The sequence below is a fragment of the Euphorbia lathyris genome, chromosome 2, assembly GCF_963576675.1.
Source record: "Euphorbia lathyris chromosome 2, ddEupLath1.1, whole genome shotgun sequence".
Lineage (NCBI taxonomy): Eukaryota > Viridiplantae > Streptophyta > Magnoliopsida > Malpighiales > Euphorbiaceae > Euphorbia > Euphorbia lathyris.
Window position 1 is genome coordinate 22,086,002 of NC_088911.1, and position 72,089 is coordinate 22,158,090.

The 72,089-nt window shown below is 38.1% G+C and overlaps 2 protein-coding genes and 1 long non-coding RNA gene across 4 annotated transcripts; 2 read left to right on the forward strand and 1 right to left on the reverse strand.

The window, feature by feature from the left end:
- Nucleotides 1-10,787: 10,787 nt before the first annotated feature.
- On the forward strand, nt 10,788-14,188 carry LOC136217241 (cytochrome P450 709B2-like). Its single transcript, XM_066003841.1, has 4 exons — nt 10,788-11,165; nt 11,249-11,475; nt 12,789-13,418; nt 13,497-14,188. The coding sequence occupies exons 1-4, from the start codon at nt 10,898-10,900 to the stop codon at nt 13,926-13,928; spliced, it is 1,557 nt and encodes a 518-aa protein (XP_065859913.1). The 5' UTR covers nt 10,788-10,897; the 3' UTR covers nt 13,929-14,188.
- Nucleotides 14,189-15,575: 1,387 nt separating this feature from the next.
- On the forward strand, nt 15,576-18,861 carry LOC136217243 (cytochrome P450 709B2-like). Of its 2 annotated transcripts, none has more exons than XM_066003842.1 (5): nt 15,576-15,953; nt 17,096-17,316; nt 17,414-17,664; nt 17,760-18,135; nt 18,209-18,861. In XM_066003842.1, exons 1-5 carry the CDS (start codon nt 15,680-15,682, stop codon nt 18,641-18,643), a joined length of 1,557 nt encoding a protein of 518 aa, XP_065859914.1. In that variant the 5' UTR covers nt 15,576-15,679; the 3' UTR covers nt 18,644-18,861. The 2 variants fall into 2 exon arrangements, with proteins under 2 accessions (XP_065859914.1, XP_065859915.1); XM_066003843.1 differs by having other exon boundaries at nt 17,201-17,316.
- Nucleotides 18,862-18,890: 29 nt separating this feature from the next.
- LOC136217244 (uncharacterized) lies at nt 18,891-19,796 on the reverse strand. The gene is made up of 2 exons (XR_010683454.1): nt 19,532-19,796; nt 18,891-19,462 (listed from the first exon to the last, which is right to left on the reverse strand). It is a non-coding gene; the product is annotated as an uncharacterized lncRNA (long non-coding RNA).
- Nucleotides 19,797-72,089: the final 52,293 nt, after the last annotated feature.

The following is a 72,089-nucleotide window of genomic DNA, read 5'->3' on the forward strand; positions in this document are numbered from 1 at the left end:
AAAGGTTGGGTGTCACAGGAGGTAATGTCAGGGTAGTTATACATTGGATTGAGCATTTATCACTCCCGATTAATGGGAGATACATCCAAGGATCGCTTGTGGAAGACTCGACTTTAAATCCTTGCAAGGTGATAGCTTAAGAGTAAGAAATACAGATTTCACTTAACCTATCTATTTGAGTTAACTCGGCCTATACAAGTAAAATGAACGTCTCGCTATATGTGACTTGACATCACCCATAGTCATAAGATTCAGTTCAAGGATGTAGTTGATAAAGGATCGAATTATACTATAACTAATACGGAAGGGTTAACGACAGAATCAACCTGTCTTCTTAACGGACTCTAGGGGAATGATTACAGACTTGCCAATAACATACTCAGTACATCATTCCGTTATGCAAGGATTAAATATAATTCTTGAAGAAATTAATTTAATAGTTGCATACGGCCAGAAGTAGTAAGAACCTAATGGATCACACATAAGACTTGGAACCAAAAGAGAGATGGATGTCATTAATAGATGGAAGCCCAAATGAGCCCAGTAAGGCCCATTTAATTAAGGGGGCCGAAATTTATATATAATTAGTAAGGAATTATTTTAATTCCATTAATCCTAATTTGATTAGGAATATGAATTAAATTAATTAAGAGATAATTAAGTTAGGAGTTTTAATTAGATTAATATACTCCTATTATTATCCAATTAGGTTATTTATTATTATCCTAGATATATTAGATATATAATGAGATAATAATTGGGAATCCTATTCCGAATTGAATTCCTATTAAGTAACCTATTCCTATCTAACTAGGGTTTAGATACAAGTAATTATATATACCCCCTCTTTATGTGAATTTCGACTAAGCCTTATCCCTCCCCTCTTGGTGATTTTCGAAATACTCCTTTAGAGAGAGAAAGTGAATTCGCATCCCCTAGTTCGTGGACAAGAATTCATACGGCTTCCGTCGATTGATTAATTTCATTCATCTCCTTTTCTCTTTGATATTGTGTTGGTTAATTAGAGGCAATCTATTTTGGTTGCATCTCATACGGTTGATTCTATCTTAACCTCACCGTGTTATACTTCGTGCTTGGGAACTCGGAGAAGAATTGTGGGCACTTCTTTAACAACGGTAGATTGTTCTTCAAAAGGTATTCCTTCTTATCCCTCTTTATATGAAATAACGATTAATGGATCCTATGGTTAAAAGGAAGTAGGCTAAAAATTTTATATTTCCGCTGCTATACCTTAGCCTTAATTTCCTTCAGCAAGTTCACGTAGTCAGCCTAGAAAGCAAGCACGGAGACCACCACACCAGAGGGTAGTAGAGGAGGAGCGAGAGGGAGATGAAGAAGAAGGAGCTGCAGCTGCAGTAGGAGAGTACCAAGCGGAGTACCAAGAGCCGAGGGTTCAGGCTCAATTCCAAGCCATGAACATGATGATGACTGAGATGAGGAATCTTAATCTCCAAACCTATGCTACCATTCATCATATGGATCAGCGTTTCACCGCCTTCGAGCAGAGCATGGACCGGAGACTATCTGGGCTTGAGCACGTGGCGGCGGATTACTGCGAACGCTACAGCATGGAATGGCCATATCCCCCGGCCGATCAGTAAGTTGTCTTCTCCACCCTAACTCCTTTCACATGTGTTTTTTTGTTTTTATATGCAATGTCGGAACTTATTGCATAATTTAAGTGTGAGGATGAGAGGTAGACAAACTTACAAAAATTGTATAATTTTTTAATTTTTGTTGCGTCCTATCTAGTTTAGTTTTGATGTTTTTGGGTTTTATTTCTGTTTTTGCATGTTTTAGGACCTAAAAACCAAACTTCCTTCGAAGCTAAACTTCGTTATTTGTTTCTGGGAACTGAGAACCGAATCTAAAATTGCATGACAACTAGTTTAGGTGTGGGACACAACCCTTATATCTGTAAACGCATGAGCTAAGATTGCATTTAGACCCTACTTTTGAAGAAATGCTAAAATCAGTACTTAGGTAGATAACTTAAGGATTGAAGGCATGTGATATTGAATTTGAGCTTGGGGAGAACTAATAAGCACAAAATTGAAACCCAAAGAATTGTGAGTTAAATTTGAGCCTAAGAGCGAACATCAAAAGCTCTATTTCATGACATTTTTGTGTGAATACTTTGACTTGTGGAAGATTATAGATTTTGCACCTAATATTGAGTTGAATCTGCACACACTGATTTGAGACAATAGACGATGAATTAGCCTCATTAGAATTAACCTTTTTGTTTACCTTATTTTTTTTATCTTTTTGTATCCACTCTAGGAAGCCCCTTTGAGCCTTAACTTTTGTAGTTTATAGTTTTCTTTCTTCTTAACCCTTATTTTTGCAAACTATCACTTAGTTTGTTACCTAACCCAATTTTTGCAAAACTCATCTTGAGTTTTTTGTTATATTTTAGCGCTTTTTCTTTGTTCATGGCACTATAAGAGCAAGCCAAAAGGCTAAAAGGTGAACGAGCATAATTGTTAAAAAGAAAAAAAAAGAAAAAGCAAGGAGACGAACAAAAGGGAAAACATCATTCCCCAGTTCTTAGAATCAAAACGTCTCAGGAAAAAAAATAAAAAGCTCAATCACTTCATATTTGCTAAAGCCATTTAACCTTGTTTTTCTAGCGCTCGAATTCCTAAACCTTGTTGTACTTATAACCTTTCCTAACCACATTATAACCCCAACTCGAGGCTATTTTTGATATTGTCCGAGTCATGTAGCAAAGTAGAGGAACTCGGATGAACGTGCAAAGTCAGCGTAATCCTAAGCAAGGACATAAGCCGAGAGTAAACACTTTAGCCACTAAATACATGTGAATTGAGTGAACTACCTATGGTGAGGTGTTTTACTTAGCTATCCTCTTAAGCTCGTTTAATTGAGCATGTATCCTTTTCTTAAGCATATAACCTATGATAATTGAACTATGGTTTTGGATATTGTATCTCTATTTTGTACTTCCGAATGTATATAATTATAGATGCTCGAAATTGTGTCAGACACCTAGTAAAACCAGGAGGTTTCTCTAGTTTGGCCAGTGATTACGAGTTTAGTTTTTTAGTTTACCTGGGGACAAGTAAAGTTTTAAGTGTGAGGAGGTTTGATAGGGGTCAAAAACCCCAATCTTTAGGTACGATTTTTAGGACGGTTTAGTTTAATTTCCCTTCAATAAGCGAGCAATTCTTGCATTTTTATGCATATGTGCGTATTAGTTAGATTTCGTATATGTTTTATTTACTTTTGTAGTTTAAGATCATTTTCTGATTGTTTTTGGGTAAATACTGCCAAATAGCACGTATGACAACTTTCAAGTATTTATTATGGCTAAATGATCCACCAATTGTCGCACCAAATAGAGTTTTTACTCAAATCAGCGATTGGTGGGTCAATTTAGCCTTTGAGCTAATGTCGTTTGGAGTTTTAGTGCGTGTGCAAGTCAAAACATGAACAATTTCGGGCGAAAATCGCATCTCGGGGTCCCTTGGCAGTCGCTCGGTGCGTTTGGGCGTTTATCGCTCATCGAACTGGCCATTAATAGGCCAACTCGGCGAGCTGGCAGTGGCCAGCTTGGCGAGCTGGTGCCCAGCTTGCGCCGAGCTGGCTGTCAGAGGCCACGACTTCACGTTTCGCCCCCGACTTCTCCACCTGCAACATGAAACAAATCCAATTAGGTTAGGCTTCGAACTACAACTATAAATAGGACTTTGTAACATTTGTAAATTATCTTTTATCTCATGTAAAACCCTAGCCTCCACCTTTGAAGAATCCTCTCTCGCATTCCATCCACCATTGAAGAAGCTTCAAGCTCCGCTTCCCTCGAGGATTATTCAAGGATCCAGCCTTCAAGTCCTAAGAAGACGGTTGCACTGGTTGACATGTTCTCTAAAAGGGATTTCTTCTCTTTTACATTCTGTTTATCTCTGATCCAGTCTAGGAATCTTAGGCTAATTGTATCATCGTGACAAACAATTTCTCCATCTTTAATGTTAATTCAATTTTCTATTTTTTTCAATTGATTGTTGTATCTTTTAATATTTTTCTTACGTTTTGCTTAATTGGTTTAACTCATTCATAAATCCAAACAAATACTTGGCACACATTGCGAGCTGAATCTGACCTAGTCAGAGCCTATAGGATTGACAACCTTATAGACAATTAAGCCCAAATTTTTTAGCCTTAGAGCTAGTATCGGCCTTACAAGGGAATCACGTGCTAGGAACCACAGAAGGATAAGTAGGGTTAATCGCCTTAGGCAAAAGCAACTCAAATTAGGTTATCAATTGATTAACAAATTAGGTTGAATTCTATATTATCGTGTCATCACGCTTTCTCAGGGTAATTGCATTGGTAAAAGATCACTTAGGAGTAGAATAACTTAATTAGGAGTAGATTAATCTAAAAACAAACTCAATCTCAACCCCCCCCAAAGCCTAGATAACATTAGAAGCTTAGTAGCTCGATACTTGCAGGAGTAAATCCTGTGGATTCGATACCTGGACTTGTCTAGATTATTACTTGATAACGACGGAGTACACTTATCCCTTAGTGAGTCTATCGGAACGCTATCCGTAGGCGCATCAATAGTTCCTTAACCCCCTCTTAGGAACTTGTTCTCATATCACAAGGGACCAATAACAAGAACTATGCATTTTTCACCGAGCAGCAAAGATCAGAAAACTTAATTCTGGCACTCAATCGATGCTCATCAATGATCAGCTTACCTCTGATGAAGGAACTATCACTCGGCATATCGTTGATTTTTATACTCAATTATTTAGAAGCAATGCAGAGAATGCCAATATCGACTCTATTGCTTTGATCATCTCTGCTTCGCTCTCCGCTGAGGATAATACGATTCTCACTCTTGCCCCATCAGCTGATTGCATTCAGGATTGTGTTTTTAAGATGGAGAAATATATCGCCCTTGGGCCTGATGGGTTTGGCGGTTGTTTTTATCAAGCCTTTTGGGTTATAATTGGTCTGGATGTCTGCGACATGGTGCAAGAATTCTTCACTACAGGCTGTATCTTCCCTGGGCTAAACTCAAACCTTATGGCTCTTTTGCCTAAGTCCATTGGTGCGAATCGGATTCAAAACTTCCGGCCTATTGTCATGAGCAACTTCAACTACAAGATCATTGCAAAAATCTTAGCTGATAGGCTATTAGGCATCGCTGCTAAAATCATCTCGAGGAATAAATTTGGCTTTGTGCAGGGTAGAAGCATCTATCATTCCATAGCAGCGGCATCTGAAGGAATTAACCAATTGAGCAAGAGGTGCTTTGGTGGAAATATGGCACTCAAAATTAATATTAAAAAGGCCTTTGACACTCTTGACTGGAATTTTTTATTGTCTGTAATGGAAGCCTTTGGGTTCTCTTTTTAAAATTCCAGATTTGGATTTTGAGTATTTTGTCTTCTTAACGTATCTCCATTCTTCTTAACGGGACGACAAAAGGATATTTTGGTTGTTCCAGGGGAGTAAGGCAGAGAGATCTGCTCTCTCCTATCTTGTTTGGGATTGCTGAAGATTTTTTCAGTAGATGGATACACAGAATGGAAACAGAAAATCGTTTTGCTCCAATGGCCTACTCTCATGGTTCTAATTTCCCTTCCCATCTGTTGTATGCCGACGACATGCTTCTCTTTGGGAAAGCTACTACTGTAAACATGAAGGAAGTAAAAATGATCTTTCAATTCTATGGTCCTGTTTCTGGCCAATAGGTAAATTAGGATCAATCTTCTGCTTATTTCAGTGACTTTATCTCAAACACTCGGATAGCAAGGTTGGCGGGTATTTTAGGCATAAACCAGGTGAGTCTGCCTTTCCATTACCTGGGCATCCCTCTGTTCAATGGTGCTCCTAGATCACGACATCTAATTGGCATCACTGATCATTTTTTAACAAAGTTCAGCACCTGGAAAGGTTCATCTCTCTCCTTCATAGGGCATTTAACTCTGATAAAATCGGCTTTCACTGGAACCATTGTTCATGCCTTCACGATTTATAAGTGACCGACTAAGCTCTTGTAGAAAATAAACAGACAGATCAGAAATTTCCTTTGGACGGGCAACCCAGATATAAATAAAATGGTTACAGTCTCATGGAGAAAGTGTTGCACTCCAATTAGAGCGGGTGGCCTTGGCCTAAAAAACTTGAACAGATTTAACTCGACTCTCCTCGGGAAACTATGTTGGGAAATTATTCAGGGTGACTCATTTGTTATTAATCGATTGAAAAGCCGTTTCATGGCACACTCGGGGATCACGATAGTTCAGATCACTTCCTCCTTAATTTGGTGTTCATGTAAGGCTATTTTCAAGGGTATTCGCTCCCAATTTGGATGGTGGATAGGCGATCATTCATAGCTTAATTTTTGGACAGACTTATGGATTCAGCCATTGGTTGCTGACCTTTTGGGGCTCCCGCCTTCTCTCCAACGTTCTCTATACCTGTGCATTGAGCATTTCCTTCAAGGGGAATTCTGGATAAACATTCATCAGTTACCAATTGCATTACAGGAGAAAATAACGGCTACCACTCGTGCATGGAATGACTCGGATACCTGCATTTGGGAACCCATAAATAATGGAGATTATTCATTGAACGGCTTTTATAACCACCTGCAAAATGCTGAGCCGGATATACAATGGAGCGAATTCGTTTTGGGAAAACATATTCCACCGTGACGCTCCTGTACGTGCTGGAAGCTGATCTATGACTGTTTGCCTACTCAAAAACACCTTTAGACCTATGGCATCACCCTGGTTTCACATTGCAGCCTTTTTCAATCAGCATCAGAGATTACTGAACATCTATTTATCTCCTGCTCTTTTGCCCAAGCTCTCTGGCAACACGTTTGCACAACATTTGGCATCATCATGAACTACACAGGTACTTTCTTCGACTTTTTTAACCATCTGTTGGCTTTCAAATTTTGGAAACAGGTTCACCTCCTTTGGCAATCGGCGGTAGTGCATTGTATATGGCTTATCTGGCGAACTAGGAACCTTGCTATTTTTGACACAGAGCTACCTTCAATCCAAATTTCAATTTCCAGACTTAGAAGCCATATTCATGAATCTAGTGGGCTGAAACTCGGGTGCTGCAGCAGCCCATACGATCATCAGACTTTTCAACATCTATCTGTGCAACTGATCCCTCATCAAACTCAAAAAATCATCTACGTCCGCTGGATCCCGCCTCCACCCGATTGGTTAAAAGTGAACATGGATGGTTCTTCCTTGAACCTATTAAGTGCTGCTGGTGCCGGGGGAATCTTACGCTCTTTGCAGGGGTTTGCTCGTGGTCGTTTCGCCTTCCCAATTGCCTCGGCTCCTGCTTACATAGCTGAAATTCTTACCGTAATTTTTGCAGTGGATATAGCCTGGGAAAGAGGTTGGCTCAGATTGTGGATTGAATCTGACTCGACTCATGTAGTGGACCTAATTCGCCACCAATCGGATCTAGTGCCCTGGGAAATTCGATAAAAATGGCTGAAGTGTTTACATCAATGTTCAGAAATGGAAATCAACACTTCTCACATATTCAGAGAAGGTAATCGGGCTGCCGATGCCCTCGCCCGCTACGGAGTTACTGCCTCTGGCATTTGCTGGTGCCGACCTCACCAAGTTTTTGCCATTCCTTCATTCTCGATGATATTTGTAATGCGCCTAATTTTCGTTTCCTTTAATTTCTCCCTCTCTTTTTGCATTTGCAGGTCTCGGTGTTTGGGGTGCCAGCCTAGCTGGGATGTCAGATTCCCTGTCCTGTTCATCCCGACCTTTATTTAAAGAAAGGGGGTTAATAAACCAAAAAATAAAAAATCAAGGGCCTAACAATGCTTTTTGCCTAATAAAAATGACGTACATATGAAGTGTAGATAGGGGTGGCAATGCAACGGGGAAAAATCGAAAACCGTGGGGATCCGAACCGATAGGGTCGGGGAAAAATCGAAAATTTTGGATGCATGGCTGGAGGCGGGGGAAATTTTAGCCTCGAATATTAAAATTGGGCGGGGGTGAGTATTACTATCCCTGAACCGCGGGGATCCGCAAACTGCCCCCGAAAAACTGACCGTAAAATCCCTGAAAAATCATCACAAAATCCCCAAATAATAAAATAAAATATTATATATATCAAAGATAATTAGTATTTAAATGTGATTAAAAAAGTAGTCAGTATTGTGATAAGTTAACTAATACTATTATCTATATCTACAATAATTTAATTTAGTTTTATTGCTACTCTTGGTATATCACATGTATTTAGATATATCAGTACTGAATGCTGAATTTTTTTATTATATCAGTACTTTAATTTTGTTTTATTGCTACTCTTGGTATATCACATGTATTTAGATATATCAGTACTGAATGCTGGGTTTTTTTTATTATATCAGTACTGATACTGAATGTTAAGTTTTTTGTATTATATCAGTACTTTAATTTTGTTTTATTGCTGCTATAAAGTTATATTTTATAATTTCGTTTCATTGCTGCTCTAAATTGATATTTTATACCAGTAACATGTGGTGAATTTTAAATTTAGGGATTGGATAATTTTTTAATTTGGAGAATTTTTTAAATCTTACTTAGGCATTGGAGATTCCCCGAGACCCGTGGAGAACCGTGCGGGCGGGTGTGGGTGCCAAAAAATTCCCGAACATTTTTTTGGGGATTTCTCAAAACTACCCCCGAAAATATTAGGGACGGAATGTGGGATGCAAAACCACTCCCGCCCCGCCCCGCCCCGTTGCCACCCCTAAGTGTAGATGACAAGATTCATGAATGAGAAGACAATTTGATGAATAATTTCTCCAATTGACCAAACTTGTCAACATTAGAGGTAAAATTGCTCTTCATAGCCAACGTTAAAGGTAAAATTGCACCATTTTAAACGTTAATAGTAAAATTGTTTCTAAGTGTAAATGTCGGAGATATTTTTACACTGATCTCTTAATTAATTAATTAGAATTAATGCAACTAAAATTTCTAATTTTTTTTAAATAAGATGAATATTTGAATCCAATAAGGATTCAATTGAGTTAGATTTTATTAAGATGGTTAGGATTGTGTTGTGTGGTTTATATTTATTAAGAAAAAGGGTTCTAGAAGGCCTTACCTGTCTCTATCTTTCTTACATTATTTTGTGTACCCAATCACCAATTCACCATGTCTATTTGCATAATTTAGGACCCTTCATACTCAATTCAACTTTCCATCTCTATCTTATCTCCTAATCAACTTCATTCACTCACAACTTTTAACTTTTCAATCAATCTATATTTTTCACCATACCATTTTCATCATGAGTTCTCATCGTGAAAAGCGTCAAATTGTTTAAATTAGAGATCTCAAAATACACATAAAATTCTAATTGGGAGAAGAAACACTTAAAAAATACCGACGAGTTTCGAATCTAGTAATCAGATAAATTATAAAAAAAGGTAAACAATTTATTAATCCATATAATTTTACCTAATATAAAGTTATTAAGTTTTCTCTTAATCAACGCTTTAATCCTTCCATTTCTTTTTGGATAAATAATTTATTAGTAATTTTTTTTTTACTTAATATATTGTTTAGTCATCCAATTTGAAAAACACATTATAAGGTTTCTATATTTTGTCACTGTTAATCTTTAGGTTTTTCTGTCTAGTGTTTTTAAATTTTTAACAGTTATATTCGGTATAAACTGTCATATAGAAAATAAAAGAGTAACATAGTAGTTTTATATTGTACTATGGTTGTTCTCGCTAAACCTAAACAATCAAAACACACAATTTTATCACTATAATTTTCTTATAATAGTTTTTTCACATGTTGATCCACGTAATGTTTTTTCAGAAATGAAAGTGTTGCAAATGATTTTTCCGCACTTATTGATGTCACCATTTGAAATTCTTGAGTTTATCAAAACATCAAATTATTATCCAAATATTTTAATTGCTTTTTGAATCCTCCTAACTATGTTAGTGACTATTGTATATGTTGAAAGAACTTTTTTGAAGTTAAGATTGTTCATTAACTATTTGAAATCATCAATGTCATAAGAAATGTTGAATGATTTAATAATTTTATATATTAAGAGAAATATGTTAGAGCATATTGATGTAAATACTATTTTTAGTGATTCTACATCTAAAAATGCTCGTAGATAATGTTTTGTATGAGCAACTCAATACTTAAATCGATTATATGAAATTAAATATTTTTATTAGATCTCTACTTTTTTTTATAACAATTAGATCTCTTGTTAATGACGTGTTTGTTTTACCTGCTGTTTCCTGTTATGGTTTCCAAAAAGTAGGGATTCCCTACTTTTATAAAAAACTACTTTTCAGCTACAAAAGGCAAAGAGCAAATGTCTAACCAAACCCCTAAAACTTTTATTTTCAAATCGAAAAGGCAAACAGGAGATCGAAAAGCAGCAACCAAACACCCCTTAAATATAATAAAATGATGTCATTTTTAAATTTTAAGTAATTTTTTTTACATAATTAATTTTCTCACTTTATAACAGGTCTCTTGGAACGAATCTCCACTTTGTACATAGAAACTCTTATTGTCCACTTACAATTTTATTATTAGGTGATTAGAAGGTCATAGATTAAGGAAGAATCGTGAGAACATGAAATAACAAATGGAAAAAAAAAAAAAAAAAAAGTTTACCAATTAGTAAACACTAAAGTTAAAGTTATAAGTACGTCTAAGAGTAAACCTCATCTGTTTTTAGCCTCTAATATTTGGTTGTGGTTTAGCCACTTGAAACAGCCAGACATCATCCTTATTTAAGCATTGTACACAATACAAACATTTCCTATATATATTCTGAAACTTAAACTGAAATCTGATCAGCTTTCAGAAAAATGGGATACATACTTGCTTTCCTAGTTGCTCTTTTTCTTGTTCTGTTCATATGGCAACTGTGCAGAATTCTGGTGTGGAAGCCATACTCCGTCGCTAAATGCTTCGAAAAGCAAGGAATTAAAGGAGTACCTTATAAGTTCCTCTACGGTTCTCTCGGACAAATGAAAAAGCTGAGAGCTGAATCAACTGGTTTGGTTTTAGATACAAACTCTAATGACATAATTCAGACAGTTCTTCCTCATTATCACAAGTGGTCCAAACTTTATGGTCAGTTAGTTCATATAATTTCTTATTCTTTGTGTTATATATTTTCACATTTGAGATTAATGATTCTAAAACTAATTATATAGGAGAGGAGATGCTGTACTGGAATGGGGTAGAGCCGAGAATAATAATTACGGATGCAGACATGGCAAAACAAATATTATCAAATAAATTTGGATTCTATAAAAGACCCAGATCTAATCCATCTTCAAAGAAACTAATGGGTGAGAAAGGTTTGATTTTTGTGGAAGGAGAAGAATGGGTTCGCCATAGAAGGATTCTCAATCCTGCCTTTTCACTCGAAAAACTCAAGGTATCAAATCATCGTTATTTAATAAACTATGGATGATATTGACACATTTAACCACTATATGAAAATGACCTATTTAACTTTGAGGTAACAAATAAATATTATCAAAACGCACACGAAAATCTTAGTACCCGTCTGAATAAAAAAAAAGAATGAATTATGGTTCAAAAGTTTAAAAAAATGTTTTACTCTTTTAAAAAAGTAAAACGTTTTCCTTAATTTATTTATATATTTTTTGTTGAATAACTTAAAGTTTTTTATTCACTTATTTTTCTAAGCAAACAAATTCCGAACAGTCAAGAAAATATATATATAGAAAATATATAAGTTCCTAAACTTTCATGATTTTAAGGATTAAAGAGATGTTTGTTTCAATTTTTCAGAGCAACGTTTAGTGTTTCAATCCAAACTATAAAAAAATATGACGTTTGTTTAGATTTATACAGCCAGTCTAGAGTTTTAGCAGAGCAATTGGTGTTGTAGTAGCTTCTAGTGTGGAAGCTAACATCATTCAACTTTTATATATTCACCGTAGCGTTTTGGAGCTTTTAATGAATAACTGTTTGTATTCATTTGATTTTGATAAAATTATCTTCTTATTTTCACTAAACACATTTTTTTAATATTAGTTCGATCTATATAATATTATTACCGAAAGAACAATGTTTTACTCTATTCGTTAAATTATTGTTTTTAATTTTATTTAGTTATTTAGATTTTTATATTAATTTGTGTATTACAAATTTTATTTTTATAATTTATTTATTTATTAATTTAAAATATATCTATATTAGACATTTTACATATTAAAGGTAACAATTAATCAAAATTTTACCAAACATCAATAATTAATTAGCTAATAACAACAAACAAACAGTTAACTACCATAACAAACAACTATTAGAGACTTGGATACACAATTTACCCTATTTGCAAACATAGATTTGTGGTTTAAAAGTTGTAAATAAAAATTGCATACACGGTAAAATTATGAACACAACTAATGATATTTTTATCTTTTAAAAAATTACATTAAATATCGAGAAAAATTCCCAAATTGAATTGTAGCCGTATAAAATGAACTTAAACATTACTTTAGTTCATAAACTATCAAATTAGTAAAAAAACATGAAATATCCACGGAATGATTTATGGTTTCAATTTGCAGAGCTGTATTTTGTCGATATACAAATGTAATTTTTCTAAAAGACAAAAATGTAATTTTGAATATTGTGTTTTGTTAACAAACATAATATAGATCTGTATTTGCAAAATTTTAAACCACAAATTTTGCTGGTGGGTTTTCTTGATTCCAGATGATGAAAAAGAAAATTGCAGAATGTACAGTAAGCAAGCTCAATGAGTGGGAAAAGCAGGCTTTAAAAGCAGAGAATGAAAGCATTCAAATAGAAATGAATGGAGAATTTATAAAGCTAACATCAGATGTAATAGCCCACAGTGCCTTTGGAAGTAGCTATGTTGAAGCACAAGAAGCATTTCAAGCACAAAAAGAGCTTCAAAAATGGATAGTAGCTTCAAGTACAGATATTCTCATCCCTGGCTGGCAGTATGTACCTACCCCTTCAAACATCAGGACTTGGAAGCTAGACAGGAAGCTCAGGAACAAGTTAAGGAGCATTGTGGAAACTAGAATAAGACAAGTCAGTCAAAGTTGTAACTATGGAGATGATTTGCTAGGCGTAATGATTCAATCTTCTGAAGTTACACGTGAAGATAAAGGCAGTCTAAAATTCATGATCAGTGAAATCATTGAAAACTGCAAAGCCTTCTTTTTTGCTGGACATGAAACCACCGCTAATTTTCTTAATTGGACATTTTTTACTCTGAGCCTACATCAAGAATGGCAACAAAAACTCAGAGAAGAGGTGTTGAGTGAATGTGGGATGGAGATTCCTGATTCTGATATGTTATCCAAGTTAAAACTGGTAAGTCATCTAAATGTGAGATTATTTTGATTGACAATATAAATGTACATTAATTCAAGAACTCTGATGAATTTCCAGGTGAATATGGTTCTGCTAGAGGTTTTGAGACTGTATAATCCTGTAATAGGGTTGTTTAGAACACCAATGGAGGATATAAAATTAGGGAAATTGATTATACCAAAAGGAACAACTCTTGAAATGCCCATACATCATATTCATAGGAAGAAGGAATACTGGGGAAATGATGCAAACGACTTCAATCCAATGAGGTTCGCAAATGGAATAGCAAAGGCTGCAAAACATCCAAATGCTTTCTTACCCTTTTCAGTTGGTCCTAGAAATTGCATTGGCCAAACTTTTGCTATGCTTGAAGCTAAAATGGTTGTGGCTTTGTTTCTTCAAAAGTTTTCCTTTTCTCTATCCTCTGATTATAAGCATGCCCCTATCGATTATATTACTCTTTACCCTCGCTATGGTATGCCTATTCTTATCAAATCTTTGTCTCGTTAAGTGTTTGTTTAGTTCAAATGTTTATATCTACCGTGTATTGTTACTAGTAAAAGTTAAATACCAATCTACGTTTGTTTTTCAATCTTATCCAAACACTTCTATTCCACTGTTTGGAGAGTGAGAAAACAAAGAAGTTACGAAAAAGAAAAACCAAGCTGAGCACTTAATGTTTCTCGATCTTGTACCAATTACTTGTATTTGTTTTTAATCTATGTATTAATAGACAATATATATCCTTTTTGATTTTTTTCAATAATTAATCTGGTCTATTGTTATCAAATCGTTGTCTATGAGTGTATCTTTTTGTTTATTGGTCGGGTTTATTTGATCCGGGTCTATAATATTAACAACCTTAAATTCATCTTTTGGATGTGCTTGCCCCTCTAAAATTGCAATATTAGGCTAGGCTACTAGCTGTGACATTTTTAACTCTTTTGAAAGAACAAACATGTTCCATTATTCTGGGTCTAGATTCTTGTTATCTCGAACATGAATTGCTACTCAAATTAATGCTGAAAAAGCTTGTATTATTATTTTATATGCAAATGGAAAAATTAAATAATAATCAAATTAAGGGCTTCTGGCCATTTGAAAATTGAATCTGATACTCTCTCATTAATGAAAGCTATGTATAAGGAATATCAAATGGTAAAGCAAATTTAAGTGGTTTTTGCATACAATAATCCCTTGATAAAATCAAAGAAAATAAGCACACAAGATTCTTTGGAGTAGTACATCGGAAGGCTTCTTAAACTTAAAAAGTATCTCGTTAACATTTATAACTTGCTTAAAGTGATATTGTTTTTAATTTTAAGAAGTTAAAGAGACACTCTATAAATACAAGGACTAATTGATATTTTAGACTAAGTTTAGGGTCCTCAAGATGTATGAAGCCGGATTCTTTTCTTACATCTCCGGAAGATTGTCTTATGCTTGACTAAAATTCAAAACAATAGATATTTGGACAACCTAACACATGCAGGAATGTAGCTATATTGAATATATAATAAGTAGACTGGTCCCAAATATTCCTCAAATTTAATTAAGAAATAATTGATTGGTTTATTGTTTACTATATATCTTGAGTGCTAAAAGAGAAATACTCTAATTGTCAATTGTAATAGTATGTTACAATGTAGATAGATGTTGTCTTTTATCCAAATTCCACAAACACCTATATTCAAGTAATTTTTCATCTATTTTCGATATAAGATGCAGTTTATTTTTAGGTTGTTACAGTTCCACTAATTTTTTGCATGATTTATCTCCGAAGCAAAACATCGTACATGAATAGTGAAACAATCAATAATTGGTCTAATATCATGTATATTATCTATTTTAAACTAAATTCCACTTGTACAATTTTAAAATAAGCATTTACATATATTAGCACATTTTAGTAATCGATGCCACCGCTCTTGACCGGCGGGATTTTTACATCAATACTACTGTTGACATGTTTTGTGGGACTTTGTTTAATAATTTTTAGCCAGTGTAATTTGAAAAACTTTAATAAAGAAAGTCACATTCACTCCTAATCTTGGAAAATAGCCTAAAATTCCAAGAGGTGTAATGACTATTATACCCCTGTTGAAACCATTAAAAGTGACATCATATTCCATTAAAGCATGCATGGCTGAAATGTGAAGCTCCACATATAATAGGGGGGCACAACACAGCACTAGCTATATAGCTAATTGTCCACTCTTAAAGTTTTTTTTTTAAAAAGGAAGAAAAAACAGTTAAAAGATATGGATTATGTTGGGATTTTGATAGTAGCTACAGTGGTTGTTCTTGCTTCAAAGATATGGAATGTTGTATGGATTTTCTTATGGAGACCATATGTTTTAACAAAAAGGTTTGGAAAACAAGGAGTAAGAGGTCCACCTTATTCACTCTGCTTCGGATCTCTTACTGAGATGAAGAACCTAAAGATGGAAGCTAATCACACACTTTTAGATCCAACCTCAAACCACATCTTACCCAGAATTCTGCCCCACTACCATAAATGGTGCCCACAATATGGTCAGTTTTTCAACATTTCTGGTATCTATTTCTGTCTTTGTATCCATTTTCGTACCGTGCAACATAGCTGTTTAGTTAAGCTATTCATATATTCATTTGTTCTATTGTAGGTTGTTTATTGTTTGCCGTTAATAGTTAATAGAAGTTAGTTGATTTTTCTTCCAAAATAATTACAAACCGTGTTTCTCAATCCTAATTAGATATAACCCAAAGGGAAGGGGTTGGAGTGAAAAAGTAAAAATAAGCTAAGAAAGGGAGAACAGAATGTAAATTTTTCAGTTTCTTTTGTGTGGTTTTTGTAAAACTTCAAAACTTGTTTTCATTTTACAGGGGAAGGACATGCTTTTTCTATATTTATGGAAAATAATTTATTTTCCCAGCTAATTACTTTCTGCAATTCCTTTATTCAGAATCAGGACTATTCTTGTAATATGGATCACTATGAATTTAGCTAATTTGCTTTCTTTTGTTCTCTCTTCTTGTATCTTTTTTTTTTCTCTTTTTAATAATATTCGGCCTAGCTCCGTTGGGTGTGAGGGATGCCAACATAGTTAGGATGTCATCCCTCAGTTCAAGCCAGCTTCATGCTTTTACTAAAAAAAGCCAGCTTCATGCTTTTACTAAAAAAAAAGTGTTTTTCCCTGCATAATTGCTGAATAATTTGGTTTTACTCTTCAAAATACATGTCTTTGTGTCTTTTTCTAAAAAATCAGATGCAATTAATAATAAAATATCTTCATATGTTAAACGTGTGCATCTAAAATCAGGAAGAAACTTGTCATAAAAAAAAATCAGGAAGAAACTATTCAAATACTATATAGGCTGCAATTGGCAATTAAATAAGATTCTTCTCAGATTGTTACATAAACTCGACCTTATTTTAAAGCAACATTTAGTTTATTTTAATGTTAAAGCTTTCCATTAAGAGCACTAGACTAGGATAATAACAAGTAATAACAAATAATGTGTCACTATAAACCATTTAAGAAATTTCTTCAAAAAAAAAAAAAAAAAAAACCATTTAGAAAATAAATTAGCATATAATTATGTTATGTGATCAATTGCAACATAAATTAGAATCGTATCAAAATCCATTCTTTCAGTTGTCGTGTAAGAAACTAATAGTCCTACTTAAATGACAGGGGAAACAATTCTATATTGGTTGGGAACGAGACCTGTGGTTTCCATAACAGACCTTGAGCTGGTCAAACAAATATTTTCTGAGTTTGGCTTCTTTCTCAAACCAGATTGCAACCCTGCAGTTCTCGCACTCACAGGAAAAGGAGTAGCCTTAGTCAATGGAGCAGAATGGTCTCGGCGTAGAAGAATCGTTAATCCTGCTTTCTCTGTGGATAAGCTCAAGGTCTCGTACTCCAATTCGGGAATTACACTCATAATCACTGAAGTTTGAATCTATTTCAAGAAAGTTATTGAACTTCACGTTTGTTGGATCCTTACAGGTCATGGTGAAGAGAATTGTGAAATGCACAATTTCCACACTCGAGGAATGGGAAAATCAGGCCAATTCAGCTGAGGAAAAATGTTTGAAGGTTGAAATAAATGGCGAATTTCGAAAGCTCACTGCCGATATCATAGCCCACACTGCTTTTGGTAGTAGCTATGCTCAAGGGAAAGAAGCTTTTAAAGCACAAAATGATCTTCAACACTATTGTGCAGATTCAATTCTTGACGTTTTCATCCCCGGGAGCCAGTAATTTGCTTGCTCCCGCCTTTCTCCGAATTCTGAATTATTGTCATGTCAAGGCAAAGTGCATAACTGCTTTACTTTTCTTCTTTGTTGTTCAGTTATCTACCAACACCATCAAACCTTCAGCTATGGAAGCTAGATGGAAGAATAAGGAATTCACTAAAGCAAATCATAAAAAATAGACTGACTTCTAGCGATTCAGATTGCGGCCACGGGGATGATCTACTTGGTTTGATGATTGGAGCATCAGAAAACACAGACATCAAAGACGGCCAAAGATTAAACATGGATGAAATCGTGGAGGAATGCAAAACATTCTTTTTCGCTGGGCACGAAACGTCCGCCAATTTGCTAACTTGGACTGTCTTCTTGTTGAGCATAAACCAAGACTGGCAAACAAGACTCAGAGAAGAGGTGTTTAAAGAATCCGGGATGAGCAATCCAGATGCAGACATATTAGCCAGGTTCAAATTGGTAAGAACATAGTATTATGTATTAAGCTTTCAAACTAGTCCAAAAAGTTCTAAATTGCTAACACTTTCTGCAGATACACATGGTTCTGCTAGAGACCCTGAGGCTGTATGGTCCAGTTGTAGAAATGTTCAAGCAAGCATCAAAAGATATGAAATTGGGAAACTTAACAATACCAAAGGATGGATGGGTAGCACTTCCACTGGCTAAAATTCACAGGAGCAAAGAATATTGGGGAGACGATGCGGACGAGTTCAATCCATTTCGGTTTTCAAATGGTATTTCTAAGGCTGCGAAACACCCGAATGCTTTTCTTGCCTTCGGATTTGGTCCGAGGAGTTGTGTTGGCCAGAACTTCGCTATGATGGAAGTAAAAACCGTTCTTTCAATGATTCTTCAGAGGTTTTCCTTTTCCCTTTCCTCTGATTATAAACATGCTCCAGTTGATTACCTAGCTTTGAGGCCACAATATGGCCTCCCCATTATTCTCAAGCCTTTGTGCACCAAATAAGTGCTGCAAATTTCTCGCCAATATTTAATAAAAGAAGGCAATGTTTTGTACCACATATTGTAACAAGGCTATGTAATAATGTACTACCAAGCATTCCCCAAGTTACTGAATTAGCTCGCAGAACCGAGGTTCCAGCAGGCCTAATCCACGCCAGATGGCCCCAATTTCTGCTGTTTCACTACTTTACAAATTTCTAACTAAATTTGATTTCAATATAATTGATAGACTCACTGGATTTACAACAGAGTTGGAATTCAAACCACTGAGCATAAAATGAATAATATTCGAGAATGGATTTACAGAGCATAAACGACTAGACTATTTTCTTCGATTTAGGTTGAACAATCAAATCCACCAGAAAAAAATAAAGAAATCAATAGGCAAACAAAAACGGATAGTGTGTTAACAATTTATCAGAAAAAAACTAAAAGAATCGGAATTATCTACTTGATCAATTATGAATGCTTGTGGTATGGTATTTATAAGCTATCAATCTATGATCCTGTGAAGAATTTTTCATGCCTTGGTTAGCGGTTCCTTTAGTGCTTCTAGTTCATAGAAAAGCTTCATAGCCCCAATCTTTCTCTGAAAATAAGCCGGACAAACCCTAGGCTTCATCGGAGCTGGAGGACAGGTCAGCATCTCAGAGATCCTATTCTCCTTCGCCGAAGGGGTTTTACAATCCACAACTGTTGTTGCCTCTGCTTTATCATTCTCATCGACCTGCCGTGGTTCATCAATTGTCGACGACGGAGAGGCCGGCTCCTCTTCTTGTCTTGAAATAATCATAGGTTTTTTCTTCATGAAGGAATTGTATAGCTAGAATCAGAATTAAGATGTTAATGTCTGGTGGAATTTAAGAAAGGAAGATTTGATTCCGGTACTAACCTGAGAATTTTTAACGGTTGTTCCGTAGTAATCCAGGGGAGGGAGGAAGAGGATAAGGAGGAGGAGGAGCGTTGGGGAAGGCCAAATGAGACTTTGTTTGACTCAATTCTGAAATTATTCAGTTTGACTCCGTTTTAGATTTATAGCCTCAGAATTCACGGCCACCGTCTGGCCGCCTTACTGGAAGAAGTATCTTTTGAGAAAACAATGGTAACAAGTTGTGAATTTCTTTGGTGGCGAAATTACTATCACTACTAACTACTACTCCTAATTAAATAATAAAAATCTCTTATCTTAAACAACATAACTAAAATTAAAATATTAATAGTGTATAATATATGATAATTATATTTATAGTAAAATAAGGCCAAAAATCATCATTCGGCCCGGCTCATGATTTTTAATTTTTTTTCCGTTCATTAAGGTTCGTAATTATTTATTTAGATATAGTAAATTCTTGGTCTTTATTTTTTTTTTTTTATCACATTAAGCATCTATTGACAAAAAAAAAAAAGTTTTGAAATAAAACTCGGTTAACAGAATATTATTTACTTCATTTATGTTCGAAAATTGTATTTTCCCTGATTTGAAAGTAGTGTTTAATATGTGTAATGTGACTAGGAAACTCTAAAAGTCTTAATTTAAACTGTAAATAATATAATTTCAAATACAAATTAGATTAATAACGATTTTTTAATTGAATTAGAGGTTCATAACTAACTAATTTCGTAAGTAATAACTAAATGATTAGAAGTTTAATATGTCCAAATAAAAAATCAATGGTTAATTAATAAAAAAATAAAAGGTCATATACCTCGGGATACTCATTATCTAAAAAAAAGTAACCATTAGAGATATGTGATTAACCTTGATTTATATAATTAGGGTTCATATTGAACATAACAATCGGAAATCCACAACGATTTTGGAAATTCTATAAATTCCAAAATGATCATGGAAATTTTAGAATTTCTAGTAATTTCATAATTCGTTTTTGGAAATTTCAAATTGAAAAAAAGAATAGGAGAGATTTTTTTTTTTAATAAAAATATGAGTATGTCAAGTCATCCTTTTAACGGCTTGAAGTAAATCCATCAATTTTGTTAATGGAATAGCCACAAACATTAAAAAAAAAACATAAATACCTACACGTAAAACAATGCAATCATGTGATTTTTTTTTTTTTTTGTAATTTCTCCTACTTTTTCTGGTATTAGAGCTAGTTGCATAACACCAGAAAAATGTCTACTAATCATGTTGCAACTTCCATTGTCGTCGTTGTCACCATCTTTGCCCTCGGTTCCTTCATGTTTGATACTAATTCCAATGTTGCACATCCTTTTGTTTTTATCAACGCATTCGATACACTCTTCCACTCCACAAATACAAGTCTCTCGCAACAATCCTCAATTTCGTTACACTTTGACTAAACATAATCCTAAATTTTTCTTTTCCAAATCTCACCAGTCAATTGACTGTTAAACTCATTACGAATAACTTTGATTTGTTGAAGGCACAACTCATGCAGGGTTGCAAACATTGAGGATCCACCTAGTCTGGGACAGAGAATCCCCGATAGGATTCCCGTAAGGTGAGAATAGAGATTTTTTTATCCTCATATTCGGGGAAGGGGCGATGATGTGAGGTTTTAAACCAAAGAAACTAATGGTGGAAACTTGTTCTAAACAACTCAAAGACGATTTCAAGGATCCAAACATGTAATAAAAGCTAGAAAAACATGTTTATCTCTCTCATTCAGATTGAAAATAATAAACAGAGATGATATATGGAGAAATGAGGAGTTGTAATGTGAACTTCCTCTACTATCACACACGGGAAAGAAACAATCAGATTCCAATAGTGTGCTAGCACCTTCCAATTGAACCAATTGTGTTTTGTTTACTTTGTGCAGAGCAAATTCTCTTTGTATCAAATGTTGCTTCTAAAGTTGTCATATAACCCTAACTTTTTACCTTTGATACCAATCTATCTAAAAGGCATAATAGTTATCGTGACTAATTATCGTGCTTACAAGTTTCGATCATTTTCATTAAAAAAATTATTATCATTACTATTTACTAGGGGTGCACGTGGTTGGTTAACCAGTCCATTAAGGTTAATTCGGTCGGTTAACTATTTCATCGGTTTTTTAAATATACTAACCATACACTAGTCCATTAAATTCGGTTAACCACTAATTGGTTAACCAATTATTCGGTCGGTTAACCTTTTATTTCGGTTTCTAACCATTAGTAAATAAACATAAAAAATAATAAAAGAATTGAAATGAAAGTTTAGTGCCAAATAAAATTAACTAAAGTATTATAAAGTCTGTAACATTCACTACTAATCAAATCAAAGTTTAATGTTTCAAAATAGCTCATAAATTTTCATCAATTTAAATACTTAGGCATTTGAAGATAAGAAATGCAAATAAATATAATTAGTTAATACAAAGAATATGATAGTGATTTTTTTAGTAAGTATGGCAGTGATTAATTTAATGGAACTTAGAAGACACTTTGCTAAAATTATATATTAGTATTCATATATTTGGGTTATTGTTATTAAAATTATTTATCCTAATTAATCTGGAGAAGTTGTCTCTCGGGTTGGAATAAAAAAAAAAATATTTTTGATACTTGAAGGGTGAGTTATAATAAAAAGAGTAGGGATACAAGTAGAATTTTCTATTTCAAAACACTAACACTTCAAATAATAAAAGATCAATGATTAGCTATAAAAATCTTACAATTGATAATTTGTAACTTAGTTTTTTTTATATAAAATTGTGTAACTTAGTTAGTATAACTAAAATAACATAATAATAAATTGATAATTGAGGAATTGCATAATATAATTGGTGAAGTGGAGTTGATTAATATTATTAATATAATTGATGAAACTATATATTATATTTTTTATATATTTAATTGAATTCGGTCGGTTTCGGTTAACCGCGGTTTTTGGAACATAAAAACCGTAACCGTAACCATTAACCACTATTTTTAAAATTAAAAACCGTACACTAGTCCATCGGTTTCGGTTAACCTTATTTTCGGTTCGGTTTCGGTTTGGTTTTTCGGTTTTTCGGATTATTGTGTGCACCCCTACTATTTACCCCTAAAGTGAGTGATTTTTAATAATAAAAAAACTGACTTTGTAATAAACATAAACTGAAAAGAGTTGGTTGAAACCTAAACCTATCCGTCAAAAAAATCTTTTTTTCTTCATCTAAGTTTTGGGGGTTTCTTCTAGCTTTTAGGATGAATCTCTTCTTTGCTTTATTTTTTTATTGATCTATTATGGTAGGTCTGTTTGTTTGTTTCTTATTTATTTATAGTTTTTTCTTTCTCTCTTTATAAGTGGTTGTAGCATGTATATCTATATGGGTGTTGTCACATGCCCTATATGTGTTATCATGTTTTCATTAATGAAAAATGGAAGAGTTTTATCGACCATCACATAAATCTAGTTTATTAAAAGATTGTGAGTTATTTCCGAAGAAAAAGACTATGTAGTCATCATCGGCATTGTACCAAAAACAGTTTTAAGTACTATCTATTGTTATTGGATTCAACCGCCTCCAATGTATTTCTGAATTGTAATTTTTAATTATTTATATTGACCCTGTTTGGTAAAGAGCGTTTTGGGATAAAAAGAGCGGTTTTGACCAACTTTAGCGGTTTGACCACTGAAACCGCTGATTGGAGTGTTTGGTGCAGAGAGGTTTGGAAGAGAGTTTTGGGATGAAAACGCTAATTTAGAAAAAGCTCCTAAAATAAGCTTTTTCAATTAGCGTTTTGCAATATTAAAATTAATGGACTTCTTTAACCCTAATTATTTTATGTATATTTTTATGTATTAAAAAAAGAAATGCCCTTATTCGTCTTTTTGCACAAACCGCTATTATTAATCAGCTAATTTTTACCAAACAGGTCTACACAAACAGCTAGTCAAATCAGCTAATGTAATTAGCTAATAGCTAACAGCTAATGTAATCAGCTAACAGCTAACAGCTAATTGCCAAACAGGGCCATTGAGATGTTCTATTTTTTTTATGAATAAAACAATTATGTTTTTTCTCAAAAAAAAAAAAAAACAAAAATTGGCTTTGTAAATTACTGCATATATAATGTTTCACTTTGCAAATTAACTAAATACATGTATTGTGTCGTTGAAAACTTGACTCGCATATCTTTTAACTACAAACTTCACAAATCTCAACTCCTATTTGCAAAGTCTTAAACCACCAAACTGTCTTTACAAATCAATCAAATCACAAAATTTTCCCAATTAAAAATTAGATATCAATTTGACAATTTAGCTTGGGCCTCACTTCCTTTACATCAAACTTAGCCTAAGCTAGCTGGACCAAAAAATTATTATTCCAATTGAAGGTGTGGCTGGACTCATAGGTTCGATTTTAAGAATTTTATTATTATTATTATTATTATTATTATTATTATTATTATTATAAATTGAAAAATGCTGCTTAGATTGGATGATATGATATATGTGTTGAAATTTATGGTAAAGTTATTTTAAATTAAAAAAAAAAATGCTGCTTTAGATGCTATCCTTAAAGTTTTCTTGTGAGAATTAGGTCACGGGTAAGTTAATTTTGTTGAATAATTGTTTTCTTTTTTAAATACTTACGTAGTATTATGATTTTTTTTTTTTTAACAAAACACAAATAAAACATTAGCCCAAAATCATATATAATTTTTTTTTTCTAAAAAATAATTCTGATCAATAGAAACCTTGTCTAGTATTCTAAAAATCTTTTTTTTTTCTGTTTCATAACTATTTAATTTTCCCCTTATTATGTAAAATATTCTGAAATAAATAAATCCTACTTATGCAAATGTATATGGGCTTGGTGGAAATTATGCAAATGTATATGGGCCTTATCTAGGTTCTTTAGAGTTTCAAATTGCTAACCGGCCCAGCTTATAGATTTTGAATAGGCTGGATTTCTGATCATATCTAGCTCGGCCCAACCAATATAAGTAATAGGGGAATTTATGCAAAATATTAATTTTAGAGGACATTCTGCCACGTATTTTTTTTAGTTGTTTTTCTCTTGCTGTTACTTTCTCCAAATTTTGTCATTTGCTATTGAATTTGTTTTAGAGTTTTTTTTTTCTTATCAATTTTTTTTTGTTTGATTAATTGTTGGGTAATTCCATAACAACCCATGTAGTTACGGAGATGATTTTTTGAGGTTTTTTTTTTTTTGTCGCCAATTTGATATTGATGACTTCAAAATAAAAAAAAAAATTCAAAAATTAAATTTGTTTAATACACTATTTACTATGTAATTATATTTTTTAATTTTTTTTAAATCATCATTTTTAGAGATTTCTCTCTCTAAACATTTATTTTTTCTCTCATTGCCAAACAACACTTAAATGACATCAGAACTTATATTTGAGTAATTAAAAGTGCTTAAAATATCATCAAATTCTTAGAATTCACTATTTTGAGGTCGTAAACAGTGAAACTAACCGTGTCAATCCGAAAGTTTTTGATTTTGCAATGGGACAATCTCGTTTTGATAAAAGAAAAAACAGAGTTTTATTTGCAAATCAGTGTGGCCGCATGATTTTTTTTTTTGAATTAACCATATTTTTTGTTTCCCTATGATTTTTGTTTATTTCGGTCTGTTTGGATTTTCGAGTTTTTGTGAATGACAATGCGTAATAAGAAAGTTTGTTTCATTCTTCCTTCTTCTACTTCTTCTAATTTCGACAGTAAAGCTTTGGTTTGCATATTTCTTTATATGTTAGTAGTATTGGAAAGAGGAGAAATGTTGTTAAGGGTGTTGATTCTTTGAAGAGCCGTAGAAAGAGCCATCCAAGAAGTTGCATACTGATGATAATAAAGTTAAGAAGATAATTACAAAGAAGAAGCCCGAAGAAGTGACCCAAAAGTTACTAATTAAGTAACATTTTAAATGTGATAACAAGGAAATTATGTACAGTCATAAGTTGTATGTATGTTTTCTATTGTTCCAAACTTTTTTTTTGTTTAATTTTTATGAATGTTGTTTTTAATGTTTTTTTATGGTATAGATTGTTTAGTTTTAGCGTTTTTCTTTAATGTTTTAAAGTAAGTGAAATTACATTTTTTTCTTTTTTGTGAAAGTGTTTAAAATTTGCTCAAATTAATTGAACTTGGTTTATTGGTTTCGTATTAATTTGTGTGATGTTGGATTAGATTGTTTTGCATTTGGTGGATTTGTGAAATAAGGTATCTGAAATGTTGTAAAATAGATTAAAATTATCTTAAAGTCGATGAATTTGTGTTATTACAATTTAAAATTGATTTAAAAGTAAATGAAATTATGTGCAATTGATTTTTAAAATTGATTAAATTGTTTCATATTGAATAAGTTGATTTTTTTGCAATTGATTTTCAAATTTTTTAGTTTTAAGGTCATTTATGTGTTTCTTAGTTAGGAGAGAAAGTTCATGTTTAAAGAGAAAACTAAAAAACGATTCTGGAAAATAAAAAAAAATGTGGTTTCATAGTAAATATGGTGCTAAACAAATTTAATTTCTTGAAATTTTCTAGTGTGAGATCATTCATGGACAAATTGACAATATTAACCTAAAAGATTTTGGTTTTGCAAATGGACGAGAATCTCAGTTCTCTTTTTGCAACAAAAAAAACTCGCAGATACTCATCTGCAAATCAAAGAAAGCACATAAATCAAAGAAAGCACATGAGTTATTTTTAAAATTATCCCTTAATTATGCATAGATATCCCATTATACTATTCTAATTATATGATGGACAGAATGATAATTACAACGTTTATATTTTATCTATAAATAGAGAATTATAGTCCTTAATACAGAAGCAATTAAAAAAATCTACATCCTTCCTTATCGAGTGTAGACGTTCAATAACTTTTAATCCTAGAAGGTCAATCAACCGCTACCACTATAATTGTTTTGTGTAATCCTAGAAGGTCAATCAACCGCTACCACTATAATTGTTTTGTGTAATCACTGCATAATGAATTCAAATACATTTTTACTTTCGATTTAAAACATAATAATATCAAATTTGGCTCTTAGATAGAAATTGTTTTTTTCACAATGAAAGATTTCTCTTGCCCCTTGCAATAAGTTTCAAGCAACAGACAATTGAATTTTCCTACTATAATTCAATTTAATTTAATTAATGTAGCAAATCATCGCTTGTTTGTAAAATATTTCTAATACGTGAATCAAGTTCGATTACTAATTAATAGACCTGGCTACGGACCCGGGTACCCGCCCGGCCCGTCCAGGCCCGTTTCCCTTGGGCCGGGCTTGGACAATGAAATTTACTCTTAGACCCAGCCCGGCCCAGGCCCGCCAAAGCCCGCCTATTTTTTGGGTGGGCTTGGGACATATAAAAATATCACGGGCCGGTCCAGCCCGGCCCGCCTTATTAATATTAATTAAAAAATTTATATATTTATAATTAAATATTTATTTTAAGTATAAATTTGATTTTTTATAATTGGAAATTATGTATATTTTTTTAGGTGGACTTATATGGGTTGGGCTTGGAATTTGATTTTTAGGCCCGAGCCTAGCCCGACCCGAGCCCGCCTAAATTAATACTGGGTTGGGCTGGACTGGGCTGGGCTTGGGACGAGCACTTTTACACAAAAGCCCGCCAGGCCCGACCCATGGACAGGTAACAAATGCATTTCACATATTTTCATTAGTTGCGAAACTAGTTATGGTTGGTAATTTTGCAAACTTGTCACACAAGTACTCTCAATTTAATTCTAAGAAAATTATAATATCGTATTTTACTTTTTTTTTTTTTTTTGAGAAAAGAATCAATGAATTAAATAATGAATGAGGTTACATCATTGTGTACGAATTGCCAAATGGGAGCCGGACAGTCCTCTATAAACACCATAGAGTCCTGGAGATCCTCGGCCCATTGAGCCATAAAATGAGCAACATGATTTCCTGTTCTACCTACAAAATGAATTGACGATGACTGAAAAATTGAGAACCAAGTGGCAACATCCTCATAGAGAAAACGCAGTGTTGAGGCTGGAAATTCTTTGGATTGGAGGGTCTTTACAATCGTCTGTGCATCTGTTTCGATCATGATATTATTGAAAGAGCAATCTCGTGCTAGTAGAAGGCCTTCCAAAACCGCCTGCAGTTCGGCTTCTTCTGCCGACTCACAGAATCTAAGCGGTACCCTTGCTGTAGCCATAACCTCCCCTTTATCATTCCTAGCAATTAATCCAGCTCTACACGCATGGCCATTATCGCCGAATTTGGCATCACAATTTATTTTTATGACGCCGCTCGGGGGAGGATACCATACTCTTGTAAAGCCAGAATTAATATGAGTAGGAAAAGTACCTTGTTGCGGGTTCGCTGGCTCGGGGTAAATGCACTCATCAATTTCGCTTATGTAGTTGTCCACCTTTAGCAGCAGCAGCTCCGTCTCCGTCCAAACATCTTCGTGTAAAAATTTATTCCGACGGAACCACATCCACCATATGATCGTAACAGTCCGATGTCGTTCTGGGGGAGGGAGAGTTTCAAAGCAGTGTTGTAACCATGATCCGATCGAGTCCACCCGAAACTTGTCCAACCTCTGCGATATTGGGGCCGATTTCCAAACCAATTTTGCTGCTGTACAAAAGATAAAAATATGGGTCAAAGATTCATTGGGTTGGGAGCAAAACTTACAGCGGTTCTGAACCGGGATTCCGCGGCGTGCAAGCTCCGCCATACACGGCAGTACGCCCTTAAGGAGTTTCCAGCAAAAATGTAGAATTTTTTACGGTAATTTCATTCGCCACACTTTGCTAAACTAGTTTGAACTCTCTTCGGACTGTCCAGGTTTATCCATGTTTGTAATTCGCAGCTTTTTCGCCACATAATACGCACTACGAACCGTAGACAATCCCTTACGATCAGCTCCCCAATAACACTCGTCGGTAGGAAGCCTATAACTTAAACGGATTTTAACAACTTCAGCCAGGTCAGACGGGATCAGATTGTTCGTTAGCTTCTCCCGGTCCCAGTCATGTGTCACGCTATCAATCAGTTCGGAGACCAGCACCAGTCCCGGCGTCTGAGTCTAAATAATCTGTTTTTGGTGGTTTAAACCCGGGACCCAATTATCATCCATAATTCTGATCGATCGCCCATCACCCACTCTCCACATCACACCTCTACGAATAATCTCTCGGGCTTTCATGACCCCTCTCCAAAAGAAGCTCGGGCTTGTGCTCAACTTTGCCGATAAGAAATCCGTATTTTGAAAGTATTTGGCTTTCAAAATTCGTGCGCATAGGGAATTCGGACTATTGAGGATCCGCCACCCTTGCTTAGCAAGTAAAGCCAAGCTAAAAGATTGTAACCATCTGAAACCAAGGCCACCCTGATCCTTTGCTTGGCATATGGCCTCCCAGGCGAGCTAATGGATTGACCGTTTGCCAGTTTGCCACCCACCAAAAATTGCTGATTATTCCCTATATCTCAGAGCAGATTGAATCCGGTAGGAGGAAGCAAGACATGATATACTGAGGGATGGCCTGGATTACCGCTTTGATTAGAATTTCCTTACCTTCAGCAAAGAGAAATTTTTCTTCCCATCCCTGCAATCGCTTTCTGATACGGTCCTTGATCGAGCTAAAAATCAGTTTCTTCGATCTGCCTATAACTGTGGGCAGGCCCATGTATTTGGGAAAGGCTCCTGTTTCTCTCACCCAAAGGAGTGAGCAAATTTGTTGCCTGTGGGCTTCAAGGACCCCATAGCTATAAAAGATTTCAGATTTGTCAAAATTAATAATCTGACCCGATGCCCCCTCATACTGGTTCAGGATACTTCTAATTGTTTTCGCTTCAACTAAGTTTGCTTTCCCAAATACAATAGAGTCATCAGCAAAGAATAAATGTGATATAACTGGGCTGGTTCTACTTATCTTAATACCGTGGAGTTGTCTCTGTGCAATTGCAAATCTGATATTAGCTGAAAGGGCCTCGACGCATAGCAGAAAAAGGTACGGGGAAATGGGGTCCCCCTATCGAAGACCCCTAGCTGTCCTTGTCGGATGACCATTAAGTAGAACTGACATAGAAATCGTAGAAATACACATTGTAATTAGTTTGATAAAATGACCTGGGAATCCCATCTGCTGCAGCACATGCCTTAGGAAAAGCCATTCGACCCTATCATAGGCCTTGCTCATATCAATTTTAAGGGCAAAGTTCCCTTTTGAACCTTTCAGTTTAGTTTTCATGCTGTGGAATGCTTCAAATGCAATAATAGCATTGTCAGTTATCTGCCTGCCTGCAACAAAAGCCGACTGAGATTCATGAATAAGATCAGGGAGGACCGATTTTAACCTGTTCACTATAGTTTTGGATGCAATATTATACAGAACATTACACAAAGTAATGGGCCTGAGATCTTACATTTTGGTCGGGTTCTTAACCTTAAGGATAAGCGCGATGTGGGTGTGGTTCAGCTCAGCTGGCATCTCACCATTAGCAAGGATTTTCAGAATGAATGTGCTCACATCCATTCCAATTATGTCCCAGTAAGACTGAAAAAAAGTCGATGACATGCCGTCAGGCCCCGGCGATTTGTTGGGATGCGTCTGATGTAGCGCCTGGAATACCTCCTCTTTGCTGAAAGGTTCCTGATGCCTTATGACTTGCTCTTCTGTCAGTCGGGAGTCCACTTTCGCAGCAACTTCTTCCCTTTCCATAGGCGAAGAAGTGGAGAAAAGATCGTTGAAATACCTCAGGACCACTTCTTCAATTCTGTCCCACCCTTCTACCAACTATCCACCTTCATTTTGTAGTTTTTGTAAGCTGTTGTTTCTCCTTCTTGCATTGCATTTTGCGTGAAAGAAACCAGTATTTCGGTCCCTAGCTTTCAGCCAATCGATACTGGCTCTCTGTTTCCATTTCTGTTCCTCCAGCAGAAGCAGTTCCGAGAGTTGTTTGGTGAGGAGAGCCTCTTTGGGTTTACTGTTAGGATCAACCTGTTTCTGCAAACGGTCAAGAGCTGCCGAGGTCTCCTGTATTTGCCGTCGAATATCGATGAAGTTAATTCTGTCCCAATTCTGCAACCTCCTTGCCACTTCCTCAATCCGCTGCTGCAGGTGGTCATTTCCATTACCAACGGTCCAACTTTGCTGGATTAAATTTTTGCACTGAGGAAAATTTCGCTAGCCATTTTCGAACCGAAAACGTTTAACGGTGCAGTTCCGACGCTGCCCCCTGTCTGTAGTATCTAACAGAATTGGGTTGTGGTCAGATGAGAGTCGCGGGAGATGTTGAACCGCATTCGTAGTGTACAGGAGCATCCATGAGTCATTTCCCAAGAAGCGATCAAGCCTCTCCCATATCGCCTCATTCCCGAACCGGCGGTTGTACCATGTAAAACCCGAGTCAGCAGAGCCCAAATCTTGTAAATTACAACTAGCTGAACATCGACGGAAAGCCTCCATTTCCCTATCGTCACGTATCCGCCCCCCAATTTCTCGTTTGACCACATGATCTCATTAAAGTCACCAAAACATATAAGCGGAAAAGAATCCCGATTACCAAGATGCTGCAACAGATCCCAAGTTAGGTGCTTATTCTGTCTCTCCGGCCAACCATACATTCTGATACCTCTCCACTGAACCGAACTATTCTGATGAACAAAAAAGTAAACACAATGTTGAGAGTACTGTCTAATTTCAAGCTCAACCTCCTTTTTCCACGCCAAAATTAGCCCACCACTCTTCCCTATTGCACTGATAACAAAAAAATTGAAATCCAAAAAACACTGACTCAGATAGCTTATTTCTTTCTCCCTTATCCGAGTCTCCATCGGGAAAAGGATGTCTAGGTTGTGCTCCCTCATTAATTTCTTAAAGGCTCTGAACGTCCAAGGATTACCCAGACCTTGAACGTTCCAGCTTAAGATTTTCATTGTTGGGGGTGGGCCTCCTCAGAGTCCCCCACCCTTGGCTTTTTTGTAGTGTCAACACACTGCTTTTTTGGTTCCATTGCCTCTTTCATAGTCACTTCCTCCTCCACTCACCTCTTGAGTGACCCTGTTTTGATTCCCCCAACATTGTCCGCCATAATTTTTTGCCTTTCCCTGTTGATTCTGGCTGTACGGGGCTTCAGCTTGGCTCCCTGTTTGTCATTCGATCCCATTGGACTATGAATTCCAATTTGTTCTTGTGATACAGTAGCAGCAGCCCTCTTTTTGACCCTATTAGCACTAGTCTGTGATGTAGCTCCCCCAGTTTCTAGAGCTAATTTTCTGCGCACCTGTGTAGTCCCAACTAAGCTTGATTCGGCCCGTTGATCAGCTAAATTTCCCCCCTCTGTATTGGATTTGGTCTGCCTGATACTATCCCGAGCTCCTACTGGGTTTGAACTCTGCATCTTCATAGGTGAAGCCCTTAATGAGGGGCCATGGGGCCAATCTTCCACTTCCGTAAGCTCTTCCGGCATATCCTCACTGTCATCATGTGTATGTCCCAATATTCCACACCAGTAGCAGTAATTGGGGAGCTTTTCATATCTGAAAAAAACCCAAATGGCTTCTCCTTTGTTGTTTCTGACTCTAATCTTTCTAGTACTTGCATAACAATTCCAACTCTGTTTCCTATGCTCTGCACCATAATTGGGTTTCTTTGGTTCAGTGGGAGGTCATATATCCTAACCCACATAGAGCAATGGGTGAGGGGTATTTCTGATGGCTTCTCATGACAATGAACTCCCGCCAGCAGGATCAAATTGCGTTCAAATGTCCATGGTCCCTCCCTTAGGATTCTATCTCTGTCACATCGCGATTTAAATTCACAAGCGAATCGCCCGTCTTCCCCTTCCTCAATCACGAATCTACTGGTGCGCCACTGTCCTCTCAAGGCAGCTGTTAAAATTCGAACATTCAAAGGTTTCACCGACAGTATACGACCTGTAATACACCATCGTTCAGTTTGTGTCTCTGTTTCAACATTATCAATGATTTCCTCTTCCCCATCATTTAGATTAACCTTCCCAATCAGTTTGTCCAAATTCGCCTCCATCGAATTCAGAGAATACAGCACCAAGCAACAAAATAGAAGGAGAAATAAGTACCTGGATGCTAATCGGAGATGGGTAAGGCGGCAAACTCCTTTGTCCAGAACGGCGGCCGGTGACCACAAAGGCAGCGGCGGACTAACACCCTAATCGTAGGGAGTAGCGGCAAGGTCCACTAGGGCAAATTTGCTTTGTTTAATATTTTACTTGATTTTCAAATTTCAATTTATAAGTTACTCAAGAATATGAGAAAATGTAATTAAACTAAGCAAATAAAATAAAATAAAAAATTATTGAATTGAATTGAACTTAAATTCGGATTTCTAATCACTCGTCTCACTAATCCTACAAATATGAAAAGGAAGAGAAGGAAGTAAAAAAATCATATATTCAGTATTGTAAATGGAAATAACAGTCTTGGATGTAGATTTTCAATTACTAAAAAAAAGAATTTTGTTGAATAAAAAAGGTAAATAATTTATTATTCCCTACCTTTTTACGTAACATATTGTTTAGTCTTCCTATTTTAAAAAACACATTATGAGATCCCTATCTTTTATTAATATTAATCATTTGGTTCTTTTATCTATTTTTATATTTTAAACCGAACATATCTTAGTTTTTAGGATAGTCATTGTACTATACAAAATGATCATGTTACTCTGTTATTTTCTGTCTGATACAGATCGGTTTCCACTGAAAGTTTTAATCGTAAACTTACAAAGATATTTTTTCTCTAGCTAAACTAGAAGGAGTTAATCCCGGGTTTTTATGTACTAAATCCATAGGAAATAAGAATTCCCCATTGTTGAAGGTGAAAACCTTAACAAGCTTATTGAAGAAGATTTAATATTGATTGATAAAAAGTTAAGTTTACAATAGAAAGAGATGAATTTATATCATCTAAAACCCTAAACAAAATTACAATAAAGGCTAACTTACATAATTAATTAAAGAGTAAGGTTAGAGGGTAAAATGGGGCAATAATAAGGAGGTGGCATGGGTGTAAATATAAGAGTGGTAGGGTTTTAATTAGGGAGTGGCAAATGTGTAAATAAGGAGTGGCAGGATTGTAAATAAGGAGGAAGCTGGAGTAAGAAGCAAGTTCCTTATAGTGAAGGTACGCGGAGCGTAGATTAGCTGTTGAGCTCTTCTCCGGATCAGTAGCCATTTTACGCGGAGCGTGCCCAAATCTACGCGAAGCGTAGTTGGTTGTTGAGCTCTTCTTTGGATCAGTAGCTATTTTACGCGGAGCGTGCCCAAATCTACGCGGGGCGTAGTTTGGCTGATGAACTTTTCTCCCGGTCACCTTCCTTCCCGCGGAGCTTACTTTAATCCACGCGGAGCGTGTCTGAGCTGCTGGTGTGTTGTGTGGCACTGTTTTGGCCTCCTTACTCGCTTGTTGCTCTTGCTTGGTTCTTCCTCCGACTTCCCTCGTCCGGACCCGATCCTAGGGAGAGATGCCTCGCATCATACACTCTCTCTTAAAAAGAAATTGACTCCAAGTTGCTTGCCACATATTGATGAGACGTGTTCATTGTGAAGGGACCCAAGCCCTCAAATCAAACCAAGGTGTTGTTCGAGATGAATTCAAGGAGTCCACTCCAAATATTGCCGGAGTCACCTTCTCCTCATGAGCTTTTCCCCATATCTCCACAAGTGCCTCACCCCGGCTTTCACCTTCCATGGTACTCATCTCCCAATCTTCACCAATATCGAATCCTCTACCAACATCGAATGGTATGTGTTAGACGAGGTGCCGCGGCCTAATCTCCCGGGCGGACCGGGGGGTGGACAACCTCATGGCGACGTAAGCGGTGATTGGCGCCGAAAGCAACCAATCGTGGAATCAAGCTGCTCGGCAGGACCGGAGCTCGGAGATATGGAAGAGTCGCCACCCACGAATGGGAAAATGAACACCAATCCCTTGCGGGAGACCGGTGTGGGTTCGGGAAACTTAGGTACGAGCCGAGAAGGCTAGCTCCTTTCCGGAGAAAGGCTACTAGCCACCTCGACATCGCCCGGTTATGAACCACCGGCCTCCTACTCAGCATGTTAGGCGATAACGGACTAATCGTATACTTCTTTAAGTTTAAAATTCATTTGAAACCCTTTTCTTTCTCTTTTTAGAAACCGTTTTGAGCATATGATATTGAAAAGCCACATCAGTAAAGAATCACCTATTTATGTTTATACATACACAGAGAGGAGGAAGAAAGAAGTGATTTATTTACAACCGTATTAAATATTATATCGTGTGTTTATTCTACACTAACTTATTTCCCAAAAACAGATTTATTTACATGGTTCGCACCTTAATCGCCGTTGGAATGATTCAAGTGCGTTTTAAAACCCCGTTTGATGAAGTTTACCCGAATCGCCGTTGGAATGACTCGAGTATTTGAAAACGTTTGAGATAAAAAAAACCTTTTAATGAGAAAACATGGTTAAACATACAAGTCAATTTTATTTTGTACAAATTCTTTAAGAAAATGGTTCAAAACTCTATTATTCGCAAAGAAAACGATTTTAATTACAATGATCCTAAAATCCGCCTTTGGAACGGATTAGGGTTTTAAAACTTGGTATTTTGAAGACGATTTGAAATATTAACAAGAATGACTCCATTTATTTACATTACAAATCTAAAAAAAAACATTAGTTTAAATAATTCAATTGAAAACTCTCTTTTTGGTGATTTATTTTCCCCACTTGCTTTAATGGACTCTTTAACTATTATAATTACAATAAATTAACATTTACACTCAAATGAAGCCCTTTTGAAACATGGACCCATGAATGGGCCAAAAGAATAAAGAAAATGGTTTTAGACCATATATATATATGTATACATTTAAATCAAAAAGAAAGATAAGAAAATAAGATTTAACCAAAAATCACTATATGTATATGAAGATAATAAACATAATATATCTTATACTTTGAAATGTGAAAATAATAAGTAAATCCTATAACTAAGAAAGTAATACTTATCTAAAAATAATTTAACTCAATAATCACTAAAATAACCCAAATATTCTAAAAAAACTATACATATATATACATAATTAATATAGTTTAAATATCAAAAATACCATATGCTAATGTCTATTCATTATTTCTCAAAATATCAAGTAACTAATATTTAAATATAACCTAAGTTAATAAAAAAGGGAAATACATATATATATATTTATACTTATATTACAAAATAGAATAAAAAGAGATATACAAATATTCTAAAATAGATATATATACTAAAGTTCTAAAATAAGTTGAAAAACATGTATTACATAATCATATATATATACACTAAGGATTAAAAGTCTAAAAGTTAAGTAAAAGGGACTGAAATGGCATTTTTTATATTTTGGCAGCTTTACCGACGGAAAATCCGTCGGTAAACAGCCTTTAGTGACAGAATTGACAAATTACAACAGCACTCCAATATTTTTCAGATTTGTTCAAAAGCCTTAAATTAAATCTAATTCAATCGTTTTGGACTTCCGAACTACCGAAAATGGATCATAGTCGAAAACGGAAGTTCCTAAAACGATGTTTTTATTTTAAAACATTATTTGGAAATTTCTTTTAAATTAAAAAACTTATAATTACAACGTTTTCGACACCCGAACTACCTTTTCATCGGATCACGGTTCGTATTGGGATGTCAAAACGAGGTTTTTATTTTAAAACAAAACCGAATTTTATTTAACACGAAACGAAAATTAAATAAATATGCTAACTAAATAAAACGTGACAAAATAAATAAATGACTAAAGGAATAAAAAACTATAACATAAAAAAAAATAACTAGAAGGAGAGAAATAAATTAAATAAAGAGTCTAGTCCTCGGATAATACCTTTAATTCGGTATCTGACAGTCGAAGCCGATTGATTCCACGAACCGCGAGCTTCCGTTTTTTAATGAAAATTTAGTAAAAATTGAACTTAGGAAATTTGGAATTTTTGAGAAAAAAAAATATTTTTCTCAAAAAAATCCACTCTCTCTCTCTAAAAATATTTAGAGTGAGAAAGTTTTCCTCCTCCAAAAAGCCTCCTCCTCCTTTTTGTCTTGGGATCCGTGCCCTTATATAGGGAAACGGGTCCCGGAACTTTGGGCGACGCCCAAATAAAATTGGGCGTCGCCCAAAGTTGTTGGGCGGCCGCCCAAGGCATGTTGGGCGGCCGCCCAACATTCGTTGGGCGAGCGCCCAACGCAACGTTGGGGCGCCCGCGCCCAACCATCGTTGGGCGTTCGCCCAACGTTCGTTGGGCGTTCGCCCGACGTGGTTGGGCGCTCGTCCGACGACCTTCGGGGCGCGCCTCGCGCCGTCGGGCACGCGCACCCTGCGACCACCGAGCGCGCGTATCGCGCCGTCGGATGCTCACACATCGCGGCCGCCGAACGCGCGTTTCGCGCCACCGGGCACGCACGAGAGCGCGCACCGTGCCACCAGACCTGGGCATTATTCGGACGTCAGGGGCGTGCCACTCGCGATGCGTCCGACGGACGCCGAGCGCACGTCCCGTGCCGCCGAGCGGGCGTTCGACCATTGTCGTCCGCGTGCAGGATGCCGCTAAGCACCCGTGCCCTGCCGTTAATTTTCTTTGCTTATTATTCTTTATATTTTTTCAAAAACTTCCGGAACCAATCGCTTCGACCGTCTTGTTTCAGGTTTTCGTCACAGGTCCTCCGACTCGGTGTCTACAGTATGTCTTGGCGAAGCTTGTCAGACCACTTCCCAATAAATGCTTGGATGGTCTTCCAACGCCTCTCACTTCGTTGAATGGACCACCATTGGATCCTCTTTATCTCCCCATCACGAACTTGAGGAACCAACACAATTCTCTTCCGCTTATGGCCTACCTCGAATGGAATGTTCCGACGACACGTATTAACCCAACTAGAATCAATCCCATAAGCACTCTTCAAAGCCCCAATATGGCCTTGAGTCGAATATGCCCGAACCTTAATATACCTCACGCCATCAACCCGGATGCTAGGCTCAACCTCCACTCGCTCATAGCCAACCTCAAATGACATGTCCCGGCGCCATATATCAACCCAACTTAGAGCGATCCCTTGAGTACTGTTGATAACCCAAACATGGCTTTGAATTGAATAGGCCCAGACTTTGCTATCACTCATTCCACTAACTTGGCTATCATGCTCAATCTCTCCTTACCCATGGCCCACATCAAACGGAATATCCCGACGACATTTGTCAACCCACATCATAGTGAACCCAAGCACACACATAGTAGCTCCTCCCTCACCTTGGGTTAACAATCCCGGAACTTCAAGACTTGCCACTTTACTAACTTGGCCATTGTTCTCCAAGTCTTGAATTCCGTCAATCTTCTCAACATCTCTCGGGCGGCTATCCCCATTCATCAAAAACTTCATAAACCCCACTCTCTTCATCACAAGATCGCTTCTCATTGACTCCTTATATGGTTGATGCTTCCTCAACAAGCACAACATATACCCACACACATACATGTCAATAAGGCACACAATAGTGAATTCCGGATTTACCAAGTCTTGACTTCCTTCCATCTTCTCTATATTCCCCGGGAAGCCATTCCCCTTCAACAAACAATCACCAAAGCCCACAATAAGATCACCCCTCACGATTCCATCATAGGGAAGGTTCTCCCTCAACATAAAGTTCACATCCCTCACAACAAGGTCATCTCTCATAGGCTCATCATAGGGAAGGTTCTCCCTCAACATACACACCCAAGATTCCAACACAAATATCTCAACAAAGCATAAAAGAATAAGTTCAGATTTTACAAAATGAGTGACTCGACTCTTTTGCATGAGGCATGTGCTAGGCATCTCGGTGCTATCAATAGGCTTCATAGAGCAACCTTCATCCTCCTCTCTAGATCTCAACTCACCATATGTAGTACTAGGTGCCCTATCTCACGGATCCCAAGCTATGTCTCGTGGTAGCTTCCTCAAAGGTGGAAGCCCTTTAGGAACCCCTTTAGGTGGCTCATTGAAAGACACGTGCTTGTCACCCTTGAACATCGGCTCTACCTCCTCACTTCCAACTTTGCTACCCCCCTTCTCAACCTCATTCTCCTCTTTGGATTTGACTTCAATAGGAGAGTGGCTAGCTAACTCATCCATGGAACCCAAGTCAAGATGATTCAATGTCTCAACCGTTCCACCAATGCACCCATTAACATTCAACTCCCGAGTTGGACAATCTTCCAAAGTGGTCTCCGTTTTCTTACTAGGAGAACTCTTCAAAGGTGTAAGGACATATCGGATTCCGCCTTTGCATATGGTGTAGGTGTTGCTTCTTCCCGCATGTGAGGCATCACAATCAAATTTCCATGGCCTACCAAGTAGCACATCACAAGCACCCATCTCCACCACATCACACATAGCTTCATCCCCATAAGCTCCAATAGTGAAAGGGACTTTACACCAATGAGTAACTTGAAGTTTTTCCACCTCGTTGACCCAACCAAGGCGGTAAGGTCTAGGATGTGGCTCGGGAACCAACCCAAACTTGCTCATAGCGGACCGACTAATGATATTCATTTGGCTTCCTCCGTCGATCACAATCTCACACTTCTTCCCAAGAACTAAGCATCGAGTTCTAAATAATCGATGACGTTGGCTAGGCTCCTCTTCACTAGGCATTGGCACCCTAGTCACCAAATACACATTATGCTCATTGTCGTCATCATCAACTTCATAGGTGTCTTCATACTCAACACTTCCCGACTCATCCTCATCTTAGAACCGATTTTCTTCCTCATCATAAGCATCTTCATTTCGGTCCCACTCTACATTTTTCGTCTCATAGTCATCTCGGAACCGACCTTCATCATACTCATGAGTGTCTTCATTTCAGTTCCACCCAATATTTCCCGACCCATAGTCGTCTCAGAACCGATCTTCATCATCATAAGCTTCTTCGCTTCGGTTCCACTCTACATTTCCCAACTCATCATCATGATGGAATCTACCTCCATCATACTCATAGATATCTTCATGGTAGTTCCGTTCAACATCCTCCAACTCATCGTCACAATAGAATCTACTTTCATTATTTTCATAAGGAGCCCCGTGTCGATCCCACTCAACACACCGACGCCCATTCTCATCATAGTAGACCCCATCTTCGTCTTCGTCATGACCGGTCCCATATTGGTTCCACTCAATGCTTCGACGTTCATCCTCCCCATGGTAAACTCTACCATCTTCATCATAATCAAACTCATATGCACTATGACAAAGTTCACCATCCTCACATATCTTATCTTCGGAAGCGTGCTCTCTCTCTTCAACCTCATCCTCGAATTCGCCTTCATAATAATCACATTCCTCATTTCTTACTAGCTCATTCTCGGATTGGTTCTCCTCTTCATCAATCCCCTCTTCTAACTCCTCTTCTTCATGGTTGTATTCAAATTCATTTCCATCTTCATCCACGGTCCGTCTTTTCCCATGACCTCTCGTTTTCTTCCATTTCTCTCTATAGTTCAAGTCGACTAACCCATTTGAATAGCTACCCGACCCAAACGACATGTTACACCCAACTATAGTTGAACCACCAACATCTCTCCCATCCCCATAGCCATCAATCTCCACACATAGACTAACTTCGTCATTCTCCTCAAAGAGATTAATAAGCCCAAAGTCACTCTCCCCTTCCTCAAGAATAATGCCTTCAATTTCCTCAAACTTACAAACAAGGTTATGCTTAAGAGGCATTTCATCAAACACTTGGGGAGCATCACTTGCTACATGGGCTTTCCTAACATTCTCACCTACTAACTCTCCTTCATCCCCATCCATACATGAACTCACATTCTCATTCATAACATTATTATCAACAAATCCACAATGAGAATCTAAATCCACTTCAACATCATAAACAACACCACAAACATCCAACTTCTCCCTAGTAATGGGACTATCAATAACTTCCACATTAGAATTTGAAAGTTGAGGATTTACCTTTACAATGGGTGATGGAGAAAAGATTGGTGATGAATCTTTAGGAGGGACTTCCATGGTTGGTTGGGAGCTAGGAAGCACCGACTCGGGTGCGGACACGGGTGCGGACACCGGTGCGGACACGGCAAACAGCATTTTTAGAAAATATGAGACACGGGTGCGGCGGGGACACGACAAATTTTATATAATTAATTTTATATATATTAGATATAAAAAATATATAAAAAACTTTATAAATCACAAATATATATAAAAACTTGCTATAATTAATTTATGTTGAAGAACACGAGAAGAACACAAGAAGTGGAAGAATCGCACAGGAACTATGATGCGCCGCAGGAAGTGGAAGAATCGCACATGAAGAGACAGTTTTTGATTTGCGATTTGGGTTGTGAATCGCACAGGAAGAATCGCACAGGATGTTGTGAATCGCAGGAAGAAGAATCGCGATTTGGGTTGCGATACAGGTGAGTGGGTCTAATTTAGGTTTTTGTGGTAAAATATTTAATTGATCCTTAGATTTTGTAATTTTTTTTAAAAAAACCCTAATGTCGAGTCCCCATCCGTGTCCCGCCGTGTCCAACTTTCCGACCGTGTCGCCGCCGTGTCCGGCCGTGTCCCAGCCGTGTCCCCGAGTCCGGCGAGTCCGACTCGGCCACGGCGACCCCGGGGAAGTGTCCGTGCTTCATAGGTTGGGAGCTATTTCGGCATTCTTGCTTGAGACTCTTTACGGATGTCGCGAGCTCCATCGTTACCTCTTTTATCACCCGAAAATCCTCCTTACAACTCGCGTGTTGCCTTCTCACGATGGCTTCGAGATTCTCCAACGCCTTGTTGAAGGTGTCTTCATATCTTGGGGATAAATTTGGTTGAACCATAGTCGAAAGAAGTCTCCGTTCAAGGAAAACGATCGGCTCTGATACCAACTGATACATATCGGTTTCCACTGAAAGTTTTAATCGTAAACTTACAAAGATATTTCTTCTCTAGCTAAACTAGAAGGAGTTAATTCCGGGTTTTTATGGACTAAATCCATAGGAAATAAGAATTCCCCATTGTTGAAGGTGAAAACCTTAACAAGCTTCTTGAAGAAGATTTAATATTAATCGATAAAAAGTTAAGTTTACAATAGAAAGAGATGAATTTATATCATCTAAAACCCTAAACAAAATTACAATAAAGGCTAACTTACATAATTAATTAAAAAGTAAGGTCAGGGGGTAAAATGAGGCAATAATAAGGAAGTGGCATGGGTGTAAATATAGGAGTGGTAGGGTTTTAATTAGGGAGTGGCAAATGTGTAGATAAGGAGTGACAGGATTGTAAATAAGGAAGAAGCTGGAGTAAGGAGCAAGTTCCTTATAGTGAAGGTATGCGGAGCGTGCCTAATTCTACGCGGAGCGTAGATTGGATGTTGAGCTCTTCTCCGGATTAGTAGCCATTTTACGCGGAGCGTGCCCAAATCTACGCGGAGCGTAGTTGGCTGTTGAGCTCTTCTTTGGATCAGTAGCCATTTTACGCGGAGCGTGCCCAAATCTACGCGGGGCGTAGTTTGGCTGATGAACTCTTCTCTGGGTCACCTTCCTTCACGCGGAGCGTACTTTAATCCACGCGGAGCGTGTCTGAGCTGCTGGTGTGTTGTATGGCATACTGTTTTGGCCTCCTTACTCGCTTGTTGCTCGTGCTTGGTTCTTCCTCCGACTTCCCTCGCCCGGACCCGATCCTAAGGAGAGATGCCCCGCATCACTGTCTGTTTGTTTACCAAATATAACGGTTAAAAATCTAAAAATAAATAAACAAAAAGACCAAAGAATTCATATTGACAAAATATAAAGAACTCATGATGTGTTTTTCAAAATAGAAGGATTAAACAGTGTATTAAGTTAAAAGGAGGGGACTAATAAATTATTTACCCAATAAAAAAAAAAGTTGAAAATGAGAATGTGAGTGAATAATCGGATTGATTAACGGCAAAGCAAAATTAAATTTGATGAAAAATCGAACGTTTGAAGTTTCTACTTTTTAGCCTAATTTAAAAAAAAAAAAAATTGAAAAGGAAGCTACAGACCAGCAATATGTTGACACGAATAAGAAAGAAAGGAGTTTAAAAATGATTAGTGTGAAAACCCATCAGCAGCTATATATAAGATTGATTTGATTGGACAAAACTCATCAATGTGCGAGAGAATGTATGATTAAATATTAATCATCTCACTAATCCAGGTCAATGATGTAATGTAATATACCCAAAAGGTAATTTAGATCTAGTTATTTTTCCTGCTTAAGGGGACAAACCTACCTACCAATTAATCTTCTTCAGGTAACTTTCTTTGGGTTCAAGTATTATTTGTTCTCTTCATCAAAAAAAGAAAAAAAGTATTATTTGTTCTCACCGGTAAAATATGATTGTACTTTTTACATTTTGATCTATTATGTTTTTTTATAAAGTAACCATTATTTTATTTTTTAAAATTAATCTAATGATGGGAAAAGAAAAAGTAATCATCGCATGGTAGAAAAAAGTAAAGTAATATTTACTTTGTTATAAACAAAGTAACCATAGAGTCTACCTATTTAATATTGTCACACCATAATTGATAAAATTTAATCAATATAGATAATAATTTAATAAATCCGTTGAATTAACTTGAAATGATTTTTGATATACTGAATAATATACGGCAATATATCAACTTTTTTATGTACAGATAGAAATGATCTGTATAGAATTGAAAAGTCTAAAGGAACCAAACTGCCTTACTATTGTTTACTTTTTCTTTGCATCCACTTTAGAGGGCGTGAATGAATCACATGTCACTAGTTCTGTAATGATACATGAAACTTGGAAGTCTCATTCTTTTTCGATTTTACCTTTGTACTATGTGGATATTGTGATGTTTCCTTTTGCTTTGTTCATAAAAAATCTATACGTAATCTTTTTTTTTTTTTTGCCACAAATGTAATATTGATTGTTCTTGCACTGGTGTGCCTTATTATCTGCTAGATTATGGTTGTGGTGCGATCCTCTTATTTCCAATTCCCTCATTGTTGTCTTTTTTACCATCTTTGTTGCTTGATTTTCTTCCATTTCTAGATCTTGCGAATTTTGGATTCTTGCTCTTTGTAAAAAATGTTTTGGGTCCGTTTGTTTCAGCTGCTCCTGTTTGCTATTTGTTGTTACTGTTAGTTGTTTACTGTTACGGATAGACAGCACATATTAGTTGATTTTTATCTAAAAAGCAACTGTTTCGAATTTTTACCAAACGTTTTTTGTCTCATGTTTAGACTTGAAAGGCAAAAAGCAGTTCCGAAAAATGGAAACAAACGGGCACTTTATCTTCATCATTGATTGAGACTTTAGACTTTTTTTTTCCCAGAGTCTCTTGATTAGCTAAAATGTTTTAATTCGTTTAAATTTTTTCTTTAGCTCATCCACATGTTCTTATGACAGTCACATTAAATTTGAGCGCAACCGTGGATTATGATTCTTTTCATTTTTGTTTACGTGATTTTATTTCTAGGATCCAACTTTCAAATTTTCTTTACATCAAGTTTTAACTTAGTAAAGTATTCACTTGCCATCACATTTTCTTTCGGGACCAACAATTAACTCATTCTTAAGTTGTTGGAGTTTGACATAATTTGTTCTTGCACATAATCTGACAAGGGTGCTCTCATGCTTCTTTAGGAGTTTTTGCGTCCTTAATACATTGCAACAAATTGTTCTTCATCAAAATTGATAAATTATACATTGCTTTACCACTACTGGCCTTCTACTTTTTAAACTCGTTTTGTTATGCCCGAGGTGTTTTTTGCCTCCGACAATATCCCCGAGGTCTTGATGGAGTAGATAAAATTGCATATGTGTATTCCAAGTACTACAACTATTACTATTAAGTTTTTTCATAACGTGATTACCGAGCCATAATGACTTGTTTGTCTTCTTTAATCAACCAAGTAAATTCGGTCTCAAACCAATATTTATAGTATTGGATTGTACGCTAGCAATATCTCATAGCACCACTATTCCAAATTACAAACTTTCAAAATACTCAATAGTCAGTCTGATTGTGATAGCCTATTCTGATACCACTCGTTGAAAAAATAAAAACTTAATAAAACAAACTTTATTTAATTAAATTCAAAATTTTAAACAAATATTCAAGTGCTACAGCCGGCTCTTTAGCTCACCAACGCAAATGAGTTTTTCTGTAATTGATAGTAGAAGTTCTCTTGATAATTTTTTTTTTAATAAGGACTCTTGATAATATTTATAATTTGGAACATACATAATATTTCATGGATTTTTCTATTTATAGTATTAATAAGTAGGTAGTGGAAAATTATAAGATATGGCGGTGACAATTTGATAATTCACTTGCAAAGTAAAAAATAAAATGGTTGATGATTGATCAATATATAGGATCATTCCCGAAGGTGGCTGAACCAGAATATGTGTCACAATTTAGACCCATCAGTCTCTGCAATGTGCTGTACAAGATTATAACAAAATGCGTGGTGAACGGCTTAAAGCCTATTCTGAATACCTTAGTTAGCCCTACTCAAACCAGCTTTATCCCAGGACGGAACATCTCTGATAACATCATCCTAGTTCAAGAAGCCATTCATTCTTTTAACCAGAAAAAAGGGAAGAAAGGAGGGATGATCTTGAAGCTCGATTTGGAAAAAGCTTATGACAGGATTAGCTAGAATTTCCTTCGTGACACGCTTGAGCTGATTGGTTTAAGCAAAGAGCGAGTGGATCTGATTATGAAGTGTGTTGCCTCCCCATCTATGGAAATCCTGTGGAATGGTGAGAAATTACCTGGCTTCACTCCCACGCGAGGACTCCGACAAGGCGACCCTCTTTCCCCGTACCTCTTTGTGCTCTGTCTAGAGAGGCTAAGCCACATGATCGACGATGCTGTTACTTGTCAGAACTGGAAACCGGTACGGCTGTCCAGAAACGGCCCCTTATTAACCCATTTGTTCTTTGCAGATGACATCATCCTTTTCGCTGAAGCATCCACTAATCAAGCGGAAATTATCAAAAATATCATGCACTTCTTTGGTGACTGTTCGGGGCAAAAGGTAAGCCTAGCTAAATCCAGGGTGTTCTTTTCCAAAAACACAAGAGACTGACAAAAGGAACATTTGCAACACTTTGGGTTTCGAGGAAACCAACAATTTAGGGAACTATCTTGGCATGCCCCTAATCCACAAACGAGTTAACAGAGTCACTTATCAAGGCTTGATTGACAAAGCAAACAACCGTTTGACAGGATGGAAAGGCCGCCACCTATCCCTAGCGGGGCGAATCACGCTAATTAAATCAGTAACTTCTTCTCTACCAGCTTACGCAATGCAAACCGCAGCCCTCCCCATTAGAACCTGCAAGAAATTAGATAGATGCAATAGAGATTTCCTATGGGGATCCTCACAAGAGCAAAGGAAAATTCACCCAATTCATTGGGATACAACCTGCCGGCCCAAGCAGATGGGGGGACTGGGTATTCGGAAAATGAAAGAATATAACAAGGCCATGTTGGGGAAACTTACCTAGATAATGATGACTGATCCTCAACGCCTCTGGGTAAGAGTCCTGCAAGCGAAGTATGGGAGTTATCTAAGAGCAGGTCAGCTGCGAACCTCGCGTCAAACAACCTCAATGAACTGGCGTGCAATAAAAGCTGGAATGGAAACTCTGAAGCTCGGTATGGGTCGTGTAGTCAGAAATGGAGAAACCACAAATTTCTGGTCAGATCTTTGGTGTGGAGAAAAATGCCTTGAGGAACTGATCACCAACCCACTCCCTCCAGACACTCAGCAAGCGAAAGTAGCCTCCTACTGGGATGGAAGCGGGTGGAAGTGGGATCTAATTAGACCCTATTTACCCCAGGACATCATCCTAAAAATTGCTGCTCAAGAACTGATAAACAACCCCGCCAATGAGGACCAATGGAGCTAGTGGAAGACCACATCAGGGAATTACACGGTTAGATCGGGTTTTAGCACGGCTTGCAAGGAAGAAAGCTCACCTATTCCTGATAACTGCTGGGCTGAAATTTGGCGTCTAGCGGTTCCAGAAAGGACTCGAGTCTTCCTATGGCAAGCTCAACATCAAGCAACTATGACAAACCTCACCTGTTTCAACCGGCGGCTGGCCGATTCTAGCGATTGCCATGAATGTGGCGAAGCTGAATCCATCATTCACGCACTACGAGACTGCGTTGAGGCGAGAACGGTTTGGCTGGATCTAATCCCCTCACAACTAACACAGAATTTCTTCCAATCGGACCTGCTAACGTGGCTCAAGGATAACCGGAATTCTCAGCGGCGGCTTCGTGGTTTGGACTGGTCAAGCTGCTTCGCCATTGCAACCTGGTGGATATGGAAATGGAGAAGCCAGAATGCCTTTGGGGAAGAGAAGACTAATTACAACAAAGCAGAGTATATCCTAACCTATGCCAGGGAATATAAAAAAGCCTTGTCTACGGAAATTCTGGCCCATACGGTCAACCCAACTCACCGTTGGATCAAATGGCAACCTCCGGAGGAGACTTGGGTCAAGGTTAACTCAGACGGAGCTTGTAAAGGCAATCCAGGGAAGATAACAGCCGGAGGCCTGATAAGGGATTATCGAGGGCAATGGAAAGGTGGTTTTGTCAGCAATATGGGCACGGGCTCGGCTATATTAGCAGAACTTTGGGGAGCTTTTTACGCTCTCTCGCTGGCATGGGGGAAAGGCTACCGAAAGGTAATTATTGAATCTGATTCTCAAGATGTCTGTAAAGCCTTGGAGGGAGCCGGTGACCGCCATCACCCACAAGCCTGACTATTATGGAAGATTGGGGATCTGAAGAGCAGGAATTGGGAGGTAAAAGTTAGTCATTCCTACCGTGAAGGTAACCAGACAGCAGACTGGATGTCAAATTTCGCAGGGCAGATCTATTTGGGTTATCACGAGTGTGATGTGCCTCCAGGTTATTCTTGAGAGTGACAGGCTTGGCCAGTCAACTAGAAGAATAGGTGTTACTTAGTCCGCTTTTCTTTTCTCTTTGTTTGCTGGGCTTAGCCTTCCGACTTATAAAAAAAAAATATATAGGATCATTGTCTAATTAAAAAAATAAAATGAAATGCTTATTTTACCTTTATTAATATGACTTTTTCTTTCTAATTAAGTAAAAAATATATATTTCACTTTAATATATGTTGCCAATAATCCTTAGGCTTGACGTATCTACAATTTCAACAATAAATGACAATATATAGATTTCAACTATCAACTACTTAATTTAATTTAAAAGGTTATATAGATACTATATTAAAAGAACTAATTAAAACTTAAGATGATAAATAGGTCTGAAAATGATTTTTTTTTAATACTATTATCTTACACATATAATATATAAAATGGGTAGAGATATTTAGAAGAGGCTGTCAACAATAATGGTTACTGTTATAAAAATAATAATAATGGTTAGTGTTGTTATTATAGTTTTTAAGTATATATATTTAAGCAATGAGATAATGAAAAAGACCTAGGATATTTTTAGAGCATAATTAAAGCTAATAATACATGATTATAACTGAAAAATTAAGGGGAAAAAACACAAGTATGCATGCGGCGATGTTGCCTCAATCTGAATGTAAATGTTGCTGTCAAATAGGATAATTGAACATACCCTACTAAATGGCAAATGGATTTTTCTAATTTTATATTGGTACTGTGGAATATGAAAGAACGTGGTATGCTTCCAATTTAAAAATTTCCACAGATAAATATGTGGCTCTCGTTAGTGAGGAACGGGTCCAGAATTCACTGAAAGATAATGCTTAGTGTGATTTGTGGATGCTAATTGATGTTTTTTTTAGTGTTTTTACATAAAACATTAAACTCACGTTCACAGTTTTCATAAAATTTTCGACGTTATCCAACGACTATGTACTTTCCTGGATCCGTCCTGGGTGTCAACATCAAAGTTGCTAGCAGCCGTTTCTCCAACAGTGAAATTATTATTAGAGAATTTAATGAGAGATTAAGCAAAATGTCTAATCCCATCATGCCAAAGTGATAGTTGATATTTCTTGTCAATGGGTTGTCATACTTTTGAGAAAGAGATGGATTAATGAATGTATGAAGGCACCTGTTCAAGGACATATCTATTATGCTTAAGATTTCAACCTACTTGTTCATTAATAGAATCTTTCATATCTTATCTTTTTCTCACTAACTTCCCATCAAACCTCTATTCCTTAAGTTTAAGTTGATGTTCATGTTCATGTATGTACTTTGGATATCTGAACTCAACGAAGCTACAATCACTCACGGGTATCACTATTTGAATGAACTCTTTGTTTATCCATTCAACAAACATCAACTCATATATATATATATATATACAAACACTAAAACCGAAACACATATACACTTCCTACTTCCTAGTAGGTTTGGGTTTCTTTAGGATTAGTAACATAATTCTATGCAACTTGATATACTTGTTGTACAAGGAATTCCAATTCGTTGTGGACTCTCTATCACCTCCCTTTCAAGTTGTACAGGTCGAGAACGAATTGCAAGTTTGTGACCGTACAACTGAAATTACAAAATTAGGTCAAATAGGAGACCCATTTATATATTTAACTCATTTACTCAACATATTACATATCTAAATTGTTTTTGTGTGACTTTCCCAAAATATCCTCAATATGTTTGTAATTTTACAGCGCGGATGTCTCCCTCCCGTCTGACTTCACAGATTCTAGCATATGCGAAGCCTGCGAAGCTAATGTTTGGTTTAGTTGATGATTTTAATTAGCATATGCGAAGTCTGTATGTGTTTTTAACAAAAAATGTCAAACAACAACGGATTCTAACATTAAAATCATAACATTATCAAAATTTATAACAAGATTGCCACAATAACAACATTAAAATCATAACATTATCAAAATTTACAACAAGATTGCCACAATAAACTCCTAACAAATCACTTCAAAGTGAACGTGAAGAATCTGGACGAAAATTTCTCCATGGACTGGAAGTCCAGACTTTTTGGGATGGATGTTTCCCATGGTGCACACCAAGATTGGTACAACCTCTCCTAACGAATCATTTAAAGTGAATGTGCCAATCTTGAGGGAAAATTCTCCATATACAGGAAGGAAAATCATCTCCCCTGCAGCCCAGTGCGCCGCCTTCCAGAAAGGGATGTTATGTATTCAACCACCTTCAGAAAAAATTAATCGTATTAGGCAGAAAAAAGGACGATTTGGCTTCACGAAATGAGGATTAGCGAAGCATGCGAATGTAAATGTGCAGGGAAGATGATGATTTTACTTAGCGAATCCATGCTTTCGCGAAGTCTGCGAGTGAAATCATGAACTATTCTACTCGCAGACTTCGTGAAGTAATTGATTCGCTAAGAAGATCGTCCCGTTTCAGGCTCTTTCTCATCGCAGATCTTCGCGAAATCATCGACTACGCGAAGTGATTTTCTGGAAAAACGCAGAGAAAACAGTAGATACTTACATTTTTCGCGCCTTTCACCCTTAAAATCGACAATAACAATATGATAAACTGGGAAAATGATAAAAATAGCGTAGAATAACCATTTCTTCGATGGTCACAAGAAGAAAGAAACCAAGAAACAAGCAGGAATAGGAAGATGAAGAACCATGACTTCGTTTTCTAGGATTAGGAAGATGAAGAATCATGAGATGAAGAGAGGAAGAAGAGAAATACATTATGATGTGGAGAAATGGTGCAGATTTCACGCAATTTAAAGGAAGAGAGGAAGATCAATGGTCTGGAAATCATTTGGAGAAAAGTAGCGGGTTCGCGTAACTGGAAAGGAGAAGGGGGAAGATGAAAGGATGAGGGTATTTTGGGAAAGTCACACAAAAACAGTCTAGATATATAGTAGGTTGAGTAAATGGGTTAGATATATAAATAAGTCTCCTATTTAACCCAATTTTGTAATTTTCCATATGATTTGCAGTATAATAAGTGTCTATCACTATTAAAAAAACTGTCTACCATTATTTCATATCCACCTTTTATTTTCTTTTACTTAATTTGAAAAAAGTAAGATTAAAAAAATAAGGGTAAAAATATCACTATCATTTACAGCTACTGGCAATTTTACCATTAATGTTAGCAGCCACTAGCAATTTTATCTCTAATATTAACAAGTTGTGTTTCTTACCAAAAAAAAAAAAAAAACAAGTTGTGTCAATTTTAGATATTATTATAAAACACGACATTTTGTTTCTTATTATGCACCAATTGCATTGCATGTAAGTTGATTCTAAAAAAAATCATATTTTTGGCGATTTAATAATAGAATTGGAGATTAATATTTTAAATTAAGCGAAATATTTAAATTTTTTTTATTCAAATTCGCACAAAATATAATATATTTTTTAGTTTCTTCACCTTTAATCATATGTTTGTGATATGTTACTAATGAGTGTGACACATATGGAAAGTGTAGATGACAAGATTCATAACCGAAAAGATAATTTGATAAATAATTTCTCCAATTGACCCAACTTCTCAATGTTAAAGGTGAAATTGCGTATTGACTACCAACATTAAAAGTAAATTATAATACTATTTTAAACGTTAAAATTAAAATGTTTTCTCAGTATAAATGTTAGGATTATTTTTCCATCTCATTCCAATTCTAAACCGATGTACTCCTAACCTATATCTAAAGCTGTCGGAAAAATATTATGATTATTTTTACAGCTCATTCCAATTCTAAACCGATGTACTCCTGACCTGTATCTAAAGCCGGCGGTGAATGAAACAGTGAGTAGGCTCCATATCTCATTGTCAAATGAAAATATGGAGATCGGCTTTAGACCCCATTAGGATACCAACTATGCATACTTGCACGATCTTTCATTATATGAAATATTTTATTTATATGTATATATAAAGGTCCACTCCTCCTTCTTCCATGGATTACCTTTTAAATTTATCCAATTTAATTCATTAGGACCCTCTTCCATTTATCATGGACCCACCCCATCATGTATCATTAGTTCATTAGTGTGCATTTCACATTACTAAACTATTTTGGTATTCTTCTGTCAATTTATTCCTTCATTCCTGATTTCTATTTATTTTCATAATATTGTAAGAATGATTAGATTACAAATACATCTAATATTACAGATAAGTCTAATGTTATGAAGGATCAATTTTATTGTTAATATTAACAAATTGAACTAATTTTAAATATAATTAAAAATATAAATATTTTATTATCGTATTCTGTAATTAAAAACAAATATATATTTTCGCTGTTTGAAACCTTAATTTATCTATCAAAATATCACATGTCTATACCAAAATCAGAATTCCATTTGTAAATTTCGACTAAATAGGCTTCTAGTCTCAGTTGTCAACAATTTTCATGAAGAAAAAGAATACATTATACGGTTTAATCACAAACATGTTGGTTTTAATCTTAAACCCGCAAAGAGTTTCTTCTCAAGTTATACTTGAAAAAGTTAAACCTAAGAAAATGTATGAACTTTGCTCCAATGGAGGCTTGAATGGTCTAATATCATAAAAAAGTTACTCATCCTTATAAATAAGGATGCTTAAATAGCTCTCCCAAATAATAATGTAAAAGACTATAATAACCTAGTTAGGATTTTTTTTTTTTTTTTTGAAACAGAATCTAGTTAGGGTTAACAATCATAAAGTAAATGATATGTGTGGGATGAGATAAGTGGTTAGGTGGTATTTAGGTTAATAAGCCTAAATGGTAAGACAGTAAATAAAGACAATGACAAAACAGTAAAATAAGAACGTGGTAGAATTCTGGCAGCTCTTAAAAGAAAACCCTCCTGCCAAACAGGTGCAGACCGTCCAAAAGACGTCTCTTAGAAGAAGACTCCTCCTAAAGGAAGACTTCTCCTAATAGAAGAAGGATTCTTATAAAAAAAGAAAAGAAGGATTCAACGGAACATTATAAATAGACAAGTATAGTAAACCTTAAATGTACGTTAATATCACAACTTCACAAGTGTTCCACTTCCTTCAACTCTTTAATCCTTTGTTTACTTAGGCATCAGAGCGGATTCGCAGGACTCCAACTCATCTCTGACTGTCTGTTTTTTCTTGTAGGTACCTCGGAGAATGACACAAAGAACACTTAGAAATAGAGTTAACAACAGCTCACTGATTTGTGTTACTAAGGAATGATTTGGGTTTGTTGATGTAATTTAATGGCTAAAATATGACAGTTACTTTTCTATGTCTAGCTAGTTTCTCATCCATTTGTTTTTCTCTTTTCTCCTTGTTTTGTATATTATCATATTGGTTGTATACCTTTTTTCTGAAGTTGAATGAATAAAAAATTTCTTCACACTTAATATGCTTTTCTTCTAGCGCTATCACCTCAAATATAGATTTCTGGTTCCACATTGACCAAATTGATAGACTTTTAGGCATATACTTTTAGATACATGCTTTAAAAATGGTTAATTCTACCTTCTTCTTTGCTTGCCTTAATAGCAAATATAGTTTTTTTTTTTGAATAAATCCTATTAAAAAAATCAAATTTATTGACAAGACAAATTTAACACTACTCATATTAGGGTACTGACTTCAAATTGATTTCATAAGAAGCATAATATGTAATGATAAATTATGAGAAATTAACACTTTGATGATCCGTGAAACCAAACCGGGCCGAATCATAAACACGGGCCCAACCTATACTTAGGCCCATGGTTCAAGATCAAACGGGCTCCGAATAAAGGAAGCGGGTAAAACGAGTAACCGCCCAGAAATCCTAAACGGAGCATTAAACCTCCCACTCAAAACAAACGAGACCACGTTTGTAGCCACGTAAGGGACGTGGCCTAGAAAGAGTAACCGCCCCCGGTGGTTACCTAGGAACACTTATAAAAAGGACATAGAAGCAAATGTGGAGGTACGTTCACATTTTTTCCCCACAATACCAGTGTCAATTTACCGACCTTCCCATAAAACTGACTTGATCGTCGGAGAGTTTTCCCGGAGATCCTGTCTCCGGTTCTGTTTTGCAGGTAACCGCGGCGAAGATCATCAAATCGAATCTAGCAAGTTATCATTGGTGCGGTGAACGTGGACCTTTTTTACCAACATTTGGTTAAAGGTACCCTAAGAACATGTCAGAACCATCACGAACGGCCGGAGTTACAACCAGATCAGCTAGTACGAACTCAAGAGGTCCACGGCAGCCTGCGAGTACACAGCCTGTGGTACCCAGCTCGTCGAATCCTTCAGGGCAGTTGAGTCCCTTATTGGAGGTCCAAGTGCAAACTGAGAGGGAGATGTCTAATAACGATTTTGTACAAATGGCAGGACAGGTCTTGGCTTTGAATATGAGCCAAGCGGTTGGGGATCGAATGATTAGTTTGTTAACTGCAATCGCTGAACACAATACCGCCGTAACGGTTGCCCCTCAAGAACCTGTTGTCATCTCCACACAACAACCAACGATTCCTGCCATATCTACGCTTCCACAGCCATCTCGAGGGCCAAATCGGATGAGTCAGAGTAGTCGCATGACACCACATAGCCATCCAGACCACTACTCACACCAAGATCCTATTATGACGATCCATCCGACCTGGCAGTCATCCCAACCAATGCCAGGAATGCAAGGAATTCTTCCGCTACGACAAACGGAACCCTTTGATCACGGACATTCAGGGTTGATGATGTCTGGAGGGAATATGTCTGGGCGGGAGCATACTTGGAACTTCGATCCTATAACTGGACAGCGGTTAGCCCCACGGCGAGAACAAGTGATGACACAGTATGGCGGGTGGACGTCACCCAGAATTCATCAGCAACAGATGGAAGAAGTTCGGTGGGAACCCAATACTGAATTGGAAGATCAACTGCGAAGCATGATGGAGCGGATGGGATACACACCTAGGGCAAGAGCAGCGGTGCAGAGTGATTCGCCTTTTGCCCCATCATTGCGAGAATTTATTCCAGATCACAGAATAAAAGCACCGGCGATACCTAAATATTATGGGGATCCAAATTCTGACCCTGAGGCGCATGTCAGAAACTATAGATAGTTGATGGATGTTGCAGGAGCAAGCGAAAGCATAATTTGTCGATTGTTCTTGACCACTTTGGGAGGAGCAGCATCTGATTGGTTTCGGTCCCTACCAACTGAATCTATTCACAACTGGAATCAATACAGTCGTGATTTCTGTGCAAAATTTGTGGGCTGTAAAGCAGCGGATGTGACGGATAGGCAGCTGAAGGAGATCAAACAGAGAAACTATAATTCCCTAAGGGAATTTGTAGTTGCATTCAATGATATTCTGGTGCGGTTACAGAACCCAGATATCGTGAGCATTCGCAACATCATGGCGGATGGAACCACAGATTGGAGCATGCGGGAGGAAATCATCCGCAATAAACCACGCACAGTGGCTGAACTCATGAAGATAGCAAAAGAATTTATGGAAGTGGACGATGTTAACAGGGAGCATAGAGCTCAAACCCGGCGAGAAAGAGATGCGGCTAGATCCACCTCGGACAATCGCCGCCATCAAGGCCAAGCATATTCTAAGGGTAATCTGGTTCGAAAAAGCGACCGTTCCTTTCAAGGGGGGGATATCAAACACTATTGAACACGACTCGTCATGAGGTGTTACTTTGGATTGAGAAAAACCCTCTGAAAAAGGATGTGCAGTTTCCTGAGGCGAAAGGTCGAACTAATTTGGGGCGATATCCTAACAAATATTGCAGGTTCCACAGATTGAACGGCCATGACACGAACGATTGCTATGAATTGAAGAGGGAGATTGAAAAGCTGATTGAGAGGGGCAAACTGAGTCAATTCATTAGAAAAGAAACGATTGATGAGAAAGCAACGCTCCCGCATGAGGTAGAAGCAAGGCCAGAAAAAAAGCAGAAAAAAGGGGTGATTAACGTGATAGCAGACGGGATCTATGAGCCTCCAACAAAAAGGGCTCGCCGTGAACAGCGAAAAAGCAACACGCGCAGGGGGGATGCCCTCAATTACTCATTTGTGCAAATCACGGAGCCGCATGCGGATGCTTTGGTGATTACAATGGCCATTGAAGGATGGGACGTTAAGCGGGTCCTTATTGATACAGGCAGTTCTTGCAATGTCATTACTCGAACTGCATTCAACAAGTTGGGAATTAACGACGAGCGAGTGGAACATACGTTCATGGATGTAACTGGTTTTGGAGGTCAATCATCTCAAACAAGTGGGCAGGTGGTGTTGGAGACAGAAATGGGCGACAAGAATCTAAAATGGCGAGGTGATCTAGAATTCGCAATTGTTGATCTCCCATTGGCCTACAACATAATTCTGGGGCGTCCGTTCCTGTCGGAAACGGAGTCGCTCATCTTAATGAAGCATTTGACATTGCATTTGCCAACACACCAAGGGCGAGTCATTGTTGAAGGGGATCAACTTATATCTCAACAAGCTTATACATTGTCACTTGAACCGAAGCCAGATGGAGAGGATAAAGTTGATGAGAAGTTGCCGGCTGAAGCGTTAGGAGAAACAGAACTATTCGCCATCTCAAATGATAAGAACGTACGGATAGTGACAGGACTTCCAGAAGAAACGAAGAAAGCCATTACCGAGGTGTTGATCCAATGCGAGTCGGCATTCGCCGCTCCGAATGAAGTGCTGAAGGGGATAAGTCCAGATATAGCAACCCATCGTTTGAATGTGGACAAAGGTGCAACCCCAGTGTGACAGAAAAAGAGAGGACATGCTCCAGAACGGCAGAAGGCGATTGAAAAAGCAGTGGCGGATTTGCTAGAATCAGATGCAATTCGAGAAGTCACCTATCCGGAGTGGCTAGCCAATGTGGTGCTAGTCAAAAAGCCAAATGGAACGTACAGAATGTGCATCGACTTCAAAGATCTGAATAAAGCTTGTCCGAAGGATATGTATCCGCTACCTAACATTGATATATTGGTAGATGGGACTGCGGGATTTGAAGCTTTATCGTTCACCGACGTGAAATCCAGTTACCACCAGATACCAATGGAGAAGGCGGATGAGATCAAGACGTCATTCATAACTCATCAGGCGACTTATTGCTTCAAGGTGATGCCCTTTGGACTGAAGAATGCGGGAGCAACATATCAATGGATGATGAACAAGATATTTTCAGACAAATCAGGCGAGAACTTCTCGATTTATGTAGATGACATGATCATTAAAAGCAAGAAGATGCAAGACCACCCGCAGGATATTAAAGAAATCCTGGAAGTACTGATCAAATATGGCCTCAAATTGAACCCAGAGAAATGCACGTTTGGAGCAAGAGCAGGAAAGTTCCTGGGTTTCATTGTTAGCGGCAAAGGAGTTGAGGCGAATCCTGAGAAGGTTAAAGCAGTGATGGAGATGAAGACACCGAGGAACATAAGAGAAGTACAGAGACTGAACGGGCGATTGGTGGCATTAGGGCGATTCATATCATGCTCAGCTAGGAGATGTCTACCTTTCTACAATGCCATCAAAAAATCTAAGTCCTTTGAATGGACGCCGGATTGTCAAGAAGCATTTGAGGGGATAAAGCGATTACTATGCTATCCGCCCTTAATGAGCAGGCCAGAGGATGGAGAAGATTTATTTCTTTACGTATCCATCACCAGTATGGCGATATGCACGGTGATGGTGCGGGAAGAAGAGGGGCAACAATATCCAGTGTACTATATGAGCAAAGTCTTGAAAGACGCAGAACTTCGGTATTCAAGGTTAGACAAAATGGCCCTCGCGGTGATAACCACGGCGGCTAGGTTAAAGCCATACTTTCAGGCACATACTATCATTGTGAGAACTGGAATTCCAATGCGAAAGGTACTATAGAAACCTGACGCATCCGGCCGATTAATGGAGTGGTCAATTCGGTTGGGAGAGTTCGATATTCGCTACGAAGGAAGACCAGCTCTAAAAAGTCAAGTACTTGCCGATTTCGTGAATGAGTTCACGTGGGATGAAGACGAATGTCCAAAAGCACAAAAAGAAGAATGGAGTATGTTCATAGATGGGGCATTGTCCACAGATGGAGCTGGACTGGGAGTCGTCATTAAGGAACCGGATGTTATTCGCCTGTACTATGCGGCAAAGTTAACATTCGAAACTACCAATAATGCCGCGGAGTATGAAGCAATGATATGCGGATTGAAGTTGCTTAATGAACTTACGCCAGAAAGAGTGGTCATCTACAGCGATTCTAAACTCATGATAAATCAGATCATAAAAAATTATCTGGTGAAACAGGAGGATCTGGTCAAGTACCATCAGGTGGTCGGCAGACTGACGCAGGAGTTAACAAACAAGGGAGTCGTCTGGGAAATGGTGCATGTTCCGAGAGGCCAGAACACAAAGGCTGACGAGTTGGCAAAAGCAGCGGCGAGTAGAGAACCATGGAGTCAAAAAACATGCAATTTGGAAATAAGGTCAGCACCAGCATTCAAAGTCGATCAGATTATGGTCATCGAAGAGCTGGAAGATGATGAAGATTGGCGGATGCCCATCCGCCAATATCTGGAACATGGAGATTTGCCGGTTGATAAAAGCTTAGCCAGAAAACTAATTGGGCAGTCAGCGAGATACTCAATTCGAGATGGAACTTTATACCGGAAATCATATACATGTCCATGGTTAAAATGTATTAGCCGCAATGAAGGAGACTATGTACTGCGAGAACTCCATGAAGGAATTTGTGGCGCACATGAAGCATCCGCGGCGTTGGCAAGAAAAGTCAAGTTGATGGGATATTATTTGCCAAAGGTGGTGGAGGATTCCCAGAAGATGGTAGCGGAATGTCACAGCTGTCAAATCCATGCGAATGAAAAGCATGTTCCCGGAGCCGAACAAGTCACTATAATGACGGCGTGGCCATTCGCAACATGGGGGATCGATATAGTGGGCCCGTTCCCAGAAACGACAAAGAAAAGGAAGTACTTGATAGTCGCAGTCGACCACTTCAGCAAATGGGTGGAAGCGGAGGCAGTAACCGCTCAAACACCTGAGCGAATGATCGAGTTCTTACGAGAGAACATTATCATGCGGTTTGGAATCCCACAAACGCTTATAACTGATAATGGCACCCAGTTCAACTGTATAAAATTCAAAGCATATTGCGAAAGCATGGGGATCAAAAATCATTTTTCTTCTGTAAATCATCCCCAATCGAATGGTATGACAGAGGTTACCAACAGGGCCATGATTCAGGGAATCAAGAAGCGGCTAGGCGATAAAAAAACATGTTGGGCGGATGAGATACCTCATATGTTATGGGCATACAAAACTTTTGTAAAGGCAGCAACAGGCGAAACACCTTTCTCGCTGGTTTATGGAGCCGAAGCAGTCCTGCCTGTTGAAAACAAGTCGCCTACAGATCGGATAATTTATTATTGTGACACCCAAAATCCTATCAACATTAGAGATGCATTGGATTCTGTAGAAGAACGAAGAGAAAAAGCTTACATGCAAATGGCAGTGTACCGCAATAGAATCAAGAAATATCATGACAGAAGAGTGTGAAAGGTGATAATCAACGAGAGCGACTTGGTCTTGAAAAAAGCGGATAAAATACAATCCAGAGAAGGCAAAGGCAAATTAGGCGTCAACTGGCTCGGACCTTACAGGGTATCTAAGAAGCTGGGACCATCGACTTTTGAAAAAAGCTCCCGCGCACCTGGAATCTAGAGAATCTACGCCTATATAAACAGGCCGAGTAGTTCAGGGAAATGACGAGTACTCTTTTTCCTTTTATGAGTTTTTCCCACTGGGTTTTCTGATAAAAGGTTTTAATGAGGCTTTGATCCCGCACAGTTTGTATACCCATGTAATAAGAAGTCTTTTTTCTTTATCAATAAAGATATTCAATTGTTGCATCATTCGCAAAACCTTATGTTTAATCTTAAACACACATAAATGTGTTGCCTATTAAAGAAAGGCGGATGCATGATTACGCATCATTCGCAAAACCTTATGATTAACCTTATGATTATTTTTGAAAGAAAAATTATAAGGCATAAAATTAAGCGAATAAACGAGTACTCAAAATTATTGTGAAAAGGGTCTGGCCACCCTAATGAAAACAAAACTAACTACGAAAAATTACAAGTATGAAGTCGGCAAGAGGCAAGGGTCACATACGAAAATAACCGGCATTAAAGCGACGAAGGATAAAACAACAATTGCACATATATGAAAAGCGGCGGCAAGGTCGCTCGGTTAATATATATACTGGCAGTTTGTTACATACAACAGTTCGGATATAAATAAAATTATACTACAGTTTCTTCTCCTTCGCCTCTATCGCCCCCTTTGCCTTCAGCGGCTCCTTCATCTTCTCCTGTGGGATGATCTGCTTCAAGCGAATCCCCAACAATCAAATCAGTAACCGCATCAGAGCGAGAAACATCTTGTTCGACGTGAGAAACATCTTGTGGTGCCCCTCCTTCTACGTTCTGATTTGGGATCTCACAGCTAATTGGAGAATCATGAAAACTCTGCCAATCCAGGAGAAGTACCTCATCCATATCAGCATCCTCGGCCTCCAACTTGTCCCATTTCTCAGCTAAATCCTTTTCAGGAATGGGAATCTTGGGGCGATTAAGTACATGATCTGGATGTCCATGCTCATAAGCCGCATGAATCCGCTCTCCATACCAATAGATGCGAGCACCATCTTCAGCTGTGATCTCCTCGGCCCTCCTCTTTTGCATCTCCAAGGCTTCCTTGGACGAATTCAGATCATCAATGACTTTCTGAAGCTCATCGGACTTAGCCTGGAGGGATTTGAGAGCTTCCTCCTTCTCGCTCATAGCCTTCTGACAAGCACCTTCAAGGACCTTTACTTTGCCTTGGACATCATCAAAAAGCGACTTCTGAGTCGCCAATTCAGTACCAAGGCTTTCCAACTCTCTAGCTCGTTCAGCATCCCTGCATAGAGCACCCTCCGCGAAATTGATAATCTGCATATAAGACGATACGCGAATAAAAAGAGCGAATAAAGACATGCGTTTGAAGGATAGAACATAAGTGGAAAGCAATATACCTCTATAGCTCGCTTCTCAATCCCCTCCATGGCAGTCGGAAGCGGCACCTGTTCGCGCACACGAGAAGCGGAGGGAAGTCGCCCAAGGACATTGCATATGGAAGAAACAATGTCCCTACAGGAAAAGCTCACGGCTTTACCAAAGGTTCTGGTCCACCATCCACTGATATCAGGAATCGGCTATGGATACACAAGGAGAAGGGTCAGGAGAACAGCGAAAACTGACAAGAGAAAATAAATAACGCAAGAAGAGCGAATAAATTATGATACCTCATGAAATGGGGGACCGCCCTTGGCTTTGGATGGAGTGGACGTAGATGTACCACCGACAGTCAAGGATACGGAGGTATTCTTCTTCCTAGGGCGAGAAGACTCCACATCCACATTACTCTTCCGCTTCCTATTTAAGGGAAGCTCCTCAGAAACAGAAGCGGGGCCCTGTGAAACGGAAGCAATTGGGGGGGAAGCCGCCTCAACAGAAGGAGTCGCCCCCACAGGAGAATTCGCCCCTGCAACAGAAGTTGTTCCCGCCATCCGCTTCTTCCTTCTCGCCAGGGCTTTCGCTTCCCGATCTGCAGCGAGTTGAGATAAAGGATCACCCCTGCAAAGGGTTAAAAGAAATCATCAACTTGGAAATAAGTTAATAGTACCTTGTACAAAAACGCGATAAGGGATATAGACAACACGGTCTCCCTCGCGGTAGGCAATCGCTACTCGGCTTCTTAGCATATGGAATGCCTGATCATATGTCCATACAAAAGGAGGAGTACTCTTCAAGAACTTTATAATATCGGATTCGTCCTTGCTGGGGTAACCAAAGTTCAAACTCTTTACATTGGGTCGGCCCCAGCAGCGAAGAAAGTTTGGATTCCCTTCATGGAACTTAATGAAGAAATAGGACTTATCCCACTCGCGAATTTTGTTCGACTTCTCATCAAAGCCGTAGTAACCGCTCTGTCGGATGAAAGTAAAGTACTCCCCCGAACTCTTGAAATGATGAAGCTTAGAGAAAATCTTGAGCGAGAGGGGAACCTCCAGACAATCCGCCAAAATTTTATCCAAGGTTAAGTCGGCCCATCCGTTGGGATGCAGTTGTCCGGGTGCGATTCCATAACCACCAAGGATGGAAGCAATCTCATCCGCCAGCGGATACGTGAAACCGCAGATAATCTGGGTGACAAAAATGGTGAAATACCCCTTTGGGTAGTCGCCCGACCCTCTATTCTCCCCGGGAATGATGGTTTCCAGACCTTGGAGCCAAGGATACTGCTCCCGCAAGTCATCAATCGTCTCGCGGCAAACTAGGCTTCCCAACCTGTCCTTTTTTGGTAATAAACGGGGAGTTGGGACAGGTGGTGGAATCAACTTCTTAGGGTCAAAACCTAGACCCTCGTCAGTTGTATTCGCCAGATGGAGAAAATCGGCGGGATGGGCATCAGACCAAGGAGAGCTGGTTGAAACTTCATCAACCATCTCATCAACCTCATGAGATACCTCGCGAACGTAATTTTCGTCGAACGGTGCGAAATCGAGGTCAGGGTTCGACATATTAACGAAGAAAGACGAGTAGAAATAAGAAAAGGGTCGAACGAGTTACAAGTTGCGGAAAGGAACACTTACATGTGAAAGAGAATACAGAGAAGAACGAACGCTAAAGGGTTGACGCCGGAGAAGAAATGACGGAGAACGAAAGAACCACTTTCGAATTTTGAATATCCAGACGAAAACGAAGAGTCCCCTATAACATATGAAAAGACCCTAAAGGGCTCTTGCCAAACTAAGGGGGAGGCATGTGATGATCCGTGAAACCAAACCGGGCCGAATCATAAACACGGGCCCAACCTATACTTAGGCCCATGGTTCAAGATCAAACGGGCTCCGAATAAAGGAAGCGGGTAAAACGAGTAACCGCCCCGAAATCCTAAACGGAGCATTAAACCTCCCACTCAAAACAAACGAGACCACGTTTGTAGCCACGTAAGGGACGTGGCCTGGAAAGAGTAACCGCCCCCGGCGGTTACCTAGGAACACTTATAAAAAGGACATAGAAGCAAATGTGGAGGTACGTTCACATTTTTTCCCCACAATACCAGTGTCAATTTACCGACCTTCCCATAAAACTGACTTGATCGTCGGAGAGTTTTCCCGGAGATCCTGTCTCCGGTTCTGTTTTGCAGGTAACCGCGGCGAAGATCATCAGATCGAATCTAACAAGTTATCACAATTATAAAAAGTTGATGTGGAATCAAGAAATGGATAGACCCTGCTCAACAACACTTCATTCGGTCTGTGAAAAATCTGACAAACAAAGATACGAGTCCGATTATAATATATTAAAATACTAACAACTTTTGCCTATATATATATAATTAAAGGATAAATTAAAGTTGAAGAAAAGAGATAATATTAATATATAATATATAGTCTAGAAGTATAGGTAAGAAAGTAGTATAGTGAAAAAATAAAATAAAATTAACGAAAAAGGCAATTAAAAATTAGAAATTATAATAATGGCAGACAAACAAGTGCTAATCCATCGTGACAGACATAAATCCCATATGAGGTTAACAGTTAAAACGGGTTTGCCGACAATCACTATTATAATACTATTTTTATTTTTCCTGTATTGCTTCCAGCCATACCACATCAATTAAATTAAAAATTACTTTACATCATGGTTTCTAATTAGGGAGTAAACACTAAAATGATATATTTGAGAATCAGGAACGACTTAGATGGAATCACAAAAAAACTTCCACTAATTTCAATCTTGATTGTCGGTATTTGCGATGCTGATTTCTAAATTGATTTTGTATATTTCGTGATTTTTATTTTTAAAATAAATGATGAGATGGAATATTTAAGAACGGAAAAGATTTTTCTTGAGATTCTAGTTCCAGTGTAGAAAGTTTTAGTTAGTTCAAACAATGACGATTAAAATAAATTAACTTAAGAAATTGAAATTGAAATTTTTTATTGTTTTTTGAAAATTTGATTACAAGAATGGATAAAAACTTGAAGCTGAAAATTAAAAAAATATATTAGACAATTCCATAGAATTATAATTAGCTTGAACGAATTATGAATTTGGAAAGGTCACGAAGTTAAGAATCGAGTGATTTGTTTGTCGAAATTGTTGGAATCTTGAGTTGAAAAATGGAACATGGCAAGTTGGAAGCCTCGAGTTAAGAAGCAATGAAGCTTTATGTGATTGTAGGAAAAATTGAAGAATAAAGTAAGTAAGTACTTTTTGAGAATTAAACAGAGAAGAAATAGAGTAATGATAACATTGTAATATTATCCCAAGGATCAAAAGGGATATTCGCCTAAAGAACGCCACATGTTGGTCGCCTGATACGGGAATTCCGCGGCGTATCGAAGTAAAGAGATCCGACGGGCGAATCTCCAAGGACTCACCAAAAGAGACTCGCGGGCGAACCTATGAGGCGGATCTCCATAAACACTCAATCCGCCATTAGAACGGCTGGGCCGATCCGGCAATAAACACCATTAATGAGCTATCAATTAGCTAACCGCCAACCTAAGAGTAACCTATAACCGCCATTAATAGGACATTAATGGAGACTTTCTAGTTACCGAAAGTTACAACTTCATGACTATATATAGCCTATGTCTCAGGCTATCAAGGTACACATTCATTTTTACCCTTTGTCAATTCAGTTTGCACTCTTGTTCATCCTTACTGACTTTGGCATCGGAGCTTCCCCCCGTCGAACCCAACGACGCCCCCACAGGGACGGAAGCTGATCAGAATTTCTCCACAAGTCATCAATTGGTGCGGTGAACGTGGAACCCTTAATCAAATAAAGGGTTTTTCGTTCACTTTAAAAGGACATGGCAACTGGAGAACCGAACCCCACATCGGGGGAAGAAACACCATTAATAACACCATCGAGCCAACCTGTAACTAGTGCTGGTCGCACTGATTCAAATGCTCCCACAACACAAGCTGAAGGTAGTGTGCCACCAGACGCATTCATCAACATGTGCGCAGAAGCAATAAGAAGGGAGTTTGGTCCTGAGATGGGTAATCGCCTACGGTCATTCATGATCATTCCTCCGTTTTGGAGTATGACGCCCACGTCTACGGTATCTTCATGGCCCCAGGCAACTATAGGATCAAACGCCCTCAATTCTTCATTTCTCCAAGCACATAATACAGAATCCATGGTAACTTCCACGGCAGCGCTTGGGGATCGACCGCTCAATCGGGAATTATTCCCTGCTGGCGCAGGAGGAAGTCAAAGGAACGATCAAACTCTTCCTGGCGGGTCTGTAAGCCAGGGGATAAATCTAGGCGGATCAAGTGTCCCAAGGCGGCCACGGTCGAATCTCTCCTTGGGTGGATCAGAAGGGCGAAGACACAAAAAGCGTAGAAAAGAGAAAAGTAGGCGGTCCGAATCACCTTCGCCTCGGAAACCGAGATCCTCCCGCAAGGGTAGATCACCCCCATCTACTGGACGTAGACAGAGCAAAAGGCCAGTAGAGATACCACGTTCGGATAGGCCACCACCACCACGCCAAGGGGATGATAGGCACCTTCCCTCAGAAGGCCATAGAGGGGGTAACGGTCAAGCTCCTCCGGGCGGACATGGAGGAGGAGGTGGAGGTAGAGGTGGCGGCAGACGTGGAAGCGGAGGTGGACATTCACCATCGGATCCGTCTTCTGGATCCAACTCTTCATCTTCTCCAAGTAGATCTCCACGGAGAGGACGTCCAAGGGCGGGTCTGGAGAATTTTGATGATAGAGTTCGAGCTGCGGTGCTCCGCATGAATGAGGAGGATGCTCGACATAATCCATTCGCCAATCGTGATTCGCCCTTTACGGCTTGGATCGAAGCGGAGGAAACAGATAGGCATTTTAAAATACCTAATCTCCCAATATACACGGGTGCTGACAACCCAGAGGTCCATGCCAGAAAATATCGAATACTGCTTCGCCTTAACCGTGCAATGGACCCGGTGCTATGCAAGATGTTTATCACCACGTTAGGAGGTCCTGCTTATGACTGGTTCCAATCTTTACCTCTTGGAACGATAGACAGTTGGGATCAACTAAGCAGAGAGTTTTGTGCTAAATTCGCCGGATGTATCCCTCCAGTGGTCAAGTCACGGAAGCTTTTTGAATTAAAGCAGAAGGCGAATGAATCCCTCCGGGAGTATGTAAACAATTTCAACAAATTATGTATACAAATTGTTGATGTGGATATCTCCATGGCAGTGGAATCCCTGGTAAAGAACACAACATGTAAGAGTTTGCAGGAGGATCTAATTCGAAAGAAGCACAGCAGCATGGCAGAATTGATGGAACGCTGCAAAGACTTCATGGAGGTGGATGATATTCGCCGAGAATCAGTTTCTCCGCTCAAAAAAGATAAAAGCGAATCTCGCCGTCAGGAGAAGGAGAAAGATAAGTACCAAGATTCATCCTCTAGAGGTCGGCGAAGAGGCTCTAAGAACAAATCGGCATTTGTTTCATCATTTACGCCACTCAATGCCTCTAAAAGTGAAGTGCTCATGTGGATCGAGAACAGTCAGCATAAGCGGAGCATTTCATACCCCAAGCCAAAAGGGGGGGAGTACACCAACACTGGTAAAAAATCCCAAAAATTATTGCAAATACCACAGGAAAAATGGCCACGACACAGACGCATGTTGGGAGTTGGCCAGAGAAATTGAACGTCTCATTGAGAGAGGCAAATTGGATCGGTTCGTCCAAAATGATGCTAAGAAGGATGGATCCAGGGATGATCTGAAGAAGAAAGGAAAAGGGACCATCAATGTCATAGCAGGCGGACCTGGGTACCAACCTGTACTGAAAAAGGCAAAGACCACTGCTCTTGACAGGGCATCACTTAATCGCCCTTTTGCAGATGTTGGCCCAGAGATCTCTCCTCATGCGGATGCCTTGGTCATTACTTTGATGGTGGAAGGCTGGGAGATGAAAAGAGTGATGATCGATACGGGGAGTTCGTGCAATGTCATCACAAGGGGAGCATTCGCCAAACTAATGATAGATCCAATCCAGGTGGAAACCACTGTAGTGGACATCCTGGGAGTGACAGGACACACCATTCGTATAAAAGGCCAGGTAACATTAGACTGTGAACTAGCTGACGAAGATCAAGTCTTGAAGGGCGATCTGGAATTCTCCATCCTGGATGGCCAGTTAGCCTACAATATTATCCTTGGGCGACCCTTTATCTCCGAAGCGGCGGCCCTTATCTCCATACGCCACTTAACTCTTTATATCCCCACAGCCAAGGGAGGTGTAATGATCAGAGGAAGTCAAAAGGTGGCTCAGGAAACATATTCGGCATCGCTAATGCTTCACCTCCAGTCAAAGGAAGAAGACGAAGAAGAACTCGTCACAATGGCCTTAGGTGAAACAGAAATGTACCTCATGGCGGATGAAAAGCAGGTACGGATGGCGAAGGGGCTCAAGGGAGAAATTAAGGAAGCAATCACCAAGGTTCTCCATGAAGCAGAAGATGTCTTTGCCTGGAAGGATGAGATCCTCCCTGGGATTAGTCCAGATGTGATCACTCACAAACTCAACATCGATAAAGATGCGATACCGGTTGCCCAAAAACGGAGGAACCATGGCCTTGAAAGGCAGAAGGTGATTGAGGAAGAAATCACCAAACTCCAACGGGCGGATGCCATTGAAGAGGTACTTTATACACAGTGGCTGACGAATGTAGTTCTAGTCAAGAAAGCGGGCGGATCATACCGCATGTGTATTGACTTTACAGATCTCAACAAAGCTTGTCCCAAAGACAACTACCCTCTGCCGTGTATTGATATCCTCGTAGATGGAACCGCATGACACACCATGTACTCCTTCACAGACGTAAAGTCGAGTTATCACCAAATACCAATGGAGCCTTCGGATAGGATCAAGACCTCGTTCGTGACTCACCAAGCCACTTATTGCTTCAAAGTCATGCCCTTTGGGTTAAAGAACGCAGGAGCAACCTATCAACGGATGATGAACAAAATATTCGCGGAAAGCAAAGGTGATAATTACTCCATCTATGTAGATGATATGATCATCAAAAGTACCACTGTAGAAAAACATGCAGATGACGTAAGGGAGGTACTGGGCGTACTTCGATGCCACAATATTAAACTGAACCCGGAAAAATGTACCTTTGGTGCAACGTATGGAAAGTTCTTGGGATTCATGATCAGCCAGAAAGGAGTGAGCCCAAACCCCGACAAGATTAAGGCCGTTCTGGAGATGCAAGCGCCACAGAATATCAGGGAAGTGCAACGCCTTAACGGGCGGATCGTAGCCTTGGGCAGGTTTATCTCATGTTCGGCCCGTAGATGTCAGCCCTTTTATGAGGTGATCAAGAAGGCAAAGGCGTTCGAATGGACTGAGGATTGTGAAAAAGCTTTCGAGGGAATCAAACGGTTTCTCACAGAACCGCCCTTGATGAGCCGACCCCTGAAAGGTGAGAATCTTTACATGTATGTCTCGGTTACAGATAAAGCGGTTTGCACGGTCATGATAAGAGAAGAGGATGGCCAGCAGTATCCAATCTATTACGTGAGCAAAGTATTAAAGGATGCTGAAACCAGATATTCCAAGCTTGATAAAATGGCGTTGGCTGTTGTCACCACAGTAATCCGTCTTAGGCCTTACTTCCATACGTATATACTAATGAGGAAGGTATTCATGCTCATACTGTTATAGTTCGAACGAATATACCAATGAGGAAGGTATTGCAAAAGCCGGAAACTTCAGGGAGATTGATGGAGTGGGCAATCCGCCCTGGAGAATTCGATGTGCGATATGAGAGTAGGTCAGCCTTAAAGAGTCAAGTCTTGGCAGACTTTGTGAATGAATTCACCGAAGAAGGGATGATCTCCCTAAATCTCAAGTCGAAGAATGGACGATGTATACAGATGGAGCCTCCTCGGCAGACGGAGCTGGTATAGGCATCGTAATCACAGGTCCCCAATATATAAAACTACGATACGCAACCAAGTTGGATTTTATTGCAACCAACAATGCCGCGGAGTACGAGGCCTTAATATTGGGACTGCGTCTGTTGAAAAAAATCACTCCCGAGCGGATCGTGATCTATAGTGACTCCAAGTTGATGGTCAATCAAGTGATCAAAAATTACAAGGTAAAGGATGACGTTTTGGCCAAATACGTTGCTGAAGTTAAAAAATTGCTGGATCACCTTGAAGCCAAAGAAACTAAATGGGAGCTGATCCATGTACCTCGCGGATCAAACACTGAAGCGGATCATCTAGTTAAAATGGCTTCCAGCAAGGAGAATTGGGCGAACCCACAATGTCCCTTCGAAGTTAAAGCAGCCCCAGCCTTTACCTCAGAGGAAGTATCCCTACTCACAACAGTAGAAAATGATTGGAGGTCTATCATCCGCTAGTATCTATTAGATGGAGCTCTACCTACGGACAAATAAGAAGCTCGGCGGATTGTAAGGAAGGCGGCCTATTTCTCCATGATCAATGATGGCCTCTATAGAAAATCTTTTAGCCATCCTTGGTTAAAATGCATTTTGCCAGAAGAAGGACAACAGATCCTCAAGGAGTTACACGAAGGAGCATGTGGGGCCAATGAGGCATCCGCCTCCATCCTAAAGAAGTCCAGGCTTGCAGGATTTTATTGGCCCACAGCAGAACTTGATGCACAGAAACTGGTGAAATCTTGCCATAGTTGTCAGATTCATGCGAATGGATCTCATACTGCCAAACATCTCCAGAGGCCTATCATTGAAGGTCGACCCTTTGCCCTTTGGGGAATTGACATCATTGGACCATTTCCTCCTACTCGTAAACAAAGGAAGTACGTAGTAGTGGCAGTAGATCATTTCACTAAATGGGTAGAGGCTGAAGCTGTTTCCTCCATCAATGCTGAACGAATGGTTGAGTTCGTCAAAGATAATATTGTGGGAAGATACGGAGTTCCACACACGATCATCACTGACAATGGGACGCAATTCAACTGTGGGGAGTTCAAATCTTTCTGTGAAAAATTGGGCATTCTAAACAGGTTCGCCTCCGTATATTACCCACAATCCAATGGTATGACTGAAGTCACGAATCGGACCATCGTAAAAGGAATAAAGAAAAGACTGGGTGAGCATGATAAGAAATGGGCGGATCAGTTAACGAGCGTCTTATGGGCGTATCGTACTACTCCTCGAACGGCCACGGGCGAAACCCCGTTCGTCCTCTCTCATGGTGTGGAAGCTGTAATCTCAGTCGAGATATTGGTTCTGAGTGACAGAGTTGCATTCTATTGCGAGGACGAAAACAGTCAGAGATTGAAAGAAAGTCTTGATCAAGTGGAGGATAGGAGAGACAAGGCATATGTACGTATGGTGGCATACAAACAGCGGATCGCGGCTTATCATGAGAAAAACGCCAAACTTGTAGACCTGAATGTGGGAGATCTCGTGCTCCGTAAGGCCGATAAAATCCAATCTAGAGAAAGGAAGGGCAAGCTAGGGCTCACCTGGACAGGTCCATATCGAATAGTGGACACAATTGGGTTCGCCACATTTAAGATTCAAGACATGGAAGGAAATACATTGCCGAGCACTTGGAATCTCCAAAATCTCCGCAAATACTTCGCCAGAAAATAGAATGTAAACAAAGGTCTTGAGTACTCTTTTTCCTTTAATAAGCTTTTTTCCCATGAGGTTTTTCTTATTAAAGGTTTTAATGAGGCTCACATATGAGACCCGCTTGCTGTAATAACGCATATCTTTTATCAATAAAAAGCGATTGTTCTATTGTCCATATTCTTTTTCAGTATTTTCTTGCAGCAATATAAATATTCCAGTCTAAAAAAAAAGGGGGGCATCCAACGCTTCCCACACTCAAAAGTATCGCTATCACATAGCTACTTTTTCTCCTCAAAGATAGGAGAACAGTCTCATGGGCGGATCTATCCTTAGATAGTCACCATTCGAGATAGAGTTAAAACATTCCTTGGACGCAAGGTCTTTACACTCTCTTACTCCCTTCCCAAAGAAGGGTTCACAAGTCCTAAAGGCGGATCACTTCACCTCAAAGATAGGTAGCAAGATGATCCCTAAGGCAGCTTTACTTCCTCTAAAAGGAATAAAACAGCTTCAAACCTTCACAAAGGTTCGTACAATGGCGTATGGCTGGCCACCTACTCCAAAAGAAAGGAGTTTATAGTTTTGAGTTTTGATATATTGTTACGTGGAAATTGTGTCTTTTCAAGTGAAAGGTTAAACTTTTTTATAATTATTGCTATTAGAAATTCATTGAAATCAGAGATTTCACTACTAAAATTTTGTTGAGATTTGTATGACACGTTCTCCAGTTTTTGAAGAACCGGGATTCCACTTCAAAACCTGGGTTGTAGTTAGTTAAGATTGTTGAAAAAACTAATTTCCAAACATACATGTTTTCCACATTAATGTGTACAACTGTTAATTAAATGCATGTTTATCCTTCAATATTACTTTGTTTTTGCTTTATAAATAGTCTTTGAACTCTTGTAAACCTCAAGAACTAAGATTCCATCCTAAACTAACATGATACTCGTAATTTGTACTCTAAAGGAAGAGTTATAAAAAAAAACGTGATACTGAAAATATGCATTTTAAACTAACTCATTCAACTCTCCAACCCTTACCAATATCTTCAAAAAATTTGGTTTATCTTTAAGACTTTTAAAGATAAATAAATATATTTATTTAAAATAAATAAATAAGATAATTATCCAATTTAAAAAATATTTATAGATAATGCATTTTCTTTTGAGAAGAATGGATAATAAAAATTTGAATGAAAAAAAAGCACTTATTATGATTTTTGTGTTTATCATTTTCTCTTTATTTTCTTTTTGTATTTATTTCTTTTTATTATTTTAATTTTTAATTGTATGGTTTAGGTACACGGAGGATGAGTCAGAATAATGAAGCTTTTCCAACGTATGCAATAGCCACATTTTGAAGATTGTAGATTTCTCTTTAGGGTTAATTACAAATAACTATTCTGTGGTTTGGCCGATTTGCGATGTGGTACCTGTGGTATTTGTTTTTGCAAACACAACATTATGGTTGCAAAATTTTACATGTTTTTTTTACTTTGCCAAATTTGACCGATAACGACTTCGAAATGAAAATTTTCAAGAATTAAACTTGTTTGGTATCATATTTACTATGAAACCATATTCTTAATTTTTCAAAATCATCATTTTTGGAGTTTTCTCTCTCTAAACATTATTTTTCTCTCTCATAAAAAACAATACCTAAATGTCCTCAAACCTAAAAAGTTGAAGAATTAAAGTTGCTTAAAATATCATTTAGCTCTTGAAAATTTTCATTTCGAAGTCGTTATCGGCCAAATTTGG

Bases quoted from the DNA above. Each gene is read 5' to 3' on its own strand.
- LOC136217241 (XM_066003841.1), top strand. From the start codon at position 10,898: ATGGGATACATACTTGCTTTCCTAGTTGCTCTTTTTCTTGTTCTGTTC. The intron at 11,476-12,788 runs GTATCAAATCAT...TCTTGATTCCAG, and splicing joins TTTCACTCGAAAAACTCAAG to ATGATGAAAAAGAAAATTGC. The intron at 13,419-13,496 runs GTAAGTCATCTA...ATGAATTTCCAG, and splicing joins TGTTATCCAAGTTAAAACTG to GTGAATATGGTTCTGCTAGA.
- LOC136217243 (XM_066003842.1), top strand. From the start codon at position 15,680: ATGGATTATGTTGGGATTTTGATAGTAGCTACAGTGGTTGTTCTTGCT. The intron at 17,665-17,759 runs GTAATTTGCTTG...TTTGTTGTTCAG, and splicing joins GTTTTCATCCCCGGGAGCCA to TTATCTACCAACACCATCAA. The intron at 18,136-18,208 runs GTAAGAACATAG...CACTTTCTGCAG, and splicing joins TATTAGCCAGGTTCAAATTG to ATACACATGGTTCTGCTAGA.